This window comes from Phocoena phocoena, chromosome 5 (genome assembly GCF_963924675.1).
Source record: "Phocoena phocoena chromosome 5, mPhoPho1.1, whole genome shotgun sequence".
NCBI classification, from domain to species: Eukaryota; Metazoa; Chordata; class Mammalia; order Artiodactyla; family Phocoenidae; genus Phocoena; species Phocoena phocoena.
Window position 1 is genome coordinate 45,522,851 of NC_089223.1, and position 60,948 is coordinate 45,583,798.

The window sequence follows — 60,948 nt, forward strand, 5'->3', positions numbered from 1 at the left end:
TTATGAACCAATGAAAAAGATATCAGCTGACAGTTTTAGAATTACCCATGAACCCCAAGCAGGATATATAAGAGGAAATTCACACCTAGACACATAGTGCAGCAATCCAGAAACAAAGAAAATATTTAAAAGTCTATCTTTCCAAGGAGTAACAATTATGCTGACGTCAGACTTCTCCACAAATATATGAAAGCCCTAAGGCAGTAGATACCTTCAAAGATGTCATCCTAAAATTATATACCTGGAAAAAATATCATTCAATAATGAGGATGAAACAAAGGCATTTTCAAAAACAAGAAAATGCAGAAAGAGTTTATCACCAATAGATCTCAACAGAGGATGTTCCAAAAGATTGAAAGAAGGAAAGTGATTTGAGATGGAAACTCTAAGATGCAAGGATGAATGGTGAGCAAAGAAAGTAGGAAAATCTAAATAAATACTGACTATATATCATAAATATATATTTATATCATATACAAAGATATTTAAATATAAAACAATATCAATAATATCTGATTGGGTTAAAAATACCCAACAATTGCACATAAATCAGGAAGGAATAAGCAAGAGCAAAAGTGTTTCAAAGATCCTCCTCTTATTTAGGAGAAGTTAAAGATACTACATGATAAATTTCTAAAGTAACCACTAAAATAATAGAAATGGAATGAATAAAACAAGAAAAATTACTCAGATAACCAAAAGTAGTCATGACAGGAGGAAAAAATATATAACGGGAGATATAAAATAATATCTTAGAACTAGATTACCCTAGTAATCTAACAAATGTAAGTAATCTAACAAATGTAAGTAATCTAACAAATGTAAGTAAATGGGCTAAAGGCTCCATTAAAAAAAAAAAAAAACCTATCAGACTGGATAGCAACAACAAAATCCAGCTATGAGCTGTTTACATGTGTGGTGGCTCTTCCTTACTCTTCTCTGCCTGGCTCTGGGCCCAGCTCTAAGCTCTGCGTCCCCTGAGATCTTTTGCTTTCTAACTTCTGGTTGGGTTTGGCCAATAGCAGATAGGGGCAATAGATCACAAGGCAGGAGGAGAAAATAAGGGTATCAGTTCCCCTAGTTTCCCTCCCTGCTGGGCCTGAGTTTTTCAGTGGTTGTGTTATCTCTACTTAAGACCACTGGTCCTGCAGGTGCCCCCTCTCCCAGCAACAGTTTATATTGGATTCCAGTAACACTATTTCCTTTCTTTGACCGTTCAGTGCTAGGGTATACATGCTTTTCCGTTTCTAGTACCTGAGTACTTCACCATCTTTTATTGGTTCCCTTAATGCTGCCCATACCTTTATAAAGAATTTCTTCATTAAACTCTCTTCAGTTAACATTTTGAGTGCACTGCCTTTTTATTTCCTGCCAGGATCCTGACTCACAACAGGAGACACACCTAAAACATAAGGATACTAAGAGATTGAAAATAAAAGGTTGAAAATGTTATAGCATGCAAATATCAACCCCCCAAAAGCTGATGTCACTACATTAAAATATACTTTAAGATTAAAAAGCAATATTAGAGATAAAAGAGATATAAGATGAAAAATTCACTTCATCAGTAATACAGCATTACTACCGTAGCCTCAAATTACATGAAGTGAAAAAAACTGAGAGAATTAGATAAATCTTTCAAACTAATAGTGAGTAAAAAAGATTAAAATGATCTAAAAATAAGAGTTTGTTTTCAAAAAGTACACCATACTTTTGAATGGCTTTATGACAAGCTGTTTATTTTTCTAATTTTATGTTTTCTTAGAGTAATATAACCCTTAGTTTGTATTTACCTGAGAAGAGATTGGTTGGCAGCAGAGAAAGACAAGTACAAATATAGAAGGTGGCCAGAGGAAGCCAGTTTTAGTTTAAAATCTAATCTTTCGGGGCTTCCCTGGTGGCGCAGTGGTTGAGAGTCCGCCTGCCGATGCATGGGACATGGGTTCGCGCCCCGGTCTGGGAGGATCCCGCGAGCCGCAGAGCGGCTACGCCATGGCCGCTGAGCCTGCGCGTCCGGAGCCTGTGCTCCGCACCGGGAGAGGCCACAGCAGTGAGAGGCCCGCGTACCGCAAAACAAAAAAACAAAAAAAAAAACCACTTATCTTTCTTGCAATGAATATGACTAAGGGTTAATATCATTAATATTACCGACCTAAGAAAAATACTAAAATTCTAAAATGGACATGACAATGATAATTTATGAAACAGAAGCTAAAAATGACTAAATAAACAAATGGAAAAATGTTCAACTTCACTAGCAAAGAAAATAAAACAATACATTATTTTCATATAAAGTTAACAAAAAATTCTTTTAAAACTAGATCTAATACCCAAAGCTGTCTAGGATAAAATAGACACCGTCATGTACTGCTGGTGGGAGTAAAAAATTAAGACAAGTTATTTCCTTTATAACACTTGACCCCATAATTCCATTACTGGGAATCTATCCCAGAAAATAATTTGAATTAATGATAGAGATTCAAGTACAAAAAGGGAATGTTATTGATAATATATTTGTTAAAAGATAAGAATGTTCTTCTCTTTCTTTTCCCCTTTCCTTCTTTCTCCCTTCCATTCAGTTGTTCACTTCTTGAGCAATTCAACCCCAAACGCATTAGGTTGGGGCTCTGCAAAGTAGGTGTCCCCGTAGGTGTGTGGGGGAAGAGCCACGGTAGCCTATGTGGGATGGCAGAGCACCACTGGAGAAAAGTGTCTCTGCAGGGGATTGACTCAACTCAGAATGCAGGAGCCCCAAAAGTAAGAGGAGAGCCTCTGTGGAAGGGTAGCCCAGAGCAGGGTGTCATAGCCCAATCAAGGTGAGGAGGGCATTTGCAGGGGAGAGAGTGTGGTGGCCATTAGGGGAAACAGTTACATATAGGGGATTGGTCAAGTAAGTAAATATATTGAGGCTAAGGGAGCCAGGTTTCTCACTTCTCCAGAAACAAGTTACAATTATATAAAGGAAGAAAATAAGAATGAGATATTGGCTTAGAATTGGGAATATTGGTGTAAACTCATGGCTGTCAATATAACAAAATAGATATAAAAAATAAAAACAAACACAGATATAAACACATGTATGTATATATACATATGTCTGTTCTGAGGGTTTGGGAGCAGTGTCACCACTATAGCAAGGAGTCCACTAGTGCATAGATATTGGTTTCTAAATATTCTTCTCCACTAAAAGGAACCAGGGCTCTTCAGAGAAATAGATGATTCCAGTGCTGGGGCAGGGAATGTACAATAAAGCTGGAGCATCTTGCACCAGAAAGTAAGGGTGGGTTCAGAGAGTAATGGGATCATTTCTAAAGGACACATAAGTCATTGACTAAAATAGAATGAGTCATACTCATTCAAATGATAAAAAAAAAAGGAAGAATTGACTGCTTGAAAAGGAATGACTATCTAAATAGTCTTTAAGTATCTCCCTACAAAATATTTACTATTTATAAGGGGGGAAAGATGTAACCATGCGCTGGAAAAGCCTGGCAGACACCACCTTAATAAAGTGATCTAAGTTAACATCACCATTGATGGGACAAATAGAAATCATGCGTCATCTGTAGGATACAATGAGAAGAACACAGCATTGTTTCTGGAATACCCGTACCAAAGACACATGACTTGAATCCAATTATGAGGAAAGATCTAACAAACCTACACGGAGGAGCATTTTACAGAATAACTAACTTGTAATCTTTAAAAGGATCAAGGAAATGAACATCAAGGGAAGGGTGAGGAACTGTTCCAGACGGAAGGAAACTAAAGAGACATGACAACTAAGCACAATGATTTACTCTGGACTAGATCTTTTACTATAAAAAAAATTATTGGAACAACTACTGAAACATGAATAAGTTCTGAGGATTAGAGGGTAGTAGTGGATCAACATTGCTTTCCTAATTTTGGTGGTTGTGTTATGGAAAATGTCATTGCTTGTGGATAACACACACTAAGGCATTTAGGGAGACAAGAGGATTAAGCATCACGTTGGCAACTTATTCTCAGATGATTCTGGGGAAAAAAGTTATGTGTTCTGTTCTTTCAACTTTTCTCTGAACTTGAGATTGTTTCCAAATAAAAAGTTTTCAAATATAGAAACAATCTAAATATCAAATAGCCTAGTAGACTTTCCATAATCTGGGTCCAACTTCTCTAACTTCATCTGTCACCAACCCACCAGGCACCCAACCCAATGCGCAACTGCTTGGTCAATGTTCTCACACCCTACACAGTGTAGTTCAATTCAGCTAGACCATATTTCGTCTCTTTATGCACCTGAATGTTCTATTTTCCTTCAAGATCTGATTCAAAAGTTTCCCCTAGAATATGGTTCTCTCTTCTCAGTGTGATTAGCTGTCCCTCCAGCTCTCGCAGCATCTGGGGCTTCTCTTGATCTTACAGAGGGCACTCCTTATGTCATTAATGAACTCAACTCTCTTCCCCTCTGAGCTTCTTGAGACAGGGACTGTGTCTTCTTGATCCAACAATCCTCATTGCCTGACAGTGAGTAGATTCTCATAAATCTTTGTTAAATCAAAAGATAAATAAACAAATGAACTGGTCTTCTGCAAATACAATCAGTCCTTCCTCCACAATTCATTCTCAATGGAATAGCTAGAGTGACTCATGCCTCTTTCTCCTGAAATGTCTCTCTAGGGCTCTCTACAAAGCTTAACATTGTGCCAGAGGCAAAGGGAAAATATTTAAGAGATTCAGATCCATTTTCATGGAGCAGGCTATGAAGGGTGAATTTGGAGCTGAGAGGCAATAAATTGATAACTAGCATAGAGTCTATAGTAATTCTTTCAGGATTCACTAATTAATAGAGCATAAAGTGCCAAAGAGTAACTATAACTTCAGAAATACCTTAAAATATGTTGACATGTCTGAGTCACTATGCTTTTTTAATAGACAGTTATTATTTGGTGAGCCTATGGTTTTGGAAATCTCTGGCACAACACCAAAGCCTTTGGGAACTGCTAGAGAAGGTGGTGTACAAATATCTTTGCATAGACATAATGCCCTTTACAATCTGCCTGTGTTATCTTCCCAGATTCCTTTCACAAGACGTTTCCAGATTCTTTTCACAAGACTTTCTCTACATTCTTCCTACAGTCTAACCAAATCAGAATAACCTGGCAAATTCCTTCTCATCCTTCAAGACCCTTTTCAAATTCTATCCTTTTTCCTAAGCTTTTCCTGATAACCCTGGCACAGTTGCTCTCTCCATCTTCTCTATTCCCACTGAAGAAAATGTATAGAATACATGCAAATTCCTTTTTGTGGGGGATAGGGATAAATAGTTATAAACTTTCAAGCACTATTCTAATTACCTTATACTTTATATGCTTTATACTTTATATACCTTATATACTTTATAAAATTCTTTATATAATTCTTAAAAATCTTAATAAGTGGTTACAACAATTAATATCTCCATTTTGCAAATGAGGAAACAGAAGCTTAGGATGTCTAATTCTCATTTAGCTATTGAGGAGCAGAGCTGGAAGATGTACCCAGACCTGGGCAATTCCAAAACTCATGTACTAAACCATTATGCAATATATCCTTCCAATATTATCACTTATCAGAGTGTATTGTAATATTTTAGTTTGCATCCATGTTGCCTCCCTGGATAAAACTCTTTCAGAGACTGAATCTTACCCACCTTTGTATTCTCAGCATTTACACAGTGCCTGGAAAATAATAAGGGCTCAGTGTTTTTTTTTCTGGGGTGAATAAATAGCCATTGTACAGACAGCAGTTAAATATAAATCAAGGTACTTCCTGATTGAATAGGAAAGTAATGGTACAGACAGTAAGTGGTCTTAGAGGCTCTGAGAAAAGAAAGATCCATGTGTACTGTAGCATTCGCAAAGACTTCATTGTGGTCTGGAGCCAGACCTTAACTCAAAAAGAGAATTTGATCTGACACCAGGAAAAAAGATATAAGTGCAAAAGTCAAGGCAAAAGAACCTGCAATGAACATGATGTGTGTATGGTGCATTAGTGAACTCACCCTCAGTATAATGTAGAGGGAAACAAAGGCTGATATTGGATCAGAAGGGTGGGGGCAATTTGCAGAGCATTTTGGAAGTCATGTTGAGGGATTTGGATAGCATGGAAGAAAAGAGTAAGAGCGAGACTTCTGGTTTCATGTGGAGTTTGTATTCCAGAACCACCAGTAGCTGGGTAATCTGGGAGTTTCCTAAATGTTCTAAAATTCTTCTGGCCTTGAAGACACGACCACCTCAGAGCTGATGGCCATGGATGGTGGGCCCTCGGGCCACATCTCCTATGAGCTGTTTGCAGACAAATTTCCAAAGACAACAGAAAACTTTTGTGCTCTGAGCACCGGGGAGAAAGCATTTGGTTGTAAAGCTTCCTGTTTTTTGTTTGTTTGTTTGTTTGTTTTGTTTTTAAATGTTAAGCCTTCTTTTAATTTATTTATTTTTATTTTTGGCTGTGTTGGGTCTTCGTTTCTGTGCAAGGGCTTTCTCTAGTTGTGGCAAGCGAGGGCCACTCTTCATCGCGGTGTGCGGGCCTCTCACTGTCGTGGCCCCTTGTTGCGGAGCACAGGCTCCAGACGCGCAGGCTCAGTAGTTGTGGCTCATGGGACTAGCTGCTCCGCGGCATGTGGGATCTTCCCAGACTAAGGGCTCGAACCCGTGTCCCCTGCATTAGCAGGCAGATTCTCAACCATTGCACCACCAGGGAAGCCCAAGCTTCCTGTTTTCACAGAATTATTCCCGGATTTATGTGCCAGGGTGATGACTTCACACGCCATAATGGCACAGGTGGCAAGTCCATCTCTGGGGAGAAATTTGATGAGACTTTCATCCTGAGTCATACCAGTCCTGGCACCTTGTCCATGGCAAGTGCTGGATCCAACACAAACGATTACCAGGTTTTCATCTGCACTGCCAAGACTGAGCAGTTGGATGGCAAGCATGGAGTCTTTGGCAAGGTGAGAGAGGACATGAATATTTTGGGAGTCATAGAGTACTTGCAGCCCAAGAATGGCAAGACCAGCAAGAATATCGCCGTTGCTGACTGTGGACAAATCTAATAAATTTGACTTGTAGGAAAAAAAAAAAAAAATCTTCCAGTTGTACAATTGAATATTTACAGGACTCTTCTGAGGGTTAAAATAATTAACCCATGTAAAAAAGAACTTAGTGTAGCAGTCAGCACAGAGCAAATACTCAGTATATATTAGTGGTTAATGTTGTAATTATTGAATATTATTAATGGGAGCCACATTCTAGAACTACATGATATTAGTAATATTCTAGAAATCTTAATCCTTCTGTAGGAATGGGGGAAACTGGAACTTGAAGACAAGTTAGGGGACTATTGAAATAATCTTGGCCTATAGTTAAAAAAATATTTTTGATTACAACAATGAGAATGGAAAGGAATAACTCTGAGAAATGAGTTTAAGGAAAAAAATTATAGAATTCACAAAGTAATTGCAGTTGAGGGGCACAGAAAATGGAGGCATTAACAAATAACTTCAGTGTTTTAAACTCTTCAGCTCAAGAAATGTAGATTCCATTGGAAAAAATACAGACAATGGGAGAAAATCGAATTGAAGGGAATGAAATGATACTGGATTTGAGGAGGAGGAGATAATTGGAAATCCATGGAAAATATCTAATCTGATTGAAGAGATAAAGGATTGGAGTTTAGTTAAATGAATAAGACAGCAAGTATACATTTAAAAAATTATCCAAATAAAAGTAATTAAAGTAGTAAAAATCGATAAACTTTCTTCTTTAAAAGAATTACGTCGTGGGGCAAAACCAAGGTTTGACACATTGGGAACATCCAGAGTTAAATGATGGAAGAAAGAAGAAGAGCCAATGAAGGAAAAATGTTCTCAGAGGCAAGAGGAAGACAGGGTAGAGCCCTGCTATGGGCAAGATATGCTATGTACTCTGAGAGGCAATATTAGGCATGAGAGTAGTCCACTATATAGACTACTCTTAGTAACGTGATGATGAATGGCCATCTGAGGAATGAGAAGAAAGCTGATACAAGAAGACCTTCTCAGTAAAAAGTAAAGAATGAGGCAAGGTCATTTGCTGAGAATGACGGAAGAAGATGGAGTTGAGTGCTTAGTTGGGACCTTGGAAGAAAAGACATGAAATTCTTGAATTGGGTAATTTGAGGAGACTTTATAGAGTTGTGAGCAAGGATTAGGAAGAAAAAGGGATGGTGCGTTACCCCAGGGCTAGTGGTTGGGAAAACTATTACCATCCCTGGGTCTGGAGAAGAGAGAGGAGAGAGCAGTTACTGGGACCCAGAGGAAGCTGTTTGGAGAGGACCACTTGGCAGGAGCTGTGGCCTTTAGGTTAAGGGACATAGCCAACCTGCAGGAACTGATAAGGAGGGAGCTGGGGGAATAAGTGGTCTGACCTCATTCTCCTTTTGCCCTCTAGATTTCAGGTAAAGCCATTAGCTGAACCAAGCTGGAAGCTAGAGGGCCAGGGAGCCAGATTGTTACAATCTCATGGATCAGCTTCCTATAGCACAGAGCAGGATAGATACCGTGGGAAATGGATCCAGCATGACTGCTTAAAAAGAGTGGGAAAGGTTTGGCAGTGTCACTGTCGGAACAGGGACGGCGAGCCAAGGGATGAAAAAGAACTGCCAAGCTTTCTAGAAGATCTGGTTGATGCTAGTCAGTACTTTAAAATAAAGGCACTACAGAAGAAATTAACAAAACATTGTAAATCAAAAATATTTCTTTTAATTTTAAAATAAAATAAAGGTACTTTTATCTTATTACAAGGATCATATGTAGTCATTGTAGAAAATTTCAGAAGTGTTAAAATCAAAAAAGAAAATGAAAACTACCCCCAATCCTACTCTCTAATGGTAATCGCTTCTAAAATTTTTTAATATACTCCCATTCTTTTTTATATGCACACACAAAAGGTTTTTTTAAAAAACAAAATGAGATTAAATTTTGTTTTTACATTACATTCAGGGGTGTACACCCTGAAATCATCTAAAGTTCTTTGGAAATACTAAGCAACAGAAACCAAATCAGATCAACTTAAGTATTAATTAATTAATTAAATATTTATTGACTGCCTACAATGTATAAGGAATTTCATAGCAGTTAAAAAAACAGATTAGGGCTTCCCTGGTGGCGCAGTGGTTGAGAGTCCACGTGCCAATGCAGGGGACATGGGTTCGTGCCCCGGTCCGGGAAGATCCCACATACCGCGGAGCGGCTGGGCCTGCGCGTCCGGAGCCTGTGCTCCGCAATGGGAGAGGCCACAACAGTGAGAGGCCCGCATACCGCAAAAAAAAAAAAAAAAAAAGAAGTAAAAAAACAGATTAAGTTTGTGATTTCATGGAATTTACACTCTAGTGGAGAGAGACAGACAATAAGCAAATAAACAAACTATGCATAATATTTTAGGGGGTCATAAATGCTGTAAAAAAATTAACCTGGTAAAGGGATGGAAGCTGATACAGTTGTCCAGGTGAGAAACAGCGGCTTGGACTAGGAAGGTAATAAGGGAAATAGAGAGTGAGAGTTGGATTCTGGATGTATTTCAAGGCAGAGCTGACAGATTTGCTGATGAGGGCACACAGGGATTCTGATTGCCCCTTCAGATCCACCCTCTACTCCTTCCCGGGGACTGGAAATCTGACCTCCGCAGACCACACATCTGGAATCTCCTGTCCTGCTTTGGTTGGGTTCAGACTGTGAAATGAAGTGAAAGGAAATTGGAGGGCAGGAGGAGAACAAGACAGAAATATTTATTCTCCTGCCGCCTGCCCTGCCAGGCTACAGTTTGGCAGCCACCTTTTATGACCACAGCTCTTGCTGGTTCTGGTAAGCCTTTCTCACCCCTGCCTCCTTCCAGCCTTGGGTAGTAATGGCTTCTCACCGTGACTCCCCCATGGCTGCTTCACCATTTCTTATTATCCTCCCTTAACCTGACCACACATTTGTAAATAATCCATTGAATTTTTCTCAGATACCGCTTTTAGTGTGCTATCTGTATCTTGCCAGGACATTGAGTGACACAGGATGTGGAAAGAAAAAAAAAAGAGTCAAAGATGACTCCAAAGTTTCTGGTCTGAGCAACTGGAAGAACAGGGCTGCTATTTACCAAACTGGGGAAAAAAGCAATAGTGTAAAATGAATTCATTAGAAGGATAGGGGGTAGTTCACAGAGTGGAATAAAAGGCAAAAATGTAAAGCAGCAAGTTGAAGTTCCTGGCCTGCTGAGAGCTCAGGATGGAAGTTGGCAGTGATTGGTTAGAGCTCCTAAAGGGAAAATGGGCTCAAAGCCCTCCATTGAAGGGAAAGGGCCAGAGGTCAGCTCTTACTGCTTGAAGGTGGAAATAAAACTATTGTTGACTGCTTGCCTGGGCTACATTTAGCATGCTTGAGGCCTCAAGGAAACCAGAGACTGCTAAACATCCTTCAATGCACAAGACAACTCTTTCACGAAGAACTACTCAGCCCAAAACATCAATAGTGCTGAAGCTGAGAAACCCTTCTCTGCCTCGAGCTTCAGTTTCTATGTCTTAGAAGACAAATCAGATTACTCTAGATCCAGGGCCTCAAACTCTATTGGAAACCAATTTTAAAAGCGACAGTGGCAAATATATGGATACTGTCCAAATAGGCTCTGCAAGCAGAGGTACTACCTTTGGAAATTTTTGTTTGAAAGCCTAGAGTGGAACTTGACAACACTATGGCAAAGTGCAACTATGCAAACGGACACAGCCCCACTCAGTGTAGCGCAGGCTTATTCATGGTTTAAATAGAGCACTCTGTATGTGCTCAAGTTTGCAACTGAAATTAATAAGGTTGTAAATCACATTACAGCTTTAAAACTCATGCAGGAACCTTTCCAGGCAGCAGAGAGATATGGTATTGTCTAATGACAGGTTCTGAAGCAGGCCTGCAACAGGGCTGCATTCACTGGGCACAATATGCTTTTTGTGTTCCAAGGATTCCCCTGGGACACCCTGACTTACCTGGAGTAGGTAGACAGTTTCACTGGAGAAAGCAGCCTAGGCTCCGAACTCGCTTTTGTCCTTAGCACAAAGGCAGGACTGAGAACCTGGGTCTGGCCCAGGACCAGGGAGGCACGGAGAGCAGATTAAGAAGGTGAACTTTGCAAATGAGCCACAGAGCCTCAGGGCTTGGATGGCTCAGTTGTCTCCTAATGTTCTGGCAGAGAGACACATTTTTTATAAAGAATGATTTTTTTTTCCATTTGGAGGTAGAAAGTTTTATGTCTAAAATAAATAAGAAAGCTCCGTTCTAGAGAACTCTGTATCCTTGGCTGCCCTACGCCCCACCACCTTCTTAGAATCTGATTTCTGATTCCCAACTGATAGCTCTGCCCTTTATTTTTGAGGGCCAGGAAGGAACCAGTCTTGGGGGTAGAAATTATGCAGCTATGTCCCAAGAGTTTGAGCTCTAATTATCAGAAAAGTGTGATAATTCTGTAGTTTACCCCATCTCATTTTGCTACCTCTGAAAGTCCCCTAAATTTACTTAACAGTAATGTATCTCCCTAAAGCTATAAAGTCAGGCTATTTTTTTTTTTCCTTAACGCGAGAATGTTTTAATTGAAAATATGAATTCTACAGAGATTGTGCTTGAGTACTACAGTTCAGGCGGTCAACTTAGTTCTGCAATTTAATTCAGTAAACTCCATTAACTGTTATTTTTCTATCAGTTATAATATAATAATAAATATGTAGGTGATCTCTTCAGATATATATGTTTTGAACTTTACGCGTATTAAAAATCAGTTAATGTGATAAGACCATTAATTCACTCACAAAAGTGTTCTTAACTCATGAGATTAACCAAAGTTTATTTATACTGTTAGTAAATTGCTCTGTGTGTTGTATGCATTACACAGGTACATAACCACTTGGTGAAACGCTTACTTCATAAACTACAATCATCATAGTAATATTTGGAGTAATTTTTTTAAATTAGTCTCATTTTTTAAAAGTTACATTTAGCATTCATATGTTTACTTCTTATTTCGATGTGGAAAAATGACATCCTTGGGGCATTTTCTCCTCCAAATAATGTAAATATCCTGTGAAATATTATGATATTCATTATTATCTTTTTCAGCTTTTGATTTTCCTTCTCTTCATTGGCTTATTCTTTCTGGTTATAAAACAACTAAATAAAAATATAAGCTTATGATGAATTCCCATTAAACCTTGTATACAAAATTCGTATTCTTTCTTCCATACAGCAATAACAATTGAAATTCCTAGTAAATGCACACACAAAAATATATCATTAAAATCTTATTTAATTCACTACAGTAGTCATTTCATTCATCTCAAAACATGGTCTTCAGACTACCTGAGCATGCAGGTGCTAACATGCATCCTCACCTCAGAAATTTTGAGGATCTCACCTCAGAAATTCTGATTTAGTAAGTCAGGAGTGGACCCAGGAATCTGTTTTCTGTTTTCTGTCTCTCAGTGTAGCAAGTGAGTAGCACTCTCCATCATTTTTAACATGTGTGGGGTTTTTTCTAGCTTAACTGAGGTATAACTGACAAATAAAATTGTAATATATTAAAAGCGCACAACGTGATTTGATATATGTGTACATTGTGAAAAGATTCCTACACTCAAGTTAATTAACACATCCATCACCTCACATATTTTCCTTTTTTCTGGGGGTAGAGGAGAGGTGAAAACATTTAAGTTCTACTATCTCGGCAAATTTTAATTACACAGTACAGTATTATCAACCATAGTGACCATGTTATGCATTAGATCCTCAAGCCTTATTCATCTTATAACTGAAAGTTTGTACACTTTTACCAAACTCTCCCCAACTCCCGCATACTGCAGCCCCTGGCAACCACCCTTCTACTCTCTGTTTCTATGGATTCGAATTTTGTTTTAGATTCCACAAATAAGTGATACTATGCAGTATTTGTCTTTATCTGATTTATATCACTTAGCATAATTCCCTCCGGGTTCACCCATGTTGTCACAAAAGGCAGGATTTCCTTCTTTTTAAAAGGCTGAATAGTATTCCATTATGTGTGTGTGTGCGTGTGTGTGTGTGTGTGTGTGTGTGTATCACTTTTTTTTTTTTTTTTTTTTTTTTGCGGTAGGCGGGCCTCTCACTGTTGTGGCCTCTCCCGTTGCGGAGCACAGGCTCCGGACGCGCAGGCTCAGCGGCCATGGCTCACGGGCCCAGCCGCTCCGCGGCATGTGGGATCTTCCCAGACGGGGGCACGAACCCGGTTCCCGTGCATCGGCAGGCGGACTCTCAACTACTGCGCCACCAGGGAAGACCCTGGTGTCTGTATGTTTGAGTCTGTTGTTTCAGCAGCCTAACCAGTATCCTAAATAAGGCCATCATTATGCAGACCTTTCAGGTGATTCTCTCCACATGTATTGGAACCTGACACAAATCTAGGAGAAGAGCACAGCATATTTTTAGAGAGGTGATAGACATCCCACTGCACAGTGAACCTGTGCAGGGCAATAAACAAGGGCAGTAAACAGAGGTCTGGGCAGTGAGACAGATCCACTAAGCTCTCAGCAGGATCTTAGAATAAAAGAGTGTTTAAGAATACTTAAGAAAATGGGAACTCTAAGTATTTCCTAAGAATATATATGAAACGTGTGAGGAGATATACAACTGTAAGTTCAGTATGATTAAATAAGGAGAATAAAAGCACAAAACAGCTGACAAGAGACAGAGTTTCCTGATGATGACAGTGTTTTGATTTTTTTCCCTAGGGGAAGAAATAATTTGGGAATCTCCAAAACCGTGCAATCTAGTAAAGCCTAAAGGCCAAGTTTCTAGCTATTAGAAAAGCAACAGGAAGTATTTGTTTAACTTATGTCGGAAAAATTTCACACCAGACCACTGGAAAATGGTAGACTAGCCTGTGAATTTTGGGGCATTTGCCTCCTTTCATCTGGTCTACTCCAATCCCGAAGAATAGTAAGTACAAGCCTAATCCAATGTAGGACCAGATCAAAAATGTCCTCCAAATTAAGAGCTCTATGACTTCCTGGATGATTTCATTCCAGACGTATACAGAAACTTCTAATTTTGTTGCACAAAATATTTGTATAGTTGTTCCCACTTTTCCCATAAAATTACCATTACTGCATATTTCCCAAAAGACATACTCGTTTTTGTAATATTTTCTCCTGGTTTTGTGGTCAGCTTGATATTTCAATTCAGTCCGAGGCCTTGTAGACAGCTGATGGTCAGTAAACATTTGGCTATTTGTTTATTGACTCAGATAGAGTCTCACATAACTCCAGCTTTTACTAGTAACCGTGGCGGGCAAAATCAGCTGACGCCAGCATCGGTCTGTACCATACAATGTACCGTGTCGTGTTTAAATGTGCCTTTGAGAATTGATTGCATTCTGAGTCTCAAAGAATTTGAAAGTTACTTAAAAGTCACTTTTTAAAATGCCTACTCATGGAAGAAGAAACAGAGACTCTACTGAAAAGACATAATTTCATTGACTTACCAGCAAATACAACCTGGAAAGATGTTGCTCTGGCCAGGATACTTCATCCCAGGAAATAATTCTTCCCAGGAGCTTCTCTGAGGGTCTTAATTAGAAAAGAGGCTTGACAAAAGATGCTATGGAATGATAGTAAATAACAGTTTATAAGAACCCAGTTAACTCTGAAGAACTGAATTGTTCCATCTAACTAAATTCAAAAATGTTGTATTTACAAAATTATATACAAAAATGTTTCTAATAAGAAAAAGAAAAACTTAGAAAATTGAATAATAAAGACTGATTTCAAATTTAATCTTAAAACTAAAAAGCCAATTAAAATGATGAAAGTGAAGGGCTTCCCTGGTGGCGCAGTGGTTGAGAGTCCGCCTGCCGATGCAGGGGACACAGGTTCGTGCCCTGGTCCGGGCAGATCCCACATGCTGCGGAGCGGCTGGGCCCGTGAGCCATGGCTGCTGAGCCTGCACGTCCGGAGCCTGCACGTCCGGAGCCTGCTCGTCCAGAGCCTGTGCTCCGCAACAGGAGAGGCCACAGCAGTGAGAGGCCCGCGTACTGCAAAAAAAAAAAAGAAATAAAAAATTATGAAAGTGAAAAAAAAATGTAATCTTCTGATACAATGCTTTTTCTTCATCTCTGTCTTAGCTAACCATAATATTAAATGAAAAGTCATAGTACTATTTATATTAATAAGTCTATGAATGAATAATTATGTTTATTGTAAATAGAATTTTATGTTTCTACTTCTTTGTCGACAGAAAGTGAATTTTTCTCTTAAAAAGTAAAAGTTACATTTTACATGGGGGCTGTCTTTACTTACGTACATTAGAAAGTAGGGCCACCAGAGGCTCTACCGGGCCTTCAGATAGAGAGAATACTTTGGAACTCAAGAGTGGTCTCCACAGGAAGGGAGCAGAGGAGGGACAAAGGCTGCCCCCTAATTTCTTTGGGGTGACCCAGAGTGGGTAGGGAACTCACCTGAATAGCTACAAGTTAAAGAGTCAAGACACTTTAGGGGTTGATGAAGTAATGTCACATTTAATATTACCGGATTCAGTATCCACAGAAGTTGGTGAGAGTCTAAGAGCTAAGAACCATAAGGAAATGTGTCAACATAAAATGCAACATTGTGAGCTCTATAAAAATAGAAAGCAAGACCACCCTACTTACAAATTCATTGAAAGGACGGTAGCACCAGCAGAGAGAGGGCCCCTTCTTCACTTCACTCCCCCTTTACCTATAACAACATAGATGTTGACCTCAAGGGACCTAATCCAACATCAATCAGCCATTGGGAAGGGATGATTTTAAGTACAAACTGTGAGGCAGTGACCCCCATGTGTCATGCCGAGGTCAGTAGACACCTGAAGAGCCAGCAGGGCAGCTGTGCCAAAGCAACCAGGCAGAGACAAAAAGATGGGATTCTTTCAAAGACTGGCAGAGAGATCAAGTTAACTCTTCTAGGACCTGCCAAGGGAAAAGAGGAACTTGGAGTGCTGGGAGAATTGAGGTGCCAGCAATTACACAGGGGGAGCTCAGAGCCAGCACTGTTGTCATGACACTTACCCCTTCGGTTACCCTCTCAAGCTGCTGTGGAAGCTGGGGATATGTACTGATTACAGCACACTTCACTGAATTTTTTGTTTGCTTTTTGTTTTTTTACTGAACTTTTTAATGTAAAATTGTTGACTCAATACAAAAAAGGCCCTGTACTCAAAAGAATCTTTTGAAAACCTTTCCTATTGTCGGTTTTTACTCTAACTCCTAACATTAGGGATAATTTTAGTATTATGATAAAGGATCCTGGCATTGTTAGCATAGGAAATTGCATTTTGTCTTGCTTCCTTTGTTTAGCATATATTAAACTTATATAAATCAACATACGCTTTCTGACACTATCATTTTATAAATTCAATTTGAATTTAGTGACGAATGAGAACTTAGTGAATAACCCCTTAGCTTTTGAACAGTTGTTTTGTTGTGTTTTTTTTTTTGCGGTACGCGGGCTCTCACTGCTGTGGCCTCTCCCGTTGCAGAGTACAGGCTCCGGACGCGCAGGCTCAGCGGCCATGGCTCACCGGCCCCGCAGCTCCGCGGAACGTGGCATCTTCCCGCACCGGGGCACGAACCGTGTTCCCTGCATCGGCAGGCGGACTCTCAACCACTGCGCCACCAGGGAAGCCCTGAACAGTTTTAAAAACTAAAGCAGTAATATATTTTAAAGGCAAAGGCAAAGAGCAAGATACTTACACATACAAGATATATGTATAAACATAAAAGCAATACTATTAGTAACATCGATAGCCTTGTTTTTTTCATATGGACAAGACGGTTTCTATGACCTTAACTGTAACTTTCTACAGTAAGGAATGTGGTACATATATTATAATGTATGCGGGAGTAGCTGTCAAAGGAAGTCTGTTCTATATTCAATAATTTTCTGGCTAAAAAAAACTGACTTGGCATTCAAATTAATCTTTTAATATTCATTACCTATTTATATGTAGATTGTAAATTCCTGATAGTGGTCAGGAGGCCAAGTTTCAATGGACCTGTAAAAACTGACCAGTGGGCCTCTCTGAGAGGTCTGAAGGAGGAGATCTGTTATTGTGGGAGGAAGGGAAAGTCCATAGAAAACTGCAGTTTCTTCAGCATAAAGCTTGATTTCTCTCACCATATTTCTCCAGCATTATCTTTCCTCCTTAGACAACATTATCCTTAAGCATTCAGAAGACATTTTGGATTCAGGGATGGAAATTATCTTATACTTTAGAGTAGTGGATTTCGGGTACGTATTTTTTCACTTTAAAATGCAAGTGGTTATAAGTATAAATACGATGTAACTCAAAATTAGCAGATCATTTTCTAAGATTTATGTCAAAATTAGCTGGGTTGATCCAAAGTGTATTTCATATGGTCAGATCTTTGGGTCTTAGTTTCCACTATCACACAGTTCAAATGAGCAACATATTAAGAATAGCTTTCTGAAATACGCAAAGGAACACAACTAAAAGGAGACTTTTCCTTTGGAATGGATTACTTAGAGAATTTATAAGTATACCTCCACTGGCAATCTTTCAAGGTAAAATAAGAAAACTATTTTTCTAAGATGGTTTAGGTATAATTTTATTAAAGATAGAAAGATAAACTATCAAAACCTCCACTATGTCATTGACGTAATATTTGTGTTGATACGTTAGAAAATAAAAGAAACTGATTTTGCTAAAACCTTTATTTGTTCTTTCATGCTATTAATGAAGCCCTTTTTTTCATAGCACTAAAGATGGAAATCACACTGGATTGAGCTTGTAGAATGAACAGTATAGCAACAGGAGATAGGGGAGAGAGAGAAAGGAACACAGAAGAGCACTGATGCATTAAATGTTCCTTTTTTAGGAAACTAGCTTCTCCTTTGAATGGTGCTGTCTTCTTCACTCACACAAAATCTGCTCATCTACTAGAATTCACCAAACCATCTAGTGGTGTTATCCACCCCTCCCCGTGTTTTCAAGCTCAGAAATTATATCATGCTGTTCTTAAGAAGGAAAGCTGAAAATGGGCTAAATCCATAGCCCAAACTTTAGCTCCCAAACTCTCTAACCTTGTTTTATGCTTTACCAGCAGGTCTCAACCCCTATTTATTCTGAAAGTCCAGTTCTGCTTTCCTTTCCAACTTGTTGTACCTTTTGCTCTACTGGTTTTCTAGATTTTGCTCCTTGTTCTCTCCTGGTAGGGTGTATCCATAGATGTATAAGCCACATCAATTTCAGGTGTCCTCACAACACTCTCCAGCCCACCCCCTATCTGTGTCTTGTCCTCAACGGGGACCCAGACTGGAGTGGGTCGAAAGAACAGGTTGGGACCAGTGCAATTTTCAATTCTGAGGCTCCACAAAAAAAGTTAAGAGTTTCCTGCTCTATGTTAGTTACAAAGAGAAATATCTCCAGCAGCAAGTTTGAAACAGCTTTTCTTATTCACAGTCATCAAAGAAATGATACTTGAACAATATTTATACCTTTGGAATCAACAAGTCCAGCTAATGTACAAACTGAGTTCTTTAGTTTGCACCCATATTTTTGTCTTCTTCCCTAATTTCGCATTTCATTCTCATAGGAGGCATGACTAAAAGGAAACCTTGAAATAAAGCATCAAAGTGAATGAAAAAGTTAAGAGAAAAGCTCCAAATAGGGGAGAATAAATAATAGAGAAAAATATTTTTGAAATGAAAGTCATCATTTCAAAATATGTGAGAGGCTAATTACTAAAAATATATGGCCTGAAAAGGCAAATATTGAAAGGAAAAAATATAATGTTAATAAAAACCGTATTTGTCATTTGTCAAAACAGAACTGAAGATCAAGCATGATAGACAAATAATCCAAGATACATTTCCTAAAGGAATTACAATATTCTATGGGAACACCCCATCCAATGTCACTTGTTCAAGGTCATGTCTCTCAGACAGAGCTACTGGTTAATTTTCATAAGTCCAGCTAACTGCTTAGTATGACATTCAGGGCTGTTTGCAGTCTGGTCCCCAAGTTGTCACTATTGTAGAGGGTAGTATAATTTCATGTGTTAATTTCATGTGTCATCTTGGCTGAGCCATGGTACCCAGATACCTGGTCAACAATTATTTTGGATGTTTCTGTGAAGGGTATTTTTGTGTTTTTTAGGTGAGATTTAACATTTAAATTGGTGGACTTTGGATAAAGCAGATTACCCTCTGTAATGTGGGTGGGCCTTATCCATCCAGCTGAAGGTCTCAATATAACCAAGGCTGAGCAAGAAGGAATTCAGCCAGCAAACTGCATTTGAACTTGAACTGCAACTCTTCCATAAAGTTGCAGTATGCCAGCCTCTGCAGATTTTGGACTTATCAATCCTCTACAACCATAAGTCAACTTCTTAAAATAAATCTCTCTCTCTCTCAAAATCTTTCTCCATATAGAGGGTAGAGATGGAGATATAGATGAATCCTCTTGGTTCTGTTTCTCTGGAGAACCCTGCCCAGTACAGGTAGTAATAAGATCATGGATTCTATAATCAGAATTATATGGATTTAGGACTCAGCTCTGCCATTTACTAACTGTATAATATATATTGGGAAAGTTACCTCTCTAAGCCTCAGTTTCCTCATTTTAAAAATAGGAATAGGGCTTCCCTGGTGGCGCAGTGGTTGAGAGTCCGCCTGCTGATGCAGGGGACACGGATTCGTGCCCCGGTCTGGGAAGATCCCACATGCCGCGGAGCGGCTGGGCCCGTGAGCCATGGCTGCTGAGCCTGCGCGTCCGGAGCCTGTGCTCCGCAACGGGAGAGGCCGCAACAGTGAGAGGCCCGCATACCGGAAAAAAAAAAAAAAAAAGGAATAAAACAACCCCCTCAATTCTCTAGCCATGCCAGATTACATGGCATGTAATCTAGTATCTCTATTCTTTTGTTTCTGCTGCTCCCTTGCCTGTCGTAAATTTGTTCCTGTTTACCTAGCAAAACCTTACTTTTCCTTCTACACCTGCAGTGGTTTTAAAAATATGTTCATGGGACTTCCCTGGTGGCTCAGTGGTTAAGAATCTGCTTGCCAATGCAGGGGACACAGGTTCGAGCCCTGGTCCGGGAAGATCCCACATGCTGTGGAGCAACTAAGCCCATGCACCACAACTACTGAGCCCGCATGCCACAACTACTGAAGCTCGCACACCTAGAACCTGTGCGCCACAACAAGAGAAGCCGCCGCAGTGAGAAGCCCGCACACTGCAACGAAGAGTAGCCCCCGCTCTCTGCAACTAGAGAAAGCTTGCGTGCAACCAAGACCCAACGTAGACAAAGATAAAAATAATTTTTAAAAAGAGATTAAAAATATAAAAAATATGTTCACAAATTCTTTGATACTGTTCCCTTCAAGTTTAATTCCCTTCCCTTTCAGTACAGGTTGGACTTATTGACTTGCTTCAATAAATAGAATAGAGCAGAAGTGATAGTAGAACATGTCCCAGATTAAGCTATAAAATGACTGCAGCTTCCATCTTGGTCCCCCTCTCCCCCTCTCTCTCAACACTTGTGATGGAGGAGCCAGTCGCCTGGTCATGAGCAGCCCTATGGAGAGACCCAGTGGCTAGGAACTGAAGCCTCCTGCCTACAGCCACATGACTGAACTTGAAAGCAGATTCTCCGATCCCGTCATGATTTCAGCTCTAGCCAACAACTTCATTGCAACCTCATGAGAGATCCTAAACTAGAACCACCCAGCTAAGGTACTCACAGTTCTTAAACCTCAGAAACCATGTGAGATACTAAATACTTATTGTTTTACACAGCTAAGTTTTGAGGTAATTTGTTCAACAGAAAATAATTAATGCCACATTCAAGTCTATAAAGCCTTTCCTGACCAACACAGAGAATTTCTCCTCTCTGTTTCTTCCCTTGTGCAAGGCTGGGAGCTGATAGAGGGTGGGCCATTTTTAACTGTGTTAAGTGAAAAAAAAAAAAAAGATTAAACTCAAGCCTGGCACATAAAGGGTTACAAGCGTTAAGCTAACAGTGTTCCCTATGTGTCACAGTTGATGAAACTGAGGTCAAGTTATAGAGAAGATGGTTCACTTGCTCATGGTCACACAGCTAGTAAATGTTGAATTAAGAAATGAATGAATGGAAGTTTCTTACAAACAGGACCACATATAACTCTTAGAATCTCGTATGGTGCCTACCCCAGTATTCAAATGGGTCTCAAATATTTACTAAATCACTGTCTGGTAATAAAAGCAGCTTATGTATGTGAGAAAGAAGTCTTGGAAACCCTGATCGTGGATGATTTAAATCGATTCCCCAAACATAATTCTTTTCCTGCACTGAGAAGAAGTAAAGATTACAGTAAACATTTGTTGTGATGAGACTAAAAATACACTTTGGAAGATGTTTACCTGTCTCTCCACACCTCCCACATACACATAATGCTCGACAAGAAATATAATGTATTGGTAGTTTGACTATGTAAGATATACAAAAATATTTTTTTCCAAATTTACTAAATTTGGTAGCTGAGCATTCAAAACAGTTTGTGAGAGTAAAATGGTGTTATTTTAATTATGTATTTTCCTCCCAAGAAGAAGGAAAGAATGTTCCTTTTTGATTTACAAATTTCAAACAGTGGCATTTATTTGACTTCTGGGGCTCCTTTTAATAAAGCATGCAACCAATAATCCCTCCCAGTGAGGTCTTTCTAAATAAGCACCTAAGTATGAGAAACCTAAAGCCAGTTTCTATTCAGAGTTGGTCAAAATCTGGAAAGCAGCTGCGGCTTCCTATTTTAGAATTTTTGACTTTTCTTTGAGCACTTCTCCCCACTTAATAGTAAGTAGGAGGTATAAAATAAACAAGGACCTACTGTATAGCACAGGGAACTATATTCAATATCTTGTAATAACATATAATGGAAAATAATCTGAAAAAAAATAGATATCTATATATAACTGAATCACTTTGCTGTGCACCTGAAACTAACACAACATGGTAAATCAACTACCCTTCAACAAAGAAATAGTAAGTAGGTGATCTTTATATTATTTGGTGAATGTTGACTCCTTTTCTCTTTTTTTTTTTTTTTTTTTTTTTTTTTTTTTTGCGGTACGCGGGCCTCTCACTGTTGTAGCCTCTCCCGTTGCGGGGCATAGGCTCCGGACGCGCAGGCTCAGCGGCCAAGGCTCACGGGCCCAGCCGCTCCGCGGCACGTGGGATCCTCCCGGACCGGGGCACGAACCCGTGTCCCCTGCATCGGCAGGCGGACTCTCAACCACTGCGCCACCAGGGAAGCCCGACTCCTTTTGTCTTAATGTCTATTTGACAGGCTTACTCCTCTCACTTTGTGTCTCTGTAGAGATTAAAGAAAACAAGTATTTCGGGAACTGTAAAAAGGATCCTTAAGTGTACATAAATGCTAAAAGTAAGTGATTATAATGACAATGAATCACTTTCTTTGTTCCTGTAGGCCTTAGTATTTCTCCGACAAGATAGTACCTTCATAGATTGTCTGCTGGGAACATTACCCTAAAATTTCATTTAAGACAAAGGAGACTAGAAATTTTTGTCATTAGAGATTAAATATAACCTTATCTTCTATACTTATAAAAAGGTAAGCAGTCCATTTCTAATTATTTTTCTTGAAAGATTACAGATAGCAAACCACTTTGTTCATCAACTTGATTCCCTTCAGTTGTCCTAGACTTCTGGAGGGGGTCTCACTTTACATTATATTGCATTTCAGAACAGAGCTTTTATTCTGAGAGCACACTGTTTCTCAGCTTCCTCCTTTTTTGTTTTTTCTTTTTTTTTTTTTGCGGTACGCGGGCCTCTCACTGTTGTGGCCTCTCCCGTGTGCTCCAGAGGCGCAGGCTCAGCGGCCATGGCTCACGGGCCCAGCCGCTCCGCGGCTGTGGGATCCTCCCAGATCGGGGCAGGAACCCGTGTCCCCTGCAGCGGCAGGCGGACTCTCAACCACTGAGCCACCAGGGAAGCCCTCAGCTTCCTCCTTAGTCTGCATTTGAAGCAGAACGTGTTTATATTTCAAGATTCAATGTTCTAGTCACGAAATAAAACAAGTGTAAGAAAATTTTAACAACCTGTTTTCAAGCAAAACTCAACTCTCTAGTAACACAAATATTAACTAGTCACTAAAAACTTTTATTTGAATATTTGTTCTAAGATTAAAGGCAAGCCAAAAATAACCATAGGGTGAGTATTTTTGTTCGAAGACTTCCATGCAAGCCAGTAATACCCACAGGGTGAGGCAGTAAAGGGTAGTGACTAAAAGCACATCAGGCTCTGGAGTCAGGCAAACTGGGTTTGAATCCTGGCTCTGCCTCTCCAAGCTGTGTGACCAGTCTTGCGGATTTACTTTACCTCTTTCGGTTGTTTATTTTTACTTTGCCTCTTTATCTTCTGAAAAATGAGGATAAGAAAAATACCTACAGTAGAGGAGTACTGCAGGAATAAACAGAAGAGAATGCAGTAGAAGTGCTTTGGTGCAATGCCTGGTACACAGTGAGTAATCAATATATCTCAGTTATTATTATTCTCAAATACCACATAGAAAGGTGGTAGTTTTATTAATTAAATAATAAATATGATTTTATTAGTAAATAATCAATTGCTATTTCATTAATTAAATATTGTTATTAATATTAATTAAATATTATTGTTAAATGTTAATTTTTTAATTTTAGTAAAATTTTTACTATTTGTGACAAAATCTTCCTTAAAATATTTTAAAAATGAAAACATATGAATTCCTTACCAATACAAGGATTTTAATGTTTTCTTTATATGCCTTATTTATTTTCTCAGGGAATTTCAAAGTCTTTCCATTTGTTACAACTACACTTAATTTTTTAAAAAACTACTACAGTTATTAACAAAAAATAGATGTTGATTAAAAGTAAGGTCTTTGAATGAATAGTAAAGAAAAAGAATGTCCATATATTTTGTTAGGACAACTGGAACAAGTTCCTTACCCACCGACTAATTACTTGTAATTATATTTACAGTATTCTAGATTAAATTGTCACTGGTAATCTCACAGGCAGTAAGGCAGTTTTATTAAAACTAAGTTTCAAGGGCTTCCCTGGTGGCGCAGTGGTTGAGAGTCCACCTGCCGAGGCAGGGGACGCGGGTTCGTGCCCCGGTCTGGGAAGATCCCATATGTCGCGGAGCGGCTGGGCCTGTGAGCCATGGCCGCTGAGCCTGCGCGTCTGGAGCCTGTGCTCCGCAATGGGAGAGGCCACAGTGAGAACTCTTAAATACTCAGGTTACATTTTCATTGATTCAACTCTTCTGCCAAGCAATTTGGCAAATGGGTATTCATCAAAAGCCGTAAAAGTATAAATACCGTTGGACCCAGGAATAACCCAGAAAAGGTTACACATGAAGATGTTAATTGTATTCTTTTTGGTTTTTTCCCCTTCTCCCTTTTTTTTTTTTTTTTTTGGTAACAGCTGTATTGACCTCTCAGACAATTCACCTATTTAATGTGTACCATTCAATAGTTTTTAGTATATTTAGTTTGCAACCATCACCAAAATCAATTGTAAAATAGCTTCATCAAAAAGGAATGTCAAAACTTTTACCTATCATTTCCCAATCCCATCCCCATCCTCAGTCTCAAGCAACCACTAATCTACTTTCTATCGGTAGATTTGCCTATTCTGGACATTTCATACAAATGGAATCATTATGCTAAGTGAAAGAAGCCAGCCACAAAGGACTGCACATTGTTTTCATGGGTCATTCATGTTACACCGTATTTCAGTACCTCCTTATTATGGCCAAATAACATTCCATATTATAGATATACCACATTTGACTTACACTCATATTGTTTCACCTTTTTGGCCATTACGAATAATGCTGTTATGAACAGTCACGTACAAGTCCCTGTGTGGACAGGTTTACATTTCTCTTGACTACATATCCGGGAATGGAATTGGTATTATTCTTAAAGTAGTGAAAATCAGAAGCAATTTCATGGTCCTGCAGTGAATGGTATTGTGCAAAAAAATGTTGCCAATGTGTTATAGAAGGAAGACCATGTAGCAATAAAGCCCACGTAAGAAAGACTACATGAGGTGAAAAAAGCAAAATACGATCCACCTAAAATCTTTCCTGGGCTTCCCTTCCCTGTTCTGTCATAGGTACCTGCCCCCTGCCCCAGCCTTCAATTCTCTGAGGACCAGCCACACTACCTTTCTGAGATTTTTAGAATGTCTCAGCTCGAGTCTTTGCACTTGTTTCCTCTGCCTGTAACACTCTTTCCCCAATTCTATGCCCAAGTGGTTTCAAGTCTCACCTTAAATGGCTCTTCCTCACAGAAACCTCCTTTGATATCCCTGACTAGGCTAGGATTAAGTGTTTCCATAGCAGCCTGCAATTTTCCATCTTAATACTTTTGATACTGGTAATTGTTTATTCAGTCAGTAATAAAATATTGAGAGCCTCTTACATGCAGGAATACAGGGTGAAATAAAACATGCAAGATCCCTGCCATCCTAGACCTTATATTCTAAGGAGAGAATACAATGTACGAGAAAGCAAATCAACGTACTGGGTGATTTTAGATAGTGATAATTAGCTCAGTGTTTGGATTGTAAAATCCATGAAGGTAGAAGCTATTTGTCCTGGTTAATTCCAGCTTGCTAGAGCTTATTAGCCCCTGGCTCGCTGAATAAGCTTAAAACAAATTTAAATGACTTAAAATAGGCATATAAAAGACAAATGGAAATACAAATCAACTACTTCTGTAAATGGTTGAGTTTGAGGGTTTTCTTCTCTTTCAAAACTTTCTGTAATTCTACTCTTCTTTTTATAACTAAAACGATTAAAAGATGAGCAAAATTTACCATAGGTCCGTAAAGGAACCCCAAATAAAACACATTTATATGTCACCACTCACTCATTAAAGACCTGGTAATAAAACCTACTCGGAAATACTCAGATGTGTTGGTTAAGTGGATAGAATTCCCTTGGCGCGTTACAAAGCAGGTTCCCTGCTGCCAGCAATATAATTTACTGTTTTAGAAGGTGCCTGAGCCTATGCTCCCTGCAATTTCCCGATTTCTAATGCGCTTTAAAATCTCCCTCCACCCACGACGTGGCAGCGGAAAAACGCGCAATTCTATTTACACGTCAATGGTAAGAAGAGAACACAGAACTTTTTGCGAGGTCAACAAAGAACGCAAGATCTTTACACAACAGATCGCGGCCCTTTCTAACAAATCCTTTTACAAGCCCCAGAGACAAAGACAGACTGGATAAAACCACGTAACACTCGGTTCGGTCAGAGGAGCATCCCTATAAGACCCCACCCCCAAGCGAAGCGCTCAGCTGCTTCTTTCTTCCCTGGGGCGCATGCGCAGCGCACTCTCCAGCCACCGCACGCCTCTTCCAGCGAGCTGAGGAGGCGCTTACGTCACCGTGCAGTCGAAGAGGAACCCTTCCTCTCCTCCAAGGAAAACGAGTCCACGCACATTTAGCTTCTCTTAGCCCTCCTCCCAACCCAATGCCAGAGATTTTCCCAGCCCGTTTCCAACAGCCCAGCTTTTTGCCGGACTTCTCTGTACGTTCGCTGGACGGAGAAGGCGGCGGGGAGGAAAACGGGAGAGGGTCCAGAGGCCAGTTCAGTGTTGTTTACAAGGAGTGAGCGCGTCTAGGAATCGGTCCGCGAGGGCGGAGCTGACGAAACCGGCACTTCTTTCTCCCTTCCCCTCCCTCCCCAGCCTTCCCCGCGAGCGGACGCGGCAGCGCCTCTGTCTCGTTTTTTCTTATTTTTCCCCCCCCTTTCCCCTTCCTTTTTTTTTCCTTTTCCCCCTTTCCCCCCTTTCACCATTTCCCCTCGGAGGCGCTTCCCCCGGGCAGGGGCAGAGCCGGTCTCACCCCCCGCCTCTCCCCAGTCCCCGCCGCCCTATGGCGAGAGGGAACCCCCTCCCAACCCGGGCACAAGCGGCGGCGGTTGGAGGAGCGGGACCGGCGGCGGCCTCAGGTCCGGGGGCGTCATGGAACTAATTCGCTGACCGACCCACAGGCCGCAGCCGTGCGTCCCGCTCGAGCGCCAGCGCCCGCGCTCTCCGGCCCGGTTCCCCTTCTTCTCCCTCCTCAGTCGGCCCAGTCCTCGTCCCGCGCGCCCCGTCGCCGCGCGCTGAAGAAAATGAGGTGGTAACGGGCCCCCGGATGACCCCTTGTCACCACTGTGAGGCCTACAGCTCTGCCGGGGAGGAGGAGGAGGAGGAGGAAGAGGAGGAGAAGGTGAGCGGGCGGGGACGGGGGGGCTCCACGCGTCCCCGCGACCCGCGCGCGAGCCCCCTGTAGCCCCGCGCCGCCGGCGCGCGCCCCTCGGCTGAGCCCCGCCCCCGCCGCCCCCTTCAGGAAACCTCCTGGACGCTCCTCTTGTCTCCTCGCGCCTACAACTCAGGCACCTGCCCAGTTTGGAAACGGCTCCGCTGGGTTCCCTTTCGGGCCAATTTTCCCGTCGGCGACTAACTTTCTTGCAGCAACAGCAAGCTGCCTCCTAGTGCGCGTTCTAGGGCCCGCGAGCCTGTGCGGTACACAAAGAAGGGGACACACCCCCGCCCTTAGATCTCGACGCCTTCGCGGGACCCGCGGGAACATCATTCACATTGCTGAGCGGGCGGGGTGGGGGAGGAGGACGGATGAATGGGGTGAGCCGCTGCGGGAGCTCGGGGGAGGGGCACGTTTCCCGGGGGTGGGGTGAGTCGGGGGAATCTGGAAAGGAGGTGAGCTTTGAATTGCACCCTGTAGGGCAGATAATACCGGAAATTTGAAAAGAGGGCAGAAGCCGCTCTGCCGAGCTAGAAGTTCTACTGCAGATCGTTTTGTTAGGAGTTGAGAATTAGATGGCAAAATAGTGGAAGGTATCGCTTCGGAGGTAGGATGGAATCAGACTGGAGATCTTTGAATGTTAGGCTAAAATATTTAGCTTTTATTCTGTCAGCGGGAGACACTCGACGTTTGAGCAGCAGCAGTGTGGCTTTAGGATGTTAATAATAACACTTGTTGAGGCTTATTATCGGAGAGGCATCGTTATAAGTGGTTTGCAACTTATTGAATCTTCACGGGGCAGGTAGTTCAGGAGCATTTTACGGATGAGTGAAACTGAGGCTCCATAAGATTAATTTTCCCACTAGAAGGCAGCTAGAACCCGGTGGCCAGAATTCCAGCCCAGGCAGTCTGTGCTATACAGTCTCTGTCTCGGAACAGATTAAAGGCAGAGGAAATAGAAGAAAGAAGGGACAGGATTCAGATTTGCTAGTCTGGGACCATACGTATCAGAGATTCTAAACTTCTGGACTAGAAGAAGTTTCTCAATACTGATGAAGAGCAGACTAGTAGAATCAGCGTGTGTCGGGAAGGTGCACCGGGATGGTTTGTGGTTAAACTGAGATAAGTGAGTTTACGTGGCAGTGTGACATCCTAGTATCAGTAGTTTAGAATGGAACTCTGAAATGTTTCTTGGTCAAGATTGGAAGCTTAAAGTGTGTGTACATGTTTTATTCTGATTGTATACTACTTTAAAAATGAAAAGTATTCATTTTTCTGTCCATGTTTCTTCATCTTTGAAGGGGGCTTAATAATAATACAGACTTAATAATTATACCCTCCTTTGTGTTCGAGGAGTTAATATGGCATAGTACTTTGAACAATACCTGGCCAAGTAGTAAGCACTCATTGTTTTTAGTTGTTAAGCACTTAACAAGTGTAAGCTCTTATTATTTATTTGGCACAGTGCTAAACTCTGGAGAGTGTTTGCCATCAAGGAACTCATAGTTAGTAGGAGAGACCAGCCTACAAGTAGTCAGCTCTCACGGAGCAATTAAATGCAAAAGTAGAATTATGTTCAAGTACATATGATGCAAATGACAACTCTGAAGGAAGGAGAGTGCAAGCTAGAGAAGGACATTTCAAGTTGAAAGAACAGTATGCGGAGAGTCATGGAGATTGGGATAAAGCAGAGTGTTTTGGAATTATAAGTACCTGTAGTTCATTATTAGGTTAAGGGTGTAAAGTCAAGGAGATAATAATAGAACATGAGGTTTTTGTATGGTCACATTAATAAATCCGTCTTCTTATAAGAGGAACTAAGATCCGGAAGTCAGCACCAGTACAAAATTATTAATGGAGTTGGTGTTTTGAACATAATAAATACAATAATTCCATGTTAATGAAGTTGTTTCTGTTGTATACCCAGCACTGTGCAGCACTTTTCCTCAGAAGAGCAAGAGGCCCTGTATGCTGATTTGTAACATAGTTAATGCTGTACAATAAGTGTTTTATAAACTATTCACTCAGACATTAAGGTATTTGATAAACATAGAGGAAGAAGCAGAAGCAGCAATTGAAAGAATGGGAGGAGAAGTGTGAAACGCTCAAGGTCAAAGTTTATGGAATATGCCAACCAATATACAGTCTTCTTGTTTTTTAGTTCCTAGAGACTTATCTGAGCATTCAGAATTCTGAATGTGACCATTAATGGGCATAAAATAACAACATAAAACTATAAAGTTCTGTTATTTAAAACAGTAAGTTTATATTTTTAATGTTTGTGTTTTATTTCTTAGCAGGATTCATTTTTCATCTAGCTCAAATAATCTGTTTTAAAACATTAGAAAGCAGCCTTGTGGATTGTTAGTAAAAGAAGTAGAATTCAAGCCAGCGCTTTCTCCACTGTATCATATCATATTTTAAAAAAGGAATGTAGAACATTTTCTCATAAATTATGGTTTCTGTTTTGTTTTGCTTTTTCTGTGTTGTTAATTTGTAAATAATTTCAAAAAGAAACTACCTGGATTCACTTATTTTCAGCCTTTTACTCCATTTGTTTTATCGTGTCTTCCCTCCTCTCATCTTCCACCCCCTCTCTCTACAGCATTCATTATGGCCCTTTACACCTAAATTTTTCAGTGTGTATTTCCTGAGAATAGGGATATTCTTTTACAGAGTCACAGTAAAGTTACCAACTTCAGTAAATTTTAAATTGATAATTTACTTTTGTCAAGTCTGTCCAAATTCTCATTATGTCAGTTGACCCCAAAATGACCTTTATAACATTTTTCTCTGCAGTACAGGATCCAGTCTAGGGTAAGGTACTGCACTTTTATTTTTCTGTAGCTTGGAAAATCTGAAACATCCCCACAGGTGTCCTCCATCCTTTTTGTTTCTCACTTGTATTATTTATACCTCATTTTTTAAAGTTTAAGGAAATTTGAACTTTTTTTTTTTCCTTTGTTACATTTCCCTATTGTGAGCAAAGAATGATTGCTTTCTTTTCTATTGTTGATACAGTGTGTTACACTGATTTATGAATGTTAAACCAGCTTTGCCTTCCTGTGCTAAATCCCACTTGGTTATGGTGTATAATCCCTTTTTTATGTTTTCAGATACAGATTGCTAGTATTTTGTTGAGGAATTCTGCATCCGTATTTAAGAGATACTGGTCTGTAGTTTTTGTGCTGTTGTCTTTGGTTTTGGTAGCAGGATAATAACTGGCTTCATAAAATGAGAAGGCCTCCTCCTCTAGTTTTTGGAAGAGTTTGTGAAGAATTTGTATTAGTTTTTCTGTAAACGTTTGGTAGAATTCACCAGCAAAGACACTGGGGCACGGGCTTTTCTTTGACACTAGTTTCTTTACTAATTCAGTCTCTTTAGTACTTGGTATATGACTATTCAGCTTTTTCTGTTGTCAGTTTTGATAGTTTGTTTCTAGGTGTTTGTCTTTTTCATCTAAGTTGTCCAATTTATTTGCATACAATTGTTAATAAAAATTTCTTTATGATCCTTTTTATTTCTGTAACATAGGTAGTAATGTCCCTTCTTTATTCCTGATTTTAGTACTTGATCTCTTTTTTCTTGGTCAGTGTAGCTAATGGTTTGCCAATTTTGTTGATCTTTTCAAAGAACCAACTTTTTTGGTTTCATTGATTTTTCTCTATTTTTCTGTCCTCTACTTCCTTAATTTCCACTCTGATATTTATTATTTTCTTTCTTCTGACTTGCTTTAGGTATAGTTTGGTCTGTTTCTTCCAGTGTCTTAAAGTGGAAGGTTAGAGTGTTAACTTGTGATCTTTTTTTTTTCTTGTTTATTGAAGTACAGTTGATTTACAGTATTGTGTTTCAGGTATATAGCAAAGTGATTCAGTTATACCTATGAGATCTTTTTTAATATAGGCATTTACAAGTATTTCATTGTTTCCTGTAAGTTTTAGTATGTTTGATCTTTTTTATTCATCTCAAAGTATTTTCTAATTTCCCTTACGATTTCTTCTTTGACGTGGATTCCTTTGTTTTAAACAAGTTGTTATATCATCTAAATATTTGAAAGTCTTATTAAGGGCCTTAATTATAGAAGATTGAAGAACAAGAATCCCTTGAACCTGATCTTATACTTCTTTACATGACTCTATCCTACATGTTCCTGTCAGGTCCCCCACCCATCCTACCCTAAAAGTAATCTTCAAAGGAATCATTGTAAAGGAAGAGTAATTACTAGGGGCAGCCACCCATTGGGGTATGCTGAGAAGGCTGGCAGATCCTGGTGAACCACCCTGTTGAGAGTAGCTAAAGGAATGAAATAAGTAAGTTTTGACAGGAGTTAATCAGTTACAGACCAAAATTAGGTTTAGAAGAAGTTCTTAGAACCTATGAAGTTCAGTCTCCATCCAATATAGGTGTTTCTTCTAAATACGTCTAGACAGGTGAACATCTAGTTTATACTCTGTTTCTGAGGTTGATATTTACATTTGCATTCGATGAAGTTGTAGTGACTCTGTTTATCTAATTGTGGAGAATTTGAGAAAAGTACCAGTGCAACAAAATTGGAATCTCAGAACATCTAAGCAGAATGTAACAGTAGATAGAACTTAACAAGATGACTTTTTTTAAAGGAAAAAATGCATTTAAGGTCCTGAACAAGGATGTAACGCCCCTCCCGCCGCCCAAAGGCACCAAAAACCCATACAAGGTGGGGGTGGAGGGGAAGTTCACCTAAGAGTTACCTTAGAAAGTCTTAAGAGTTTTAGTTGAGCATTAATTTTATCTGAATTGATAATGTGGTGTAGCCTTTAAAAAAATAGCTAATGATCTTAGACTGCATTAATAATTAAACGTGCTAATTTAGAAGAGCAAAAATCATGTCATGTGAGAAACTCTTGAATGGTTTTTCAGCAATGCAGTGGATGAACTGGTGAGCATGATAGCAGCCTTTAAACATTGAAGAATTCACCTGTGAAAGAGATTAGACTTGGGTTTGTTTGTTTTGGTTATGGTTTTTTGTTTTTGGCCCCGAGGGTTGAAATGAGCCTTTGATTGTGTCTCTGTTTCATCAGGATACTGTGCCATGGGCACTGTGAGTAATAAAAACATGATATTCGTAGATATGACTGCAAGGGAATTTATAATTTATTAGGGGAATAGTTCTTGGAAGAAATTACCTTTGAGTTGGACCTTTCCGGATAGTTATTATTTTCCACTTTCTAAGTTATTTAACTTTTTTCTGCTCAGTATGAAAAGCACTTCATGCTTGATATAGAAAAATTGCAAAAACCCAGGAGTTTAAAGAAGCAAAAAGAAAAAAAATTACAATCCAGTTAACCAGTTTGCAATAGGTTGAATAGTAAGTGAAGTATGTGGGTGATAAATAGGAAAGAGGATAGTAGCTGAAGTTGGGGCAGAGGGAACATGGAAATTGAAGATGAGGTTTGTATTTTTTGTTTCTTCAAATTTTAAATTTTTATCAAAAATTAGGAACTTTTCACATGTTAATTCTAGACATTGAATTTTTTAAAAAAGAATCCCTGGAATTTGAAGCATATACGTAATACAGGTCCAGAGTTGAAAAAAGGGAATAGTTATATGAGGTCTATAATGAAAAACCACATTCCTCTGCTGCTTGGCTTCTCCACCCTTTTCTCATCCCCCAGAGGTTAATCACTCTCAGCTCTTACCTATTTCTCTTGTTATTTAAGATCATATTTTCAAGTAACTTACCTATTGCTGTTTTTTCGATATTTAAGTTTTAGATATTATTTATGGTTTTCCTCTGAAATATAAAGATGAGGCTCTCCTTCTGCCTTCTCCCAACACCCCTCATCCTGCCAGTGTAGTTTTATTACAGCGTTTGTGTTGAAATCTCTATCCAGTATTTTATTATTATTGCTGTGTAAATATTGTGGTATATTATTATGTTTATTGTCTTGCATAATCTCTTTCTGAATTTAATAACTTTCATCAATCTAGTTAAGTCTTTTCACATTCTTCAGCAGCTTCTCAATCCACTTTTCCATACACAGTCAAACCTCTATAGTTTCCTTTTTTTTTTAAGAAACATAGAAACGTCTCTCTGACTCTGAGATGCCTTGTACTGTGTTGCTCTTTAGACTTGCTGTTCATTTTAGAGTGCCAGTTACTCTACTGTTGAGCTTTCTAGATCAACATCGTCCAGTAGAACTTACTGCATTGATAGAAATGTTCCTTTCCTGCACTGTCCAGTGCAGTATCCACTGGCCACATGTGACAGCTGAGCACTTGAAATGGGGCTGGTGTGACTGAGGAATTATTTTTTAATTTTATTCAATTCTAATTTTAATGGCTACACGTGTAGCTAGTGGACACTGTAGTGGGAGCACAATTCAAGATGGTTTCATACTTAAAGGGGGGGATAGTCTAATACTGATTCAGTAGAAATGGGTGGGATTTAATGTAATTGATGTAATTTTTTTTTTTTTTTTTTGTGGTATGCGGACCTCTCACTGTTGTGGCTTCTCCCGTTACGGAGCACAGGCCCAGCGGCCATGGCTCACGGGCCCAGCCGCTCCGCGGCATGTGGGATCCTCCCAGACCGGGGCATGAACCTGTGTCCCCTGCATCGGCAGGCGGACTCTCAACCACTGCACCACCAGGGAAGCCCGATGTAACTTTTTTTTAATGAAAAGAGGGTTTAGCCCTTATCTGTGTAGATTTTTAAGAGAAATATTTGGGACAAATATTCTAAGAATTCCTAGACTAAAAAGCCTGTGACTTAAAATTTTTTGACACAGTGATAATATGTTTTGATCCAAGTCCTAAGGTTCTGTCAATTATATGGTCATGTTTTTATTCTCTTTACAACTGAATTTCAGATTTAAAGTGAGAATGTTTTAGGTAAGTGATGATTATGGTAACATTTTAATATGTGATATCTTAAAGAGCTGTAAAATCCTATATTGATTGCCTCATAACATTTTTATTTTGTTTTATGAATTGCTTCATAAGTACCAACATATTTATATTATGCTACAGTTACTATATATATAATTAAATATAGAGCATTGTTTTATATTTGATTTTATAGGTAGCTACATCAAGCTGGGCGGCAGGCAGATCCAAAGGATATCATGAAGTTTCCAGGGCCATTGGAAAACCAGAGATTGTCTTTCCTGTTGGAAAAGGCAATCTCCAGGGAAGCCCAGATGTGGAAAGTGAATGTGCCGAAAATGCCTACAAATCAGGTAATGAGTTCTCTTTTCACTGTCGACAGGTGACTTTTATTAGAACTAAGTGTACTACTATCATATGTAATAGCATCTTGACACTGTATTGGAGAAATATGTACCATTAAATATATGCTCTATTCTTTACTTGAGAAACATCTCCTTGTTTCATTCTGAAACAAAACAAAAATGAACTGTTTTTGTTTGTTTTGTTTTATCTGAGTTACACCTTTAGGAAGCTAGGTATGTCCCTTCTCTTTTCTTGTAGTACAATACTTACAATAATAAGCCTTCTTTATTTCTAGATATATAGTTTGCCACAGAGGCTGAACACAGTCAAACCCTTGTCTTTAGTGATCAACAACTTTCTCTTTCATGAATATAAGGAATTCACTTAAACTACTAATGTAATGTCAATGTTGAAAGCTTATAGGGAGATAATCAGCAGCTGACCTCTCAATTACTGTTGGCTGTATGCCTTTTAGAAATTTCATATAGAGTTATTTTTTCCAAATAACTATGAAATTTGTCTGTCCCAAAAGCTTACTATGTAATATGTCTTACACATCTTTTTATCCCTAGTACCTAGCATTGTGTTTGGGATAAAAAGTAGTGGCCGAGAAATTTTTGGTATGTGTAGGCAAATGACAGTATCTAATCTCCTGTGTTCGTTTAGGTTAATCTTTGCTCATAGGTTATTGATATCTGAATGATTTTTCTAATTCCAACCTACTTTTATCTTCTTTCCCACAAGCTAAAGAAATACATGTCTTCCATTTACTGTTATCTAATGGTCATTTAGTGAATTGAAGATTAGTTAGCCTGAATGAATGCCTTTTATACTAGGAGCATTTGCATGTGCTATCACATTTAATATCTCATTTAATCCTTTGAAAAAGGCAGTAGTCCCAATTTGTTCAAGACTTCAACTAGTAAGTAGTAGAGTTATAATTTTGAACCTGAGGCAGTTCTCTTCCCATTATACTTTGTTTTTCATTTTTTATTTTTGTATGCTTGTGTGATTTTTAGATGACTGGGGATTCAATCATTCAGTAAATATTTATTAAGTATCTGCCATATTCTGAACACTATTCTAATAAGCCTCAAAGCTTTATTACAGCTGCTTTTAGAACCATTTCTTTCATTTTTCTCCTACTATCTCCTTGAGTCAGCATGCAACCAACAATGATATACTTTTATAACATGGTCTTTGAAGGTGATATTCTACCAAGATTATAGTATGTTGCTATATTATCATTTAATCTGGCCTATTTTTGTAGGTATTTTAACAAATATTACTAAGATGTTAGACCAGAGAACAGAACACTATCAGAACTTCTAAGAGGGATCTATTTAAGGTTTTGCCTTTAGTAATGTCAGGTAGAAGCCATACTTAATTCTTGTAAAATGTGTGTGGGCTTGGTCTGGTGGGTTATAGGAGATAAGATAGAGATTGGAGTAAAGAGCTATAGGGGCTTGAGCCACTTGACAGGGTAACCCCAGGGACACTTCTCTATTCTAGTTCTAATTCTTTTTTCTTCTGTGACTCTCAGGGACTGGCTTTTCTACTTCCCTTTCCAATATTGCTTCTAACCATGATTTTTCTCCTTCTTGACTCCTCCTTCCATAAGAGAAACAATCTTGTCTCTAAAGTTTAGCATCTAAACCCTATATGTATCTTTTCCAACTTTCCTTTTTAATTTTTTGGGAGGGGGTGCTGGTTAAAACAGAAAAATAAAATATTTTTAAGCTTTTTTCCCTCTAGTTTTCTTATTCCTACCGCTTCCTTCACCTAAACTCTACTTCAGGGTCATTCTCTCACAGTTTTCTTGTCATTTACATTATCCTATCTTGCAGTTTAGGACAGAGTGGTCATGCAAAAATATTACACACCTATCACTCCCCTTCTGTTTGCTCCCCCAGCACTCTATACTTCCTGTATGATAGCACACAATATTATAATTCTCTGATGATTTGACCAAGTTCCATTGAGGTAAGAGTTGTCATTTTTGTTTATTGGCATATAATAGGCTCACAGTAAACACTTGTTAAATGAACGTTGATTATCATTTCTTTATAATTCATCCAGGTTGGAGGAGTTCTTTTATATAGTAATAGTATTTTCAAGTACACAGCCATTTTGTTACAAATTCGGGGGAAAAAAATTAAAGACTGGTTACAGTGACATGTATTTTCAGATATTCTCAATTTATTTTGATGTACGGAGTGCTTTTGATATACAAAGGTAAACCTTGCCTCAAGCTGTTTATATAAAGATGATTTCCATTAGAAATTTGAGAAGGAACCTTAAAGGCCATCTAATTATGTGGTTTTCAAATAACAGGATCTTGAACCACTAGGCTACTAGGTGTATGAGAATCACCCAGGAGGCTTCTTACAGATTCCAGGCCCCTCCCAGACCTACGTTGCTTGTGGTGGCAACTATGGAATTTGTATTTTAAAAAAACTTCAGTTTTATTGATATGTGTTAGGTTTGGGAAACACTGATTTAGTCTAACCACAAAATAAAAGAAAAAGTTCTGACATCTAGGATAAGTGATCCTCTACTTTGGATACTTTGTCCATTCCACCATAGAAAAGCTCTATCAATTATTGGAAAGTTTTTCCTGAATTGAACCTGAAAACTGCTGCTTTCTAGTGGCTACTTACTGGTTCTAGTTCTCTCCGCTGGAGCAGTACAGAAAATATTCATTTTATATTTTAAATGATAGCCTTTTATCTACTTACAGTCAGGTGTTAAGCTCTCAGTCATCTCTTCTTCTGGTTGAATATCCTTTGTTCTTTAACCATTTTTCATTTGACAAGATTGTGCCTCTCAGTTTTTCTTTCTCTATGTATATATACTCCTTAATTTACTGTGTTTCAGTTGTGACATTCAATTGTGACATTAGAGTTGTGGTCATTAATGAGCAATGAAGTGCAACTATTACCTCACTTTATCTTGGCTTGATAATTTCATTAATATAGCCCTAAATTAAAAAAAATTTTTATGCCTTGGCAGCAGTGTCATGTTGTTGGCTTATACTGAACTTGTTTTTAAAACCTTGTTGGTTTTGTTTCTCTGCTTTTAAGCAGAGTTTCCCTTATTCTAGGTGTACTTTTAAAATTTTTAACTTAGGTGCACTGTTTCATATTTATTCTTACTAAGTTTCAAATTGTTGATGCTGGCCCATTTTTCTGGCTTTAAAATTATGATTGTTATGTAATGTATTGACTTTGTCCTTTCTGTACCATCTGTAGACTTGGTAAACAAATAAATCTATTTTGCCCATAGGTTTTGTTTCTTTTCCTTAAGTAAACAGTTTCTTAAAGTATATGTATACGGATCATAAGTGTACAACTCTATAAATTTTCACAAAATAACACTGTGTAACCACCACATTACTAGCACCTCCTTGTGTCCTCTTATAGTTACTACCATCTGTCCCCTCCCGACAAAGAAACCATTATCCTAATATCACAGAGTAGTTTTTCCTTGTTTTGAATTATATTTGTATATGGAATCATAAAGTGTGTACTGGCCTCCTTTGCTCAGCATTTTCTTTGGTGTAAGATGCATCCATGGTACTTCATGTAGCCATAGTTAATTTAATTCTCATTTCCTTGTATTCTTCCATCATATGAATTCATTGATCCATTCTGCTGTTGATGGTCATTAGAGTCTTTTTTTGTGCTTGTCATTTGTTGAACATATGTGTACATTACTGTAGAGTATATTCCTAGGGCTAGAATTCCTAGAACCTAGAATATGTGTATACTCAGGTTTAGCAGATACCACCAATTGTGTTACTTACCAAAGTTGTTATACCACGTTTACACCACATTTTTTTTTTTACCCCTTATAGCAGAGTATGAAAGTCCCAAGTTCCTCTGCATCTTTGCCAACCCTTGGTATTGTCTGTCTTTTTCATTTTAGTTATCACGGTGAGTGTTGTAGTATCACATTGGGTTTTAATTTGCATTTCCTTGATAACTAATGAAATTCAGCAGCTTTTCATATGCTTATTTGGCCATTAGATATCCTTTCTTGGTTAAATGTCTGTTCAAATCTTTCACCTGTGTTCCATTGACTTCCTTTTTAAATTGTTGAGTTCTTTCTTTTGCAGGCTCTGTGTATTACACATATCTTCAGCTCTATTTGTGTTGACTTTTGATGAATAGAAGTTCTTAATTTTTAATGACCAAATTGTCAAAAAAAATTTTTTTGCTTAGTCCTTTGAAAGAAATGTTTGCCTAACTGACAAAGGATTAATCTCCAAAATATATAAGCAGCTCATGCAGCTCAATATCAAAAAAACAAACAACTGAATCCAAAACTGGGCAGAATACCTAAGTAGACATTTCTCCAAAGTAGACATACAGATTGCCAACAAACACTGAAAAGATGCTCAACATCACTAATCATTGGAGAAATGCAAATCAAAACCACAATGAGGTATCACCTCATACTGGTCAGAAAGGCCATCATCAAAAAATCTACAAACAATAAATGCTGGAGAGGGTGTGGAGAAAAGGGAACCCTGCACTGTTGGTGGGAATGTAAGTTGATGCAGCCACTGTGGAGAACAGTATGGAGCTTCCTTAAAAAAACTAAAAATAGAACTACTGTATGACCCAGCAGTCCCACTACTGGGCACATACCCGGAGAAAACCATAATTCAAAAGATACATGTATCACAGAGTTCACTGCAGCACTATTTACAATATCCAGGACATGGAAGCAACCTAAATGTCCATCGACAGATGAATGGATAAAGGTGTGGCACATATATAAAATGGACTATCCCTCAGCCATAAAAAGAAATGAAATGGAGCTATTTGTAATGAGGTGGATAGACCTAGAGTCTGTCATACAGAGTAAAGTAAGTCAGAAAGAGAAAAACAAATACCGTATGCTAACGTACATATATGGAATCTAAAAAAGCGGTACTGATGAACCTAGTGGCAGGGCAGGAATAAAGATGCAGACTTAGAGAATGGACTTGAGGACCACAGAGGGAAGGGGAAGCTGGGACAAAATGAGAGTAGCATGACTATGTACACTACCAGATGTAGAATAGATAGCTAGTGGGAAGCTGCTGCGTAGCACAGGGAGATCAGCTCGACGCTTTGTGACCACCTAGAGGGGTGGGATAGGGAGGGAGGGAGGGAGGCTCAAGAGGGAGGAGATATGGGGATATATGTCTACATATAGCTGATTCACTTTGTTGTACAAAATAAATTAACATTGTAAAGCAATTATACTCCAATAAAGATACTAAAAAAAAATTTGCCTAATCCAAGGTAATGAAGATAGGATTTTGTTTTTCCTTTTTGGTATGGTATGAAGTAGGAGGAGTCAAGAATAATTTTTCTCCATATGGAAAACCAGTATCATTTATTAGAAAGACATTTTTCGCCACTGCCCTGCAATGTACTTCTTTTTTCTTTATTTATTTGGCCGCGTCAGGTCTTAGTTGCAGCACGTGGGGTATTCGTTGCCGCTTACGGGATCCTTGTTGCAGCACGTGGGATCTTTTAGTTGCAGCATGGGGAATCTAGTTCCCTGACCAGGGATCGAACCCGGGCCCCCTGCATTGGGAGCGTGGAGTCTTAGCCACTGAACCACCAGGGAAGTCTCCCCTTGATACATACTTTTGTTTTTAATCAAGTGACTGCTGTATATGAGTAGATACATTTGTGGGTTAGTTTCTTGCCCCTTTTTTCATCATTGGTCTGTTTGCCTCTATTTAATACCACACTGCCTCAGTTATTGTAGCATTATAATAAGCCTTTGGTGGCATAAACTTTGTTCTTTTTTTTAAGATTGTCTTGGCTATTTTAAGCCCTTTGTTCTTCCATATGTATTTTTAAATATAGTTGTCAGTTTTTGAAAAATAAAAAAATTGGGGGGTTTTGGTCTGTAGATTGATTTGGGGAAGAATTAACATGTTTATAATATGAGTCTTCTATTCCATTGACATAGAGTATTTCTCCATTTTTCTTTAAAGATGGTCTTCGGTTTCTTTTAACGTTTGGTGATTTAGGTTTATTCCTGGGTATTTGAGTCTTGTTGAGGCTATTACAAATGGTATTGTTTTAAATTTTTTATTTTTTTACATGCTTGCTTCTATATACTGGTATATAGAAATAAAATAGATTTTTATATAGACCATACTAAATTAACTTACTAATAGTTTGCCGAGTCTTTAGGATTTTCTGTGTATTATACTCAGTCATGTCAGATGTGAATAATCATGGTTTTATTTAGTTCTTTCCAGTCCTTATACTTTCTATATTTCTGTTTTACAGAATTAGCTAGGGTTTCCAGAACACTGCTGAAGTCTGAATTTGAGGAGAACGTTTTCAGTATTTCACCATTAACTATAATAATTGCTATATATTCCTTAATCTTTATTAGATTAAGAAATTCCTCTCCCTGCCTTAGTTTGCTAAGAGATGTTTTCATTAATAGGTGTTGAATTTTTATACATCATTGGATTTTGTTAATATTTTGGTGAGGCGTTTTGCTTCTGTGGTCATGGGTCAGATTGGTTTGTGATGCCTTTGTCTAGTTTTCATGGTAAAGTTACGCTGGCTTTGTAAAATGAGTTGGGAAGTATTCCTGCTTTTTTTTTTTTTTCAGTGCTCTCAGTTTGTTTAGATGAATGTTATTTCTTAAATGTTGGAAGGTTTTACTGCAGAGCCACTGGGGCCTACAGATTTATTTGTGGGAAAGTATTTAATAATCAGTCCCATTTCTTTGGTAAATATGAGGCTAATCAGGTCTTCATTTAAATCTTATCTCAGTTTTGGTGAGTTGCGTTTTTCAAGGAATTTATTCATTTCATCTAAATTTTCAAATTATTTGTGTAAAGTTACTCATATCTTCTTTTTAACATCTAAAGGGTCCATAGTGATGTTCCCTTTTTCATTTCTTAGTTGATTTGTGCTTTTTCTTTCTTAATCGCCCTTTCTAGAGGTCTGTCAGTCTTTCAGTTCTGTTGATTTTCCCTATTATACATTTGTCTTTTGTTTTTTTAGTTTTGCTCTTTTTTTCGTTATTTCTGTCTACTTTCTTTATATAATTTGCTGTTCTTTATCTTGAGATAGATGCTTAAATAACTGGTTTTCCAGTTTTCTTCTTTTTTAATATATTCATTTAGAGCTATAAATTTTTTTCAAAGCATAGCTGTCCACCCTTGCCTAGTTTGTTGTTCGGTCCCGTATTGGGTTCTTAATTTTTTTTTTTTTTTTTTTTTTTTGCCGTACGCGGGCCTCTCACTGCTGTGGCCTCTCCCATTGCGGAGCACAGGCTCCGGACGCGCAGGCTCAGCGGCCATGGGTCACGGGCCCAGCCGCTCCGCGGCATGTGGGATCTTCCCGGACCAGGGCACGAACCCACGTCCCCTGCATCGGCAGGTGGACTCTCAACCACTGCGCCACCAGGGAAGCCCATGCCTCGTTATTTTTGATTGGTTGCTGAACATTATGAAAAATTGTAGAGGCTCTAGATGCTATCTTTCTGCAGGATGGTTCAGTCTTCCCTCTGGTGGGCAAACTGAAGAGGAGATTAATCACTTTAATCCACTGAGGGACTGTGCTGATTGGAGGCTGGGTTGCTGTTGGGTATGGCTTCATCACCTCTGGTTGCCCCCAACTCCTAGAGTGTAGCCAAGGATTCCAGCTGAGAGCTTGGAGTGTTTACTAGTGCCCCTTATTCCTGAAGGGTGCTAAACTCCTCCTGAACTCATTCTTGCTTTTCAGAGGCTTTCTGCTTAGCCTCTGAGAACCTTGTCCTTCCCAACTTCAGAATTTCATTCAGAATATGAATTAAGAGGAAAGTCAGCTGAGTGTCACATTCAGATCTCTGACCCTCCCTCTTCCCACTAGGTTCTTGGCTCTTCAGGTCTCCAGATTTTGTCTCTTGCCTTGTAAGACTCCCAAAGCTCTGTTGGTTTCTTTGCTCATACTTTACACCTCTTGCCATACTCACAGGATGGGCAGATGCCTGAAAGGGGAAGCTGTGCAGAGTGTTGACTCCTCTCTTATTGTTACCTCCTCTCCAGAATCTTGGCTCCTCAAGGCCCGGTTATCCTAGCAGTTCTCATGCCTTTCTGTTGCTGTTGTTAATAGCTTTTCTAGTCCTCAGCTAGAGTGTAGGTTTGCTGCTACCTACTCAGTCATAGGCAAAAGCAGTAAGGTAATTTTTTAAGAAGTGTTGAACTTAATAGTTGTGACAAGAGATGCTGTGGGAGCACAGGAAGGTATTTAGCCAGACTTATCGGGGAAAGTATCTGGTGGGGACTGACCATTGAAATATCTCTTAAAGGATAAATAATAAGCCAGGGAAAAGAGAGGGAGTGTGTTCCAACCAGAGGGAGCAGTATGAGCAAAGGAGCAGTGATGTAAGTAGCATTACAGGAACAAGGAAGAACATAAATACAAGTACTGCTGTTATGAGCTTTAAGGCAGAAAGTGATGAAAGGTGAGTGAGGCTGGAGAGGTAGGTCAAAGAGGGATTTGTATGCCATGCCTGGGGAGTTATACTTAATCTCTTAGGTAATGGTGAACCTTTTAGAGTTTAAAGCTGGGGAGGATTTGTGTTTTAATGATCAGAATAGCAGCAGTGGAATATAAAGCCCTGTGTTTTACCAGGTTGAGTCAAACCATTATAAATTCTCTGTGGGATTAGTTGTTCAACCAATTGACTGAACTCTCTTAACCCTATTTGAGAAATCCATATAAGAGAAAACAGATCCCTTGATCAGGGAATACTATCTAGGGTAGGCAGACCTCCTTCCTTCCTCCCTCCCTCCCTCCCTGATGGGATTACTTATGCACAGAACTTAATTGTTTAAAGCTATTCTGATAATATTACTGTTCAGTGCAGGTTTTAATTGATTTGAAAAAGTGATCTTAGGATCAGTATCACTTCACTTAAGAGTGAGTCTTCTCAAACCATTATCTTCTGTGGGGTTTTTTTGGTTATTGTTAGTTTTGGCTAGTGTTGATAATACTAGCCATGCAACAATGCTTTCTTGGTTCTATTCTCAAATTTTTAATATAAGTTAAAGTCCAAAGATTGTCATCTCTTTCATAACTAATTGCATTGTAACTGGTTTAAGAGAATTATTTATATGTAATATTTTGTAAATTTGTTTTTTCTGGCATCACAGAGTACCAGGTATTTTTAGAGGAGGGAAAGGGCAAAACTAATATTTAAGTGCCTTTTGCATTCTGTGTGTTTTACATAAGTTATATCATTTAGTTATAAATATGGTATGGAAATCTATTTAACTGTGTTCCCTTGTGTTACACCCATACTTACAGAACATTATGTTCATCTTCTGTGGGACTCTTACAGTTATATGTTTGTGTTATGTATTTGTTTAATGTCAAACACCAGATAGTCACATTACATAATATAATCTGTTATTTAGGGATTTTTTTTTCCCCTATATCTCTGACCTGAAGGTAGAATTAATGGTGTTTTTATTCCTCATTGCTACTCTAGATCATTGTTCTTTCACCTCCCTAAAAGCGTCCCCAGTTTCATCAGATTGTATCACCATCTGCCTTTCCCTGTATGAATTTATTTCCTTGTAATTGAATTGTTCGGATGGCTTACTTAATATTACTTTTTTTTTTTTTTTTTGGCACTTTTAGATAAAAGCTCAACTTGGTAGAAATTTAATTTCTCTTGAATACTTAACTCTCTCCATCTAATAGTTTTGTGATTGCTTCACTTGGTTCCCAGGGACCCTTAGGAGCCCCTAGTCCAGCTCTTAAAGTAGCACCTCAAGGCTCTATGGAAGATGGAATATTGTAAAACCAGTGACCATACTAAGAGCTGTCTGACCCAGGGATTAGCTGTAGGGCTGTGTCTGCTTCCTCCCACCTTTGGAGAAGCCATAGAATCCAGATAGTATTTTTTTTTTTTTTTTGTGGTACGCGGGTCTCTCACTTTCGTGGCCTCTCCCATTGCGGAGCACAGGCTCCGGACACGCAGGTTCAGCGGCCATGGCTTACGGGCCCAGCCGCTCCGCAGCATGTAGGATCTTCCCGGACCGGGGCACGAACCCGTGTCCCCTGCATTGGCAGGCGGACTCTCAACGACTGCGCCACCAGGGAAGCCCCCAGATAGTATTTTGCTGCCTTTTTCAGACTCCTTTTGTAAGAGTGAGAATCCAACTCGTGGCTTTAATAGCGTAACTCCAGTTTCCTCTTGTCAAGTTGGATAATAGTCTCTGCAGGACATACAGTTCCCTGCTACTCTATATACCCCAAACCTGTCAAGCCCACAATTTCAGTCCCATGAACAAAAGAAACTTACTGTTTCTTTTTGATTCATTGAATTGTATCACTAGTTTCACTAGTTGTCAGAGTATCTGTTTCTAGCAGTCTTTTCCATCCATCTTGATTTTTATATGCAAATCTGAGGAGCTTAACAATAGGTTATTGCCTCCAGGTTGACATTGGTCCTATCCTTCAGAGTAAAGTTCACAGGTTTAAAATACTTGGTTCTTTTCCTTGCCTCACAAATGATCACCCCATCCCCTCACCTTAAGATACAAGTTAGTTACTGTCTCCTTCAAGAGCCTTTTACTCTACTCCCACACTGGGCCAGGTGCCCTTCCAGTGTGGTCTGCTAGCACCCTGTGTATGCCTCTATTCTAATGCTTACCATATTTTATTAACATTTTCTGATTGTTTTCCTCACCGTGAGACTTTAAATTGTAAAGTTTAAAGAGGGAGTTCATTCTTTTTTTATCCCCCCCTTGGCTGCATTGGGTCTTCGTTGCTGCGCGCGGGCTTTCTTTAGTTGTGGTGCGCGGGCTTCTCATTGCGGTGGCTTCTCTTATTGCGGAGCATGGGCTTTACGCACACGGGCTTCAGTAGTTGCAGCACACCTGCTAAGTAGTCGCGGCACGCAGGCTCTAGAGCACAGGCTCAGTAGTTGTGGCGCACAGGCTTAGTTGCTCCGCGGCATGTGGGATCTTCCTGGACCAGAGATTGAACCCATGTCCCCTGCATTGGCAAGCAGATTCTTAACCACCGTGCCACCAGGGAAGTCCCAGAGTTCATTCTTCATTGTATTCCCATGACCTATCATACGACTGACACTTAATGTTCATTAATATGAACTCAGTTAAATGTCTTGATTGTCAGATGTTTTCAGATTATTGTTCATAGTCTTAACACCAGCTTGGTGGTGAGATGTAAATATAAGAGGTTGTAAACCATCTTTATCTCATTTTCTTCTCAGTATTTCTTGTGCAGTATTCTAGAGTCAATCTTTATTTGACAAAAGGAATTGACCAGAAGGTGAATGTATGGCAGTTAACCTTCTAAAATACCAGCTATAACTAAGTTTAGAGCTAAATATAAAAATTATGTGTGTGATTAGTTGGTTTGGCCAACACAAACACTTTATTTTGTTGTGTCAAAGCTGAAAACTGACAGAAAGAGGAGTTGGAGTAAAATAAGAGAAACTAGCCAGTGCAATAGTAGAGATTATAATGATCATCAAAGCGCTTATTCCTTACAAACTAAAGAAAGCTAAGAGGAGGGAGAGAAGAAATTCCAACTGAAATACCTGTTTGAGGAGATATATTGTCAAGATGTACAGCCCTTCGTGCTTCAGTAGCTCTTGAGGCATCTTTCTGTGATATAGGAATTAATTTCATTAAGTTGACCCTGAATGATCAGGAAAAAGGTTTAAGCTGTGGTCTCTCTACTTTCTGAGGAATGAGATAAGTATTATATTTATTTTTAAAGAGATTTCTATCCAAAATGGTTATGATGATAAATCCTGCAGTGCTTAGATTAAACCTTTACTTGTCTGGAACTCTCACTTATTGAAAATAGTCTTTCCCACTAATCATAGAGTTATTTCTGTAGTTTGTTGTGTTTACCTGGCAGAAGTAGTACTTACATAGATCTGTTTTATTAGTAGTAGATTAAGTATTACTAGGTTTGTTTTGTTTTTTATGGTGCTTACAAAACTGAAGAGTAAATCGTTAAATACTGCTTTAAAGTGTGTACCTTTTAAAAATTAAGCCTATATCCAGCAGTTTAAAATAATATGTTGGAAGATTAAAATGCCAATAATGTTTAGTGTTTGTGCAGTGATCTTTGTAATGATAAGTTGGTTCAGGTTAATTTCCCCTTCAATATTCTTTCATCATCTTTAAATGTGTAATTTGTCTCTTATTCCTGATATTTTTCATTTATTCCTCGTGACTTTAGTTTTGTTTTTAATGGACTGTCATTCTGTTATCATAGTCCATTTGTGTTTCCTAAAATAGTTTAATGGCTATTTGCTGCCTTAGAAAGAAATCCAGTATATTTTCTTATTCTCAAGAATTAAGAAAACTTACTTCCAAAATTACTATCAGTTGATATTAGTGTTACCTAAAATTTAAAACCTCAACTTAATTAAAGTATAGATATATAGTGAGATGACATTGTGAAAATTTTATTTAATAAATAAGAGAATATTGGATATTGATATTAAATGCTATAAGTAGTACATAAGGTTTTATCTTCATTTATTTCAAGTTTGATAGATTTTGAATAAACTTTAAAAGTTTTTAACATATAAACACATATTCCATAGCATTTGCTAACCTTTTATAAACAAGAATTACAAACATATCCTTGATGATAACTTGAAACTTTACTTGTTCACTTTATTTTTATTTTTTAATTGTTCCCTTATAGAATGTTTCTCCATCCCAGAGAGATGAAGTGATCCAGTGGCTGGCCAAACTCAAGTACCAATTCAACCTTTACCCAGAAACATTTGCTCTGGCTAGCAGTCTTTTGGACAGGTTCTTAGCTACTGTAAAGGTAAATATTTTAGAATACACTTACATACAGCTTCTTTTTTGAGGGTTTATATGCTACACCAGGGACTATTAGTAAAATATTCTACAAAGTGGGAAGGAGTGGAAAACCTTCCTAAAGATTATATATATACTTATAAGCTATTGCTTTAAGTTTTCAGAAATGTTTCTAATTATATTCTGTAGTTTTCTTTTGGCTACAAGTATTCATAATTTATACTTAACCTATGAAAGTTTTGATCTCTTGATTTTAATACAAACCATATAGCATTGGCAAAATGTTCAGTCATCTTTTTAACACACTGAGTACTAGTTGTGAACATTGAATCAGACTAGAAAAGTATAAGCCTATTGCATATTTTTCTCTGTCACTACTTATTTATTGAATCCCTTTTGTGTAGTTTTCTGAACAATATATAAATACTTTCTAGAGGAGTATAACAAGATGAACTGAACTGTCATAAAATAACTTCATTGTATTTTTGTTAAATGGCAGCATTACGGGTAAGTTTTATGTTGTCCCTATTGCTATAATATATTGTTGGTTATCTTATGTGAAATCAGTCATAGTAGGCCCACAACAGATTTAAAGCAGAAAGGCAGCATTTATTCAATAGCAAGGCATGAAAAGCAATTCAGTTGTTATTTGTATGCCTAGGAATATGTAGCTGCAGGAATGATGTATTCAGTGCTGAGGGTGCCATATTCTTTGTTATTAGGTATAAAAAAATAGAAGCCAAAGAATTATGGAGTGGAAGAATTTGGACGGCCACTCAAGTTACCTTTCTATGTTTCAAACTTCTACTTTTGAGAGTAAAGCAACTTAAATTATAATGACACTAATTGCCTGAAGTCTGGGTTATCTGAGATGCCTACATTTATCTAGGCATCAAGTCCCCCTCCCTTCTCCCTAGTCCCCTACTGTAGCTAATCTCCCTTTCACAGAGAAAGATTCGTTTGAGGTTAGTGTCGTTTCTTGGGTTGTATATTCCTCAAAAATTTTAATGGACTTGTTGTAGCTTCTATCATAGAGAAGATTTTTACTGGCCTTATTATTAAACATTTTAAACAGATTTAGGGGAAGTTTCTGGAACAATTAGAGAAATTTGCCAAGTAAAATATCATTTCTTTCATATTGCTTATTTAATGGGTCCTATCACGCTACTAGCATCAGATACTTAGATATGGTTAATCTATATTGAAACAATTCATCTAAAATGTATTCATAGTTTAAAGGTGCTTAAAGCAGACCATTAAAGGGCTACAACAGTGAATGGAACCTCAATCCCAGCTGTGCAGAAGAAGGTACTATGAAATTCTTTAAAAATAATAGATCTCGAGCCCTATCCCAGACATACTGAATCTGAATCTCTAGTAGGTGAGATCTGGACATCTGTATTTAAATAAACAAAAACTACATAGATGATTCTGGTATACATCCAGGATTGAGAACTACTGTTTGTTTAAAAAACACACACCCATATATTTGCTGTTGGGATTCATTTCAGTCCTAAATTTATTATTGGTGCCCTTGATTTGGGGGTTGCATTTCCTACCCAAAGTTGTTAACTGTTGGACTCTTTTCTTTGTAATGAACTCTGATTACCTCAGGGATATGGTTTTGATATGTTGTGTACATGGAGAAATAAGGGAACCTGGAAAACTGTCTTAGCAACAAGATCTGACTTCACTTTCTATATCACTTGTGTGGTGTCCATTAACCTTTGAGACTGTTTTCTCATCTGTAAAAGAAGATATATTTATGGCAGTGCTTTCTAAACAGTAATATTCTGATTAATATTAATGATTATTTTAAAACATTGATAGTATTGAACTAGCTTTTATTTCTCATACGGGCAGAGAATTGGAAGATTCCTAGACAGTCTGCCACTTATACTGAGGCACAATGGTCATTAGTTGGCATGTTTATTAAGTAATTAATCAAGGCCATACTCTGGTCATCAGAAGCCTTCCCCAAGGCTTCATGGGAATGTAATGTTTAGGTATAAAATGTTGAAACAGGTTTTCTTTGTGTTATCTAACTTATCTCTGTGTCATTCAATATAATTGGACTAAATTATCGTGATTATTTATTTGGCTGCATCGAGCAGCTGCGGGATCTTAGTACCCCGACCAGGGATTGAACCCAGGCCATGACAGTGAAAGCACCAAATCCTAACCATTGGACCACCAGGGAAATCCCTGTCCTGATTATTTAAAATTGTATTCTGATGCTGGGTTGGCAAACCCTATTCTACCAGTGACATAGAAAGTGTGCCTACTCATTATAGATAAGGAAAATAGGCAAATTCAAGCCCTCCTATGGGTGTCAAACCCAAGAAAGGTTTTTTCCCCACTAATTGGTTCTGTATATATGTAGGAGCCTTTCATTCTTATCATGGATCTTGAATATATAATTTTTTGGGTGAACATTTAATTAGAAAATTTCATCTGCTAGCATCCTATAATTTTTTAAAGCATGTGAAATATATTAATAGCCTTTATTTTATTTTCCCTTCTTTCTCTTTAATCCCCCTAACACCTAGTATGTTAATCTAACTGATATAACAGGCAAAGAGAATAAAACTAGCTTAAAAAATATACAAATATACTCTTAATTTGGGGAATTTTATTAAATAAAAAAATGTCTTGTAAAATCAAGCTCATCTCTGCTGGATAGAAATTAACTTTGGCTAACTAGCATTGGTTGAACTTCCAACAATGGAATGTTCTTAGTATTTCCATAGAGTATAAGGCTGAGGTTATGAAGTTAAAAGTCAGCTCTGATCTAGAAAGCAGTGGGTAGGGGGGCTTCCCTGGTGGTGCAGTGCTTGAGAATCTGCCTGCTAATGCAGGGGACACGGATTCGAGCCCTGGTCTGGGAAGACCCCACATGCCGCGGAGCAGCTGGGCCCCTGAGCCACAGTTACTGAGCCTGCGCGTCTGGAGCCGGTGCTCCGCAACAAGAGAGGCCGCGATAGTGAGAGGCCTGTGCGCTGCGATGAAGAGTGGCCCCCGCTCACCACAACTAGAGAAAGCCCTCGCACAGAAACAAAGACCCAACACAGCAAAAATAAATAAATAAATATTTAAAAAATGCGTAGGAATCAGATTAATTGAATTCCATAGAATTGTGTGCATACTTTTAACTCATCTTTTTGAAGAATCACTGAAGTTGCTTTTTCTCTCTTCCCCATTTTAGGCCCACCCAAAATACCTGAGTTGTATTGCAATCAGCTGTTTTTTCCTAGCTGCCAAGACTGTTGAGGAAGACGAGGTAAATATTTTCCTTTAAAGATTAGTCATGTCTCTTTTTTGAAATTATCCTTTTATTTTCTGTTTACCAAAACAAAAACTGAGTTTATTTTTTTCTGTCCTGTCCTCCTGCCCCATCCCCCTTTGCTTTGGATAGAGAATACCAGTACTGAAGGTGTTGGCAAGAGATAGTTTCTGTGGATGTTCTTCATCTGAAATTCTGAGGATGGAGAGAATTATTCTGGATAAGTTGAATTGGGATCTTCACACAGCCACACCATTGGATTTTCTTCACATTGTAAATATACCTGAAATCTTTTCGTTTCTTATTTGAATGTGTAGTCCTATTTCAGTAACTTGAAAAGTAGATTGCCCACTCATTTTTTTTGTTGTTGTTCTGATTTTTAGGAAAAGGAAAATAATTGCAGTTAGCCAAGGAAAAATGAGAAATTGGGGTGTATGTCAAATCATTGAAGCTAAAATTGCAAACTTAGAAATTGAGTAATACCTGAGGTTACATCAGTTTCTGTATATAGCTTATCTAGACATTTGAGTAAAACTAGTGATGTTCTTGTGATTGTTTTTATTTTTTTAGTTCCATGCCATTGCAGTGTCAACTAGGCCACAGTTACTTTTTAGTTTGCCCAAACTGAGCCCATCTCAACATTTGGCAGTCCTTACCAAGCAATTACTTCACTGTATGGCCTGCAGCCAACTTCTGCAATTCAAAGGATCCATGCTTGCCCTGGCCATGGTTAGTTTGGAAATGGAGAAACTCATTCCTGATTGGCTTCCTCTTACAATTGAACTGCTTCAGAAAGCACAGGTAGGTGTCAGTCTAATTAAAGAGTGTTCATTTTAAATTTTTTCTCCTATTGGGATACATAGGGTGAGCAGATAGTTATAAAACTAAGAGACATTTTAATCTTGTAATGGCAACTCATTTTTAAGAGTATAGTTTTACACACTTTAAATTTATGTGTTAGATGTCTTTTTTCCTTTTTTAAAGCTCAGATAGTATTTTCTTGATTCTTTTCATCCCTTCTAGATTACTTTAAAAGTAAGATTCTTGATAATATATTCTCCATTAGTTTTGTATGAAGAACATTCCTAGCTATATTTGTAGGTTTCATTATAGTACTTCTGACTTACTCATTTTATAAAAGTCAAGAACATAAATTGCAAGAAGTTACTTTTTTAGACAAGCAGATAATTTATTGTTGGCTAGAGAGGGAAGTATTTGGCAAATAGAAACTATATTCCTGAAGTTCCAGGACTTTCTGAAGTCCTGGTAGTTCTCACTCTTGCTTAAGATTGGTTAATAAGTTGTATCTGCAAATTGATACAAAATGTTAGCAGTCAGTTAAATTTTTATCAACTGTCTATATAAAAAGTAAAAGTTTAGTGGAGAAAAATGTCATTCAAATGAAAAATTAGTAATGGCGCTGTATGTTAGCAGCAACTTGGAGAGAATCCTTATTGCTTCTATTCATGTCACCAAATAGAACCTACAAGTTTAGATCTGCAAACCATACTCCTCGGCCAACTGAGTCCATAAAAGACTTACGAACCCACTTTCCTTTTAAACATATATGTCCCTACTTATCTCATTTGGCAGTAGTTACTCTGATTTGTTTCATTGAGTGTTATTTAGAGCAGAGTCTGTTAAATTCTGAGCTTAAAAACATTTTGTAATATAAAAAGAACTAACTTGAGCAAAGGGCTGCAGTTATTGAGCTAATAAAACATAATTCTATAAAAGAAAGAGAATACTTGAATTTGGTGTTTTGTAAGATAGTTATAATTGACGATTTTATAGATATGAGCTATAAAAGTTAGCAGACCCAGACATGTAAGGTATACCAGTGCAGCCTCTCAGCTGAGGATATCATGCCCTAGTTGGTGAGCAGAGAAGGGCTGAGAGTCTTTTCATAAAAATGATGATGATGATGGTCAGATCAGTATATCAACTAGAGCTCCATCCCTCTTATATGTGTCTTGTTCCACTGTTCTTAGCATGGCTCAGCTTGTTCTGTATCCCTGGGAAACATGGTGTTAGTGTAACAAAGGCTATTTCTCCTTCATGTTCTTTTAATTGCATGTGTTAGATTAAAATAATTGAGAAGTGCTTCTTTGCGTTGAAATAAATGCTATAATGAAAATAAACCCAAGGAGATAGTTACTGTTTAGTGAGAATTTTTAGAAACTAACATAAACTACCACATAAGTGAATGGTGTAGCACAGAACATTTACTTTGCCTACCTAGAGTGTTGGAAAATGAAGTTGAATATTAATCTTTTACATTAGACTGCAGAAGGAGGGGAAGGGACATAAAGAGAACATCCTACCTCCTACATTTTTCATCTTTTTATTGGAACAAAGGACATATTTCTAAACGCCTCCATGACTTGGTCTCTGTGCCTGTTTCCAATCTAGTACAGAGAAAATTTGCTATATGAAGAGTTACTGTCACAGAGAAAGGACAGGCTTCGAAGCATAAATAGTAAGAATGTAAATAGCATGTATATCCTGTAGCTTTGAGGGCTTGTTCTCTACTGAAGAACACTAGAGAATCTGCTTATTCTCTTTTATAAGTCTTCTGGTGCTAGAAGAAAGTGTTCACTGAAACTGTTTTCCCCAAGTATTATTGTTATAAGCTTGGAAATTGAAGGAACCTTCTTAGAAATCATATCATTCAACTCCTTTATTTTATAGCTGCAGTCTGGGGAACTTGGGACTTTCTCAGAGACACACAGAACTTAGTAGGCAAAGAAAACTAAAAAAAAAAACCAGTGCTTTTTCTGTACCACAGAAACCTTGAAGATTCTAGTCCAGTGGTTTTAAGAGTTTGCTTTAGAACTGGAACCCTTCCCTCACCCCCAACAAAATCTTGTACACACACAATCCCAAAATCCTAAGTAGTAAAGTATTACTTTGTAATGTGTGTTTGGGGCACAGGCCTATCAGATGCAGTCCTATTTAACATGGCCTCTTCCCTTTCATAAGCTATTTGGACATAGTTTGAAAACCACTGTTCCTTTCTCTTGTATATGTATATAGTTATATTCCACAGATATTTATTGAGAAATCTATGATCAAGGCATTGGGGATACAGTGATTCTAAAACGTCTCTGCTTCATGTAATAGTCAAGTTATAATAAGGAAGACAGTTTAAAACAAGTAAGGTCACAGAACTTCAGAGATTTTGAGACTTGGTTTTAGCAATTCTCTGAAACCCTCGTGGCCCAAATCTGAGTGGCTCCTTATTCTTTAAGACTCAGACATTTTTACCTTTTGCTAAGTTCACCTGTGTTCATGTAGAACACCAAGTCTAATATCTTTGTAATTAGACCCATGACAAGGCCATAGTAATATCAGATGTTTCTCCTGGATTTCTGGTTCTAGTTTAGAAAATTCTTGCATCAGATGGTAAGATCATGCTGGAATTACTTCTGACATGTTTCCCAGGGTCCTGGTTTGAGAGGACTGCTTAGTGGTCCATCATAGACATCTCATGCTGTGAGGGGGCCCACTATCACCAACTCTGCCTGTGTTCCCTTTGAGAGGACTGCTTAGTGGTCCATCATAGACATCTCATGCTGTGAGGGGGCCCACTATCACCAACTCTGCCTGTGTTCCCTCTGGACTTCAGACGAAGTACAGTGAGTGTTCCCTGGTTTGAAAGGCAAGCTTCCTCTTGTCCCTCCCTGTCCCCTCCCCAGTCCACCGCCCCCATCACCACCCCTCATCTCTTTTGCTACCTGAGTTGTTGCTCATCATTCTGGGATAGCTAACCCTCTCTTTCCTCTTACCCCTTCTCTCATTGCTCTGCTTCTGTGGCTATACTCATGTTCTCCTCTTTCTGACTGACGTGGTCGACCTTGATTATCTCAGGATGTGACATCTACCCAGATTAGTGTGGTGGTCTTCCTAGACCCTACTCAGGCACTAGTCAAAGTAGATGTTTCTGCTGTGGTGTAGTTTAAAATTAGAGTATGGAGTTAAGGAAGCAGACCTTCCCCACCAGGGTCTTCTAGTTCTTCTTAAAGGTGCTTAAAGTCAGACTACTTAACTGCACTGCATGGTATTTTCGTGCTTTATGCTGTCCATTGAACCTTGTGGGTCCATCTGGACCAATTACATCATGCTGTTCTGATCCCCTCTTCCCATCAGTAACCTGTTTGGATGTCTGCTCTGTAAACTTTCAATGCTATTTACCCTACCTCCTTGGTGAGCTATACTATAGTTCTGTTTGTTGTTGCAGGGGATGCTTTAAAATGGTTACCGTATTTGAATTTGGGGAGATAGTTAAATGCTCTCTTGACACTCTGCAATCAGAACAAGTTCATTTTAAATCTTTTTATAACAATTTCATTAGAGGACTTGTCTGGTGTCTAAAGTTGCAGTAATTCCAGTATGTGTGCTTATTTTGTTTCCTCCACTGCATCTCAATGAGGACCATATTATTTTTTTTTCTTAGAACAAATTTAGGTTGTAGTAGATTAGAAGAAATTTATTTTGATGCATTATTTTAGACAAAGGACTTAACTTGGGTGGAAGTAGAGTTCATTAGATGGTATTGGTTTGCATAATCTTCATTGTCTTTCTAGCCCCGTTTTCTGCCAGTCCTCACCTATAAATAGAACTCCCTATTTACTATTTTCACAGAGGAAGTTTATAGTGACATAAATAGTCTTCCTTTTACTTGAAATACATGTCCTCCTTTTTCAGGGTTCTTCTGTGATACTATGCCCAGTGACCAAGGCATTAGAATATTTGTGATATTTTTACTTTTCTAGGCCATTGAGTATCATTCATTTGTTAAAGAACAGTTCATTAAACCTAGGTATACTTAAAATAATTTTTACCCTGTAGCCTTCTTTTCACTTCCCAATTCCTGTCTTTTTTTTCTGTTACCTCTTTTGTAGGCTTTTTGAAGAAGCGTGGTACCTGGCCTAGAGTACCAGTTGCCTTAAAGAACTTTGAAGCCCCATCCCTATCCTGTGTGCTTTGTTCCATTGTTTTTAAGAGAGGAAAAGAAATTCTAATACTAGTTAATAATATCTTACCTGTTTGTTAGGGTGTTATCTAGTGCCTTTCAAACTAGGGGGAAAAAATTAGTGAACAAAATAGTAGATATTAAAAATGGTCATTTTCAGGTATAGTTTCTGACAACTTCAGACATTTTTACCTTTGTACTACGTGATGACTAACACCAGCCTTTCGTCTTCCTTTCCACTGACCTGGGTAACAAGTAATGAGTATATTTAGAGATAAAAATAATTTTCTCACCAAATACGTTCTTGCAGAGCATGTTATTTTCCTTTATTTTCTCTGTGGTATTGCGAAGTCATGCTGTGTGCTACAGGTTTTATAGGTATGAATAAGAATTGATTATATAAAGAATATATAAGACTGGAAAGTGATCCCCGATAGTTAAATAGTCAGGACAGGCTTCCTGGAGGTGGCATCGGTTAGCCAGACCTGGAAGGAATATGTAACACAGTTTCAACGTGTAGAAACAGGATGAGCAAGGGTAAAGTAAGAAAGGGCAAGATTTGTGCAGAGTAGAGAGCAGGCCTGTTTGGCAGGAATGTAGAACACAAATTGGGATATGGTAGGAGGAAATAAGGCTGGGTCAGATTGTGGAGAGCCTTCTTAATACCAAGCTAAAGAGGTTAGATTATTTCTGGCAGGCACTTGGGGTGCCGCTAAAGAAATTTGAATAGGGAGAAATATATGTTGCCAGAGTAATTCTGACCAGAGCTATAATTGCAGGGAAAGTAAGGCAAAGAGCAACTAATTGGACTCTCTATCACAAGTAAGATTTTGAAGGCCTTCCAGGTACAGTCAGTGGTGCTAGAAACTTAGGGAATAAAAATGAATATGAGGGCTCCCCTGGTGGCGCAGTGGTTGAGAGTCCGCCTGCCGATGCAGGGGACACGGGTACGTGCCCCGGTCCGGGAAGATCCCACATGCCGCGGAGCGGCTAGGCCCGTGAGCCATGGCCACTGAGCCTGCGCGTCCGGAGCCTGTGCTCCGCAACGGGAGAGGCCACAACAGTGAGAGGCCCGCGTACAACAACAACAACAAAAACAAAAAACAAAAAAAACCATGATACACTGCCTACCTCTTGGGATCTTGTAGTCTATAGTAGAAAAGCATAAATGGTTAAATAGATCATTCTAATACAGTGTAGTAAGTATGATGACAGGTTGATACAAAAACAGATGACCCTGAAATTTGGGTTTGTCGGGGGGTTAAGGGGAGTCAAGGGTGGCTTCAAAAAGGACTGATACCTGAATTATCCTGAAGGATAAGAAGGAATTAGTGAAACCCGCAGATTAAAAACATGAGCAAGAACGTTTTTTCTTATTGTTGTCAATTCTGCTGTTTTCTACAAAAATATAACTTGTCAAAGGTTCCCATTTACTGTTTTAAAAACAAAATAATAAGTTGTTCAAAATTCTTAGCCTTTCCCCATCCCTTATGTAAATTTTTTCTTGCCTCTGTCTGCTTCTTTAAATGCTTAATGGATTTTATGTTTATCTGTACCTTGGTCTTCACTAAGGAGGTTGGAAGAGAAAAGGAGGGTAGGGTGAAAGGCCTTCTAGACAGGGGAGATAGCCTGAACAAAAGCATATGTTGGAATATATAGCAGTGAACAAAAGAGAATAATTTCAGCTTTCATGCAGATGTACAGCATACAGTTGCAAATAAAGAATTCAAGTTCCAAAGAAGTTTATAATACAAATACAGATTTGGACACAATTTCTAAAAATGATAGGTAGGCTGGAGGAGTAGACGAGTTTGAGGTAAAAGATGTGGGGAGAGAAATCTTGGGGGGCAGAGGGCACGGGGAGAAAAAGTGGCCAGCAAAGACGACAGACAGCCTATATTAATTATCAACTTTGTGTTTTCTTTCCCCCGGGCTCAGATGGATAGCTCCCAGTTGATCCACTGTCGGGAGCTTGTGGCACATCACCTTTCTACTCTGCAGTCTTCCCTGCCTCTAAATTCCGTTTATGTCTACCGTCCCCTCAAGCACACCCTGGTGACCTGTGACAAAGGAGTGTTCAGATTACATCCCTCCTCTGCCCCAGGCCCAGATTTCTCCAAGGACAACAGCCAACCAGAAGTGCCAGTCAGAGGTACAGCAGCCTTCTACCATCATCTCCCAGCTGCCAGTGGGTGCAAGCATACCTCTGCTAAACGCAAAGTGGAGGAAATGGAAGTGGACGACTTCTATGATGGGATCAAACGGCTCTATAATGAAGATAATGCTTCAGAAAATGTGGGTTCTGTGTGTGGCACTGATTTATCAAGGCAAGAGGGACATACTTCCCCTTGTCCACCTTTGCAGCCTGTTTCTGTCATGTAGCTCCAGGTGTTACCTTCAAGTGCAAACTAAGGTAGACTACTGTGGGAATGGGAACATGGAAAACAGGATAGGCTGTATAAAGGTATATACCTTACCAGGCTGATTCGAAATGAGCCAGAAAAAAAAAAAAACCTGTTGACTTGTATGGCTAATTATAATTCAACATTATTTAAGCACTTAAAGACCAAAAAAAGTGTAAAATTCAAGATCAAAAAATTTTTAAGTAAAAAATTTCTTCGTAGTGTTTGTCAGTTCCACCCTTTTCTCTGCTAAAGTGTAATGTAGATTACCCTGTGTCAGAAATTCACGTTCAGTGTTTTTTTTTTTAAAAAGTTCCAAAATTCCTAGCTAGCAGACCTTGTCCCAGATCCTGATTTAATTTTCCTCTTGCTTTTGCTTGCTGCTTCTTTGAATACTAAATGAATTTTATGCATGTTGACCTATAGCCTGCCTTCCACTGATGAGGAAACCCTGAAAATTTGTTTTTAGCAATTTAGTGAACAGATTATTTCAGTGACAGCCATGTTGATAATCCATGATTCAAATTCAACTTAATCTGAAAAAGGTACTTCAGAATCGCCTGTGAATCAGAGTTGGTAACAGAAGAAGAACTCCCATTACCATGTTGATTTTTGTTTGTCTCCTTTCAATTTCTAGAGTTTGGAAACAAAATTAATATTTTCATTTTTATCTTAAATTGAAGCTTAAAAGTGGCATGTGATTAGGACACTCTTAAGATTTGTTGGAAGCATTTTTGACATTTGTATAATAGAATTTGTGATAAAGTTAATATATCCAGGTGCTCACCAAAGAAACATGTAACAACTAAAATTAGATTAAAAAAAACTGTTCAGTTCACTCATTTATAATCAGTAGGAGAGACTGTCTAGATGTTGGGGCAGCTCTATGATTTGGGTCTGTAACATGTAATAACTGAATTCAGTACCCTAGTTTTATGTTAAGCTATTAGGATTTACTTGATAAAAGTTAATCCCCCTGCCTCCCCAGCCTACCTGTATTCTCTTCATGACTTCTGGGTCCTGAGCTCCCTGTGCAGCCTGAAGAAGGTACTGCAGTCAGAACCATGTACTGATTGGTAGCAATAAAAGTTGTCCTTAACCTTTTTCTCTCTTTTTTTCCTGCTTGTGAAGAAGTGCAAGTTCTTGATTAGTTAGGCACTGCTGTTTCAACTGCGGAAGATGATAAAAATCCTAATATGCTTGCAGAAAATAGAACATGAAGGAAGGGGGGGATTTAAATGTGGCTGAGTTTAGGTTTTGACATGGTGGACTGTGACCTTGCAAACAGTAAATTCTTAGCTTAAGGAACCGTGAGGGCAGACACAGACCCATAGCTAGATAACCTGTCACTTTTAAGCCACCGATTTTGTTCTGGTTTAGCAGAGCAAGAGTATTCTCCGGTCAGCATTTGACTTTTAAAGTCTTTTATGGTAGGGCTGGCTACCTGCCGTAGTCCGATCAAGGGGGGAAACACGTGTAAGTACAGGGAGTGAGAAGGAATATACAAGAACGAACTACTTTTGGCGTGAAGACAGCATGAGGCTGGCTTTGCAGATACACATAAAAAAAAAAATCCCACCTATCCTAATCTTCATCTGGTTCTGTTTCTTAATTCTCCTGAATTGTGGGAGCTCCAGGAAGTCCACAACTACAAATGTTCATCATTAAAATAAATGCTGCGTAACCCCCCGCCCACTTCCACTTAACAAATGAGGAACATTTTTGTTACGTAGAAAGCTAGGGATAAAGTTGAGTCTAGAATCAGAATATTTCATTTGTGGTCCAGTTGCTACATACAGATGGTACAGAAGTTAGAAATAATATTTCAATTTCTTGATCTTGAGGCTTTCTAAAAAATGGATGGTAAGTCCGTTTGGAAAAAAGTATTTTCATGGGAAACTGAATTGGAGTGGTTGGGCTGCTGCTAGGTCTCATGCCTCAAAGCTTATTTAACCCATAGATCAGTTAAATGATAGTACTTTGGAGACCAGCCCCTCCTGAGCACCCTTTCAGCTACATCTCCCTGCCACTGTCCCAGAGACCTGAGCTGCCATGAGCTCTTGGAGAACTTTGGCTCTCTGGGGCCTGAACTCACGGACTGAGACAGAAAAAAGCAGAACATTCTTGAAGTGTGGAACTTTTCATTAAGAATGTTCCTACTGTTAAATTAGATCCTGTTTTATCAGAAACTATGCTCATTAGCCTGTCCCAAGATACCTGTCTTAAATCTTGGCATCACACCACAATTACTCTCTTCCAAGATTTGGAAACTTGAGCTTTATGGATCACGATTGCCTGGTGCCTCCTGGTGGTGAGAAAACCTGTTATTCCACAAAGGCTCTGCAAAGGCAAGGGAATAAACATGATGGGAGAAATTAGTTATTCTCTAATCCTCCGTTCAACAGAAGTGAAAGTGCACGCTCTAGCTCCTGAAGCTCTTACTAGGAGTAGCCGAATAATTACTTGTCTTTCAGGGTTGAAGTTCGTTACCTGTGGAGAACTGAATTTTCTGCAGATGATGTCTTACATTAGTGTGGAGGGGAGGGCTGGGAAAGGAGAGTGCTCTCGAGTGCCAGTTAAAAAGACTGATACAACTGATTTGTCAGAAATGTTCCTGACACCATGCCTTCGGCTCTAAAAGAAGCTATAGCGTAGCTCCTCACTTGGCCAAGCTGATGAGAATCGGAGCCTACAGTCCTGCCATTGAGGCAGTTAAGACATTGGCGTCTGCCCCCGAAGAAGTATTCTTTCTTTTCTCCTATGTTGTTAGAACCAACACGTATGTATGTCCTGTCTATTCTCTTTACATACCTGGATTTTCAGGATTTCTAATTCACTCCTTTGGAGTTCCTGAAACAAGAAAGTAAGTTGTCCTTGAGCATCACTGC

At 38.8% G+C, this 60,948-nt stretch overlaps 2 protein-coding genes across 8 annotated transcripts; both read left to right on the top strand.

The window, feature by feature from the left end:
• Nucleotides 1-6,266: 6,266 nt before the first annotated feature.
• LOC136123364 (peptidyl-prolyl cis-trans isomerase A-like) lies at nucleotides 6,267-7,075 on the top strand. Its single transcript, XM_065877523.1, has 2 exons — nucleotides 6,267-6,381; nucleotides 6,726-7,075. Exons 1-2 carry the CDS (start codon nucleotides 6,267-6,269, stop codon nucleotides 7,073-7,075), a joined length of 465 nt encoding a protein of 154 aa, XP_065733595.1.
• A 19,720-nt stretch (nucleotides 7,076-26,795) lies between these two features.
• CCNI (cyclin I) lies at nucleotides 26,796-59,166 on the top strand. 7 transcript variants are annotated; one of them, XM_065877659.1, is made up of 7 exons: nucleotides 26,796-27,317; nucleotides 34,414-34,570; nucleotides 47,279-47,407; nucleotides 50,606-50,680; nucleotides 50,816-50,956; nucleotides 51,254-51,484; nucleotides 57,597-59,166. In XM_065877659.1, exons 2-7 carry the CDS (start codon nucleotides 34,457-34,459, stop codon nucleotides 58,038-58,040), a joined length of 1,134 nt encoding a protein of 377 aa, XP_065733731.1. In that variant the 5' UTR covers nucleotides 26,796-27,317; nucleotides 34,414-34,456; the 3' UTR covers nucleotides 58,041-59,166. The 7 variants fall into 7 exon arrangements, with proteins under 7 accessions (XP_065733731.1, XP_065733730.1, XP_065733732.1 ...); XM_065877658.1 differs by lacking the exon at nucleotides 34,414-34,570 and having other exon boundaries at nucleotides 27,243-27,317; nucleotides 57,597-58,040; XM_065877660.1 differs by lacking the exon at nucleotides 26,796-27,317 and having other exon boundaries at nucleotides 34,457-34,570; nucleotides 50,816-50,833; nucleotides 57,597-58,040.
• Nucleotides 59,167-60,948: the final 1,782 nt, after the last annotated feature.

Excerpts from the sequence above, each read along its gene's own strand:
- LOC136123364 (XM_065877523.1), top strand. The coding sequence starts at position 6,267 with ATGGCCATGGATGGTGGGCCCTCGGGCCACATCTCCTATGAGCTGTTT. Across the intron at positions 6,382-6,725 it reads CGGGGAGAAAGCATTTGGTT|CCCAAGCTTCCTGTTTTCAC; the intron begins GTAAAGCTTCCT and ends CCACCAGGGAAG.
- CCNI (XM_065877659.1), top strand. The coding sequence starts at position 34,457 with ATGAAGTTTCCAGGGCCATTGGAAAACCAGAGATTGTCTTTCCTGTTG. Across the intron at positions 47,408-50,605 it reads GGTTCTTAGCTACTGTAAAG|GCCCACCCAAAATACCTGAG; the intron begins GTAAATATTTTA and ends TCCCCATTTTAG. Across the intron at positions 50,681-50,815 it reads AGACTGTTGAGGAAGACGAG|AGAATACCAGTACTGAAGGT; the intron begins GTAAATATTTTC and ends TGCTTTGGATAG.